Source organism: Nannobrachium achirus, assembly GCF_963921795.1.
Source record: "Nannobrachium achirus genome assembly, chromosome: 13".
Lineage (NCBI taxonomy): Eukaryota > Metazoa > Chordata > Actinopteri > Myctophiformes > Myctophidae > Nannobrachium > Nannobrachium achirus.
In genome coordinates this window covers 9493698-9565786 of record NC_137833.1, presented here as the reverse complement: position 1 = coordinate 9565786, position 72089 = coordinate 9493698, and the positions used below count along the sequence as shown (strand labels likewise).

At 43.5% G+C, this 72089-nt stretch overlaps 1 long non-coding RNA gene across 1 annotated transcript; it reads left to right on the top strand.

Annotated features, from left to right (window-relative positions):
• The first annotated feature begins 39593 nt into the window (after positions 1-39593).
• Positions 39594-41201, top strand: LOC308296938. The gene is made up of 5 exons (XR_013962649.1): positions 39594-39856; positions 40310-40414; positions 40539-40657; positions 40754-40889; positions 41144-41201. It is a non-coding gene; the product is annotated as an uncharacterized lncRNA (long non-coding RNA).
• The last annotated feature ends 30888 nt before the right edge of the window (positions 41202-72089 follow it).

Below are 72089 nucleotides of genomic sequence, written 5' to 3'. Positions count from 1 at the left end.
GTTCCCAGATTGGTCTAACACTCGGCTAACTTTACCTTACTATTCAGTGAGGAGACCTCTGTCAGATGATCTAATGGTTCAAGCATGTCAGAAACATAGTAGGGAGCTACACCATTAAGAGATTTAAAAACGATAAGAAGCACTTTCAAATAAAATATACTCAGCTTTCATTGGCTTCACGGAGCTCACAGACGTCGGGTTGAGATGGACTTCATTCATATTAGATCTGTGCTTGTCAGTCCGTCGGATGCGGGACTTCAGCGCCAACTTTGCCGTATCGCACTATAGACAGACTGTCACGCATCGCATCATGGATTTGGTGTGGAAGTGCCTTTATGCTTGTGTTTGGTCTGTACGCGAGCCGCGCACCTCTTCCTTTTGAGCATCCATGTGTGGTGTGTGTTTGTGTGTGTGTGTGTGTGGGGTGTCTGGTTTCGTGTGGTCTGTTACCTCCTGTCTGAGGCGGCGCTCACCTCGCGAAATCGGTGACTAAAAAGCCACGAGGAGCGACCCCCGCCCGACACTGAAGACGCCAACATTGGATGGATTTCAGCTGATGTTCTCTCTCTCTCTCCCCCCCCCCCCCCCCCCCCCTGCTGAGGTGGATGCCAGGAAGCCGGAGACACTTTTCCCGGAAAGAAAATGTGTTGCTGCAAACACGGCGGTCTGTCCTCGTGACCTCTCGGCAAAAACATTGATCATGGGGGCTGCTGTGGAACACCTGGGGAGGATGTGGATGTCTGCTGTTATTGTAACATCGTTAGGAGACCAACCACCTCAGTCTAAACGCAAAGAGGGAATCGTTTCTAGCAGAGAGAGCAGAAACACAACTTATTATAATGAAGACTGAAGAGTCACTGTAGGCCAGTCAATCGAAGCCAAAAAAAGGCCCAACCCAAAGGAAATGGCAATAGTAATCATTAAGGGTTTTTTATGATCCTTTGGGGTCCTCCAAATAGCATATTAAAAGTTGTGAATTATATATTTAGTGGATAAAGGTACATTCAGGGGGTTCGAGTTTGGGTCCATTCACTTACCATACAGGAAAAAAAGACCCCCCAAAAAATCTTCTTTATGTAGCATGTGATGGGTCTAACTAGGGGTTTTTCATGATTCTGAATCCATTGCAAGCATTTTGTTTTGCACGAAAAACATTCCTTGGGCTAAAAATGGACCCCATAAAACTCTGCAAAGTGATGACTCATCACTAAACCATAGTTTTGTGGGCCGTTTTTAGGGCAATTCTTTCAGCATAAGATGCCGCATTCAAGTTCAGGAGAGTTTGGACAAGGCAATTCTCTTGAATGCTGCCTTCGGGTATGGCATGGAAAGAGGGCATTTGCATTTCTTTCACCATAGAAAAAACTGCATTCATGGTCTGGAGAGGGCACTTTTTACAGACTGGTAAAAGGGCAGGGGCTCAAGCCCCCTTTTGATGTCTCTGTGTGCACGTGCCTGATGGTGGCACCTCGTGGCTGCATGCAGTCTCCGAGACACGCAGGTTGATCTTTGCGTTTGCTTTGATGAGTCCACCCTGCTTGAGTACACATGGCATTAGCATTGCATTTAATTTGAGTCCCCCTATCGCGGCGCCGCAGCCCCTTTATCTTTAACCCATTTAGGCCTAGGATTATTGACTGCTTTAACTATTGAAAAATAGCAGATATACAAGCTCACAGCGCGGCACCGAGTGCCGCGCTGCAAGCTTGTAGATCTGCTATTTTTGAAAAAATCATGATTTTTCTTTGCAAGTCTTTGAATATATCTATTTAAAAGCGAACATTTGTAATTCAAATATTTGCTTCTGGGGGGGTCCCTGGAACAACATATTTTGAGATGGGGGTCGGTGGCCAAGTACCTGTAATTTTGGGGGTCCTTGACATGAAAGAGTTTGAGAACAACATGATTTAGAAGAAGGATTTAGAAGTCGGGTCAAAGATCGGGTCAAAGATATTCAAAGACTTGCACACATTTTCACGTTTTTTTTTCAAAAATAGCAGATCTACAAGCTCGCAGCGCGGCACTCGGTGCCGCGCTGTGAGCTTGTATATCTGCTATTTTTCTAAAGTTAAAGCATAAAATAATGGTTAAAGCGGTTTAAATCTAACGCGACTCGGGCGCGTTCCAGGTATTTGAGAGTTTAAATAGACCGGAATGACTCTCATCCCGCATCTCCACGTCTGCAGATTTCTAGTGATTTCCAGTGACGCCTGCCTGCAGTCCTTCATCATCAACATGCATGATGAGAAGTGTCAGTTATCAACACAATGGAGTGCAGGACACCTCATCCTTTATTGCTGACGGCAGCTGATTTATACGCCGGGAACGGGAACTATACTGTATACTTTTCTTCTGTGGGAATTCAGGGACTAGAAATGATCAGGGGATGCTCATTGAAGCCATCGTGCCGTCCACATTTTTTCAAACATTTAAAAAAAGAAGGGGGGAAAATACTAGCAGATCTATAAGCTCACAACACTTAATTGGTGTTAAGTAGGGCTGTCACGATTATGACATTTTACATGACGATTAATTGTCACTCAAATAATTGCCATTAACGATTTAATTGTGTATTTGTCGTTGACAATTACATTTCTGTTTGGCTTGTAGGCGTTGAAGTTGTACATGGCAGATATGACGCGTAACCTAAATATACAAAGAAATGAAGGACATATTTCACAACTTTACACTTTAAAAAGAACATTGATAGTGGAAATAGCCGATCTACAAGCTCTCAATGTGTCGCATCGCGATGCGTTGTGAGCTTGTAGATCTGCTATTTCCACTATTTTTTTAATGTTTGAACATATATAAACATTTTTCAACATGTAAACGATTATGACGATTATCACAAAATAACTTCGATTATGTCAAATAATTGCGATTAGACGATTATGTAATTATTGTGACAGCCCTAACTGTATACTTTTCTTCTGTGGGAATTCAGGGACTAGAAATGATCAGTGGATGCTCATTGAAGCCATTGTGCCGTCCACATTTTTCAAACATTTAAAAAAGAAGGGGGGAAAATACTAGCAGATCTATAAGCTCACAACACTTCATTGGTTAAGGAACAACATGCATTTGTGACAATGTCACATCAGAGGGTCATGGAGAGACCAGTGTCCTGTGATGTTCAGTGTAGGACAGTGGTTCTCAACCCTTTTCATATGAAGGTCCATTATTTAGTTGGCATTTGATCCGTGGACCACCAACATTTAGCCTCTCAGACCTAAAACCTTGAATATTTTGCTATGGTTGGATGAAGATTTTGTCCAGGATTCCCTGCTATATTAATGTGGTACCAATAGGTGCTAGATAATATAGTGATACCAGTAAGACTCCCTAAATCGGGAGATAAGCGACCGTCAGATCCATGTTGATGACATGAGTGTAGACATACTGTGTACCGCTTTGTGTGATTTTAGGGCAACATTTTTAGGAGCAGTGTCCAAAAATGTGTTTTTCAAGAATCGGCCTCATGGTGGCGCTAGAAGAGGGCCATGTGAGAAAGGAAGGGTGGATGTTGTGGTTTACATTGTATAATTGTGTAGACGTCTTGTGAATTAAGTAACGCAGAGGGTAAACGTTTGTCAAGAGATAAAGATCTAGAGTCCTTTTGGTGACCAACTCTCCTCCATTTAGCTGGGGACCACCTGGAACCTCTTCAGGGACCACTGGTGGTCCCCGGACCACTGGTTGAGAAGCACTGCATTGGAGGTAATCAGTGGAGACAGGGTACGACCTTGGATGAGGTTCTTCTGTGACCCTACGGTCACCATTGATCTGATAGACTGCGTGTCTTGTCCAACATGTCATCTTTCCCTCTAATGAAGACACTCATGCTTTATTTATTAACCCTTTCCCTTGACAATATGCTGGGGATCTTTCTTACATTTTCAACATCAAGCCGGTGCTATGCTTTTTGCTAAAACTGTAAAATAATCACACACAGTGTGAAGTGAGCGGTGTTTCTATGAGTTAAAAGCAGTGGTTCTGAACCTTTTCAGGCTGTGACCCCAAAAAGAATCATATTTTATCTGAGAACCCCCCCACCCCCACCCTGACGAGCACTAAGAGTGCTCGTCAGGGTGGTTCTATTGTGAAAATAGCCGATCTACAAGCTCACATTGCCTCGCGTTGCGATTTGGCCAATGTACATTTTTTATTTTAGATGACATCATGCTCTGACATTACTGTGTGATGTCAGGGGAACCACACTAACAGAATCCCTTTTATGCCCATATATGGAGATCCCTGTCTGTAGAACCAGCCACACTGGTTGTACTGACATTTATAGCAGTGTTTCTCAACCGTTTTTCTGCATGGGCACACTTTGCATGTCTCAAGCTTCCATGGGCACACCAACATAATACAGGGGTGTAAATATCGTCACTGACGGGGAGAAACCTTGTATCTCCAAGTTTCAAATTTGTAAGTTTCTTCGCAAAGTAAAGCCCTGCTTCATCGTACAAGGCTGTCGCACAACAGTAGTGAAAACAGCAGATCTACAAGCACTCAACGCCTCGCACCGCGAGGCGTTGTGTGCTTGTAGATCGGCTGTTTTCACTAGTTTAAATCATTTTTAAAATGAAAAATACAATACTGGCTTTCAAGCAGTTTCAAGGGGCACACTTGACCCTTATCAGGGGCCCACCAAAGGTCCCCAGGCACAGTGGTTGAGAAACACTGATGTATAGTACTTTGTACTCTATAGGTTAGAAAAGCGGCGCTCGCGAGGTGGCTTTTCAAGGCAAGCAGGAGACTGGAAGCATTGCAGGTGGAAGCTGTGGTTGCTTCTCTTTATTAATACCAACCTTGTTGACACGTGTGATCCTAGGTGTCACATGTGTTCTATGTTAACAGGGAAAGGTGTGTGTGTGTGTGTGTGTGTGTGTGTGTGTGTGTGTGTGTGTGTGTGTGTGTGTGTGTGTGTGTGTGTGTGTGTGTGTGTGTGTGTGTGTGTGTGTGTGTGTGTGTGTGTGTGTGTGTGTGTGTGTGTGCGTGCGTGCGTGTTACATATTGGATCAAACAGCTAAATTTGTTGTTGCTAGTAGCTTACTATACTAGACTGCAAGCACACAAGGCCTTGCATCGCGGCTTGTGTGCTTGTAGATCTGCTATTTTCACTACTTTTTTGTGCAACAGTCTTGTATGATGAAGCAGGGCAGGGCTTTAATTTACAAAAAAAAAACATACAAATTTGAAACTTGGAGATACAAGGTTTCTGCCCGACAGTGACAATATGGTTGCTGTGGGGCAGAAAACTCCAATCTCCATATTTCTTTTTTATGTTTTGACATACAAGGTTTTCACCTGCCAGATAAACTGGAGCTCCTTGATATGTAAAAGTGCTGCTGCCTGTAACCGTGCTGTACTCTTATTTATACATTTTTCCTTTTCTTTTTCTTTTTCCTTTTTTTGTAAAGTTGAGAAATAATGAAAGTGACATTTTTGACATGACCTGAGCAGACTTCATAGGTATAATCTTGGTTTGAGGCACCATTATTCATTAATGGCACACCTCAAAATGTTCTATTTCAATGGTGACAAATGACCTGCTCTATCTGTCAACGCTTTACTAATTGAGCCCTATTTAAGTCATTAGCTGGGAAAGTGAGCTTGAAGTCTCTGCGGTTCTGAATGAGTTCGTGTAGACGCATGCACGCGCGAGCAAGCGCACGCACACACACACTTATAGAAGAGAGAGAAAGAAAGTAACATGAATTCACATTCTGTTATTAGATATAAAGTGATATTGTCTACAGTACTGTGTGTAGAGTGAGTTTACAAACTGTGTGTGTGTAGGGTTGCCAACTCCCAGAGTTTCAAATACGGGACATCTCTAATGATTACTGCGAAAAATCGGGTATTTTCGGTTATAAAGTTGGCTAAAACGGGTATTTTCCTATATTAAATCATATTTTTCCTTTCACAATATTAATTCGGGTGTCTTTGGGCCACCTAACCTATTACCTTAAAATCATGTAGTGTAGTCCTATATTATATTTCTCTAAATTTTCCAAAACATATAGCCTAGGTCTACCTGGTTCTTATGTGCCCACTCACTGGTTACCCAACACTAGTTTAATCATATTGGCATACAGTAATAACCATTGGGTTTTAAAAACAAAATCAACGCATGCTTATGTTATTTCACATAGCAGCCTGTCTGGGGTCGCTTTAGTTGGCAGACAAAACTACTGTAGTGCTCCCAGGAATACCATCCCATGATGGCTGATTTTCTGCTTGCTTGCCTGCTTTTTCACCTTGTTGTTTAGGCTATCACCAATCATGGATTCATGTGTACTCTGCTTGTACACAATCTTCTGTCACACGTTTTTTTTAAGACATTAAACAATGTTCTGAGCCGAGCACTGTCGTATGCTCGCTCGCACGCACTCCTGTATCGTCTCTCGCAGGCAACTGACTGTGGACTGAACCTACAGCCCATGGGAAGGGATTGTTTAGGGGGCGGAGACTGTGTCTTAGCAACACTGTGTTAAGCCAATTAGCTGCTTACAAACAGCGCAGCGCCCCTCACAGCAATGGGATGCAGTACTTGTCTCAGAGGAGAGCAGAGTGGAAGCTCTCTGACAGGCAGAATCGCTGTCATTTCTCAATTAAATCATCCCGTCATTCATATTTATCCCCCAATCTTCAAATACGGGACAAAGAGCGTCCCGTATCAGTTCAATACGGGACACGTCTTTTAGTTTCGGGTGTGTGTGTGTGTGTGTGTGTGTGTGTGTGTGTGTGTGTGTGTGTGTGTGTGTGTGTGTGTGTGTGTGTGTGTGTGTGTGTGTGTGTGTGTGTGTGTGTGTGTGCAACACTCCCAACATGCATAGCATAATTGTCAAACTACCTGGGCACTTTACACAAAAAGACACACTGAAAGCATTTACAAACTACAAAGTCCCAACGTTTTTCACATTTCCATTTTATTGCAAGAAAGTGGTTGTGGTTTTCAGTATAAAATCCAGGTTTTGAACCAACGCTATACAAACAAATAAAAGGCATCAACTCACTGGCACCAGAGCCCTATAGGGTGATTGACATTCTTCTTCCAATACGTCAGCTTTATTCCCTACAGTAAGCCTCAGTAATCTGCTTTCCTGCAATCCACACAGTAATTTGATTTCATTTCCTAATTAACTGCTTAGGTTCTTTGTCCTCTTGTAGCAGATATGGTAAAATGTCCATAATCAACTGAACTGAACTTCAACCTCTTTGCCTTATAGGCCTATGGTCTGGGATTTCTGAATAGATAGGCCTATCTTAGGCCTTTCATAATATTTATCTGTATTCAGGAAATCACCTCTGCTCTATAAAGACAGTACTGACGTCATTGACGTCATCAATTGAAAAAAAAGCAGATCTACAAGCTCACAATGCATTGTCAGCTATCTGCTATTTGCAAAAATACTTTTTTATACATTTTGAACTTGTGAAATAGGACATTCTGTTCCCATTCTGCACAATGAGCACTTTTGCTTTTGACACTTCAAGTACATTTTGATGCCGATTCTATTACTACTTTTACTCAAGTACATTTTTAATTCAAGACTTTTACTTGCAACAGAGTATTTCTACTTTGTGGTTATCGATACTTTTACTTAAGTAAAGCATTTGAGTACTGTTTCCACCACTGGAATGAATGAATGAATAAGTGAATGAATGAATAAGTGAATCAATGAATGAATAATAATGTTAGTTTTTGAGGAGACCTGAATCCGGGTGATAATATCTAACATTAGGTGCTGTCTCTATGGGTGGCTGTACATATTGTACAGATTATTTTCCTCTAGATGTTCATAATCTGGCGTTTGAGCCCCGAGGCTCGGCCAGAGCGACCACAGCAGGTGTTTATGACAACATCTGACACTATTCTGATTACTTTCTGTGCCGATACCAGTTCAAGATAAGAGAAACCTACATTATATTGATCCTGGGGGCGTGCGTTGGGGGGTACGAGTGGGAAATAGGAAACAAGTCACACAGGTAGGAGGAAGAGTCAAAGATAATAATAAAATGGAGACACGGTGGCACAGTCGGTAGCGCTGTCGTCTCACAGCTAGAAGGTCCTGGGTTCGATGTGGGCGTGTTCTCTCCTCCACGTCGTCAGTGCCCATACCCTAAGTGGGGTTGGCAAAAGGGCCTTTCTGTGTGGAGTTTGCATGTTCTCCCCATGTCTCCCTAGCGTAGGTACCCTAACAAAACATATGCAGTAATCCTGGTCTCTATACTGCCTCCCCCTGGCCAGCCGGGGTGTCTGATGGAGGGGAAAGGAACTGGTTGGAATGACGCGCTTCGTTCCACACGCTATTGTCCAGCCGGGGAATCTCTCCCCTCCCCTGTTAGGTGAAAAGAAGCGACTTGGACTCCTCATGCATAGAAGGAAGCATGAGGTCAGTCCGTTGTCTCCCCAGGTTGGCAGAGGGAGTGTAGCAACCAGGATTACAATAGATAATTGACACTGGGTGAAAATGGGTTGCAAAACGTGGGATAAAAAAAAGGATAATAAAATAATGATAATAAATCAAAGCGGTTAAACGTCGTTGATCTGCACTGGGTCTCAAAGAGATTTGGTGTAGAGGGAAAAAACAGAGGGATGGCCTAGTACAGACCCTTGAGGGACACCGCTAAACCAAAGTATATTAAGAGGGTTTAAGTGGTTTTAAGCTCTAGGTTTTAGCAGAAGTGCCACTGGAGATCAGCCCACTCTCCTCTGGAGAGACGGCACACAGGAAAAACCCACATAATTTATTACAGGAGTCCTCAGTGTTGTCAGTGGCGGAGCGGTGTGCATGGGGCACACTCCCAGGGGTGTCGCATCAAATTCTGGGCCCTGGGTACAAGGATTCACTGCGGGCCCCCCATGAATGTTTTTCATTGGGGGAGGAGGGGGTTTAACCCATTTAGACTGGGAACGCATTATTACGCATTATTTTGTGCTTTAACTATATTTTTTACCCGATTCTATAAATGTCTTCTATATCCTTCTAAGGTTTTTTGAAAAACCTATGTTTCTATGTCATGTGAAGGACCCCAATCTCAAAATATTTAGTTCCAGGGATCTCCAAATACATAGGCCTATAAGATTAGCACACATTTTTCACGACTTTACAAAAATAGCAGATCTACAAGCTCGCAGCGCGGCACTCGGTGCTGCGCTGTGAGCTTGTACAGGTATATCTGCTATTTTTCAATAGTTAAAGTATAATATAATTAAGGCCCCTCCACCTTGGGCACTATAGTAACTCAGTCCCACTCCCCCCCTCCCCCCTTGTAACGCCCCTGCACACTCCAGAGAGCTGAAGAGCTCGCTGCCCGGGAAGGGAAGGGAAAGCCGCGGTGGGTTAGATATAACATCATGTCATATAAAACACAAGTGTCCAGTCTGGTGGCCCTCATTAAATGAAGAACGGTCCTCTCCACGCGGAGCGCTTTGTCTCTTTCTCTTTGTGTCCGCTGGACAGCAGAGTGTGACGTCGTGACCTTTTAGTGCCCGGCCCCGGAATAAGAAGGCAAAGAGCAGAGCAGAGAGGACTCATAAGATATGGTACATCTGCTGCTGACCTTTAGAGTGAACCTCATATTGCATTAAGATCCTTTGATCACCGGGATTATTCACAAGCTGGCACCGTATTTATTGGATCACCCTGACCCCCTCCCCTCCCCTCCTCTGTGTAACATTCATGAAAAGCAAAAAAAGAACAACAGACTCAAACGTACGTTTCTGTCGTGATGGAACTGCTAAATGTGAATCAAACAAATCATTTTTCATTCAAGTTTTATTGAGGGGACAGCGTCCTTCCAATGGAACAATTGTAACTTATCGTCGCTGTCGGGCAGAAACCTCGTATCTCCAGGTTTAAAATGTGTATGTTTTTTTTCCGTAAAGTAAATCTCTGCTTCATCACACAAGACTGTCGTACAAAACGAGGGAAAATAGCTGATCTACAAGCAAGCACACAATGCCTCGCAATGCGAGGTGTTGTGTGCTTGAAGATCAGCTATTTTCACTAGTTTAAATCATTAAAACTTATACTGTTTAAAAGTGTTTTCATTCTAAATACAGCCAGAGTTTTCATGTAAACAAAGGCTGGCCTCATCAGAGCTGTTGGAGCCTTCCCTAAAACACCCTGGCCAACGTCGTATAGCCTCATCCACCTCCTGGCTCCCAGACTGTGGAATAAACTCCTTGCAATCAGAAAATGCAGACTCACTGCCAACGTTCTGTTGCAGTCTGAAAACTCACCTCTTCAGATTTCACCCCAGACCCTCGCAGTCCTTGTATACCTCTTTCTTTTGATACATGTTCTTGTCTTGTTACTTTCCCCCCCGATAGATATCCTACCTGTTTTTATCTTCTACAGCTTTGTTTTTAAAAAAAATGAATATTTTCTGTTTGCTTTTTTTTTTACACAATATTCTATTTTTTCGAGACAAACTGTAGTATGTTGGTTACTTGTTTTTGTTATTTAAATTAGTTACGTTTTTTAACCACAAATGATGTTTTTAGTAAGGCTGGGACTTTAACTGATTAATTGCGATTCATTAATTACCGAAAATTAACGCGATTAAAAGAATTTACGCATTTTAATCGCACTTAGTTTTTGCACCACAGAACCTTCAGTTTCGGGCATACCGATCATAGCGATGCACCAACCAAGAAGAGACAACAAACGTAAAGGGAGAAGTAGCCGATCAGAGTGCTTCGCTTGATTCACTCGTACAACAAAATGTGTTTTACTTGAAAAAAAAAATCTTCTCAGGTCAAATATCAATGTGCGATTAAAATGCTATTAATTGCGATTAATTAATCACAGAGCCTGTAATTAATTAGATTAAAAATTGTAATCCCATCCCAGCCCTAGTTTTTAGATAACATATTGTTTTGTACAGATGCTATAGGTTTGATGTTGGTATCCTAGTTTATGTTATGCATTACATAGTTTAATGTAAGCACTCTGCTTACAGTTTGTGACTGTTTACCATGTTCTTTGTTGACTGGGGTTCATGCTTATACTCTGCTTTCGCTGATCTCACACTTCTAAGTTGCTTCTGCTAAATGAACACATTGTATGTGTAATTGTATGAATATGCCTATACACATCAGCAACACATTGTAGAGTGTAGTCAATAAAACGTTTGCTGCATTTGCAGCCTCGGGCCTCTTAGGTCTTGGGACGGGAACTGAGCATTGGTCCGACCTCCCGTTGGGCCAACCAGGTTAACATTCATCAGGTTAGCATTCACCAGCGCCAGCAGGTTAGCATTTCACCAGGTTAGGGGTTAAGGTTAGGTTTAGGTGGTCGAAAAATCGGGTGGTCGAAAAAATGACATGGCACCCTTGGTTATCCCAAAACCGACTGTGCTTAATAAAGGATTTGCACACTGACGCACTTTTAATGTGTTTAGGACTTCCATTCTGAACTGACATGCTCTACACTGAACGCAATGCATGTGATTTCGGAACTATTTTAAGAAGATACTGCTTTTTTATCATGCTGCTTTCTCAGGCTTTTTGTGCTCTTCTTGTTTTCCATTTTGTCTTTTTGCTTCCTGCGCTGCTAACGTGGAAGCCTGCATAAACAAAAGAGTTTCACCTCTCTGTTTATACTGTTCCTGTAATCGTGTTGTGACAATAAAGTTGATTGATTGATTGACCTTCATGACAGCACAGAGGCTGACGTACGTTCTCATGACAGTGGCAGTAACCGTCACAAAGTAAATGGTTCCTGTCCGTGAGATGAGGAGATAACATAATAGCTATCATATTGTGGACGGCATTTGCAATGACTTTCATGGCAACAGCAGCAGACTTTCATGCGAGCGAAATGTGAATCAAACAAATCGTTTTTCATTCAAGTTTTATTGAGGGGACAGCGTCCTTCCAATGGAACAATTGTAACTTATCGTCGCTGTTGGGCAGACGTTTTTTTTTCTTCCGTAAAGTAAATCCCTGCTTCATCACACAAGACTGTCGCACAAAACGAGTGAAAATAGCTGATCTACAAGCACACAACGCCTCGCAATGCGAGGCGGTGTGTGCTTGTAGCTCAGCTATTTTCTTTTTTTTTTAAATCATTTTTATCCCACGATTTTGTAACGCATTTTATTCACCCAGTGCCAATTGCCTATGTAGTCCTGCAGACTTTCAACTGCAGACTTTCATGCGAGTGAAATCGGCTAACTTCAGACTCCCTTTTGGAGATGAATGAACCGCAAATGTGATTGTAGCCATCACAAATTTTAACCACTTTAACACTAACATCCTTATTTTTGGGCAAAATTGACGAACATTTTTGTAATTTCTTTTTAGAAAACAGCAGATCTACAAGCTCATGGCATGTTGCAACTACTGTGCAACTTGTTGTGAGCTTTTACATCTGCTATATCTGATACCTATGTTTTTGATACATTTTGAAAATCAGGCTCAAGTGGTTAAATTAAGTGTTTTCAGAGGCAAACAATGTAATTCAGTGTGATATGTCTGTGCTAATGAGAAGCACCCCAGGAGGTCACCGAGGTATAGCCCTCTCTCTCAGAGCAGAGCAGGTGCCACCTTAATCCTCCCATCAGCCTTACTGCTGATACTTCCTCCACAGGGACGTGCTGGGCCCCTGATTCAGCCCAGGAAAAATAGTTGTAGAGGCCCTCATTGCGCGCTATAGAGATCTCTCTATAGCGCTGCTGCTGCTCAAAGATGTGCCATTTCAGATCATGACAAGTGACAAGCCAGTGGGCCAATTACATGAGTTATATTTCGTCATTGTCAGGTGAAAACCTTGTATGTCCAAAACCATTTTAAAAATGATTTAAACTAGTGAAAACAGCCGATCTACAAGCACACAACGCCTCGCACCGCGAGGCGTTGTGTGCTTGTAGATCTGCTGTTTTCACTACTTTTGTGCGACAGCCTTGTATGATGAAGCAGGGCTTTGCTTTGCGATAAAATGTACAAATTTGAAACTTGGAGATACAAGGTTTTCTGCCCGACAGTGACGATTTACTTTGGCCGCCCAGCCCCCAAAATGGAACGAAGGCCGACATTTTATTTTTATTTTTTTCCTAATGGCCGGCCTGGACCGGCCGTTCGGGAGTTGTCCCACTTTTCCCAATGGCCAGCACGTCCCTGCTCCTCCACCTCCACTGACGACGCTATCAACGCCAATGCAGCCTAAAATCAAAGCCGGGCCCAGTCAGGTGTTCATAAGCACCGCCTTGAGGGACGACGCCAGGCAGCTGGAAGGTAGAACTCTTTTGATTAGACCCCCCCCCCATTCTACTCTCAACCATAACCTTATATCCCCGTCCCAATCACCCTCGCCGTCCCCCATATGGGTGATGTAATTGGCTGGGTGATTTAAAAGCTCCCGACCCGGACCGGCCGCCGCCGCTCCGTTCTGGCGCGTCGGCGTGCGTCTCGGAGATAAAAAGCATGAAAAGATTGTGCAGTTAATCTGTTCACGGACCTCTTCCCCCCCCCCCCCCCCCCCCCCTCGCACTGTGGAGATCCAACGACCCGGCAGCAATTCCAGATTATACTAATGTGAGAATTTCCTCCCCATCTGCCATAATTACCATGTTACGGAGGGGTGTTTTAAATTACATTCGTAATAATGACTGTGTTCCAATGGGAGTCGGGCCCTTTACACCTGTGCGTGTGTGTCTGTGTGTGCTTGTGTGTGCAGGGGCGTCAAAAGGGGGGGTAAAGTGGGACTGAGTTACTAGGGCCCAAGGTGGAGGGGCATTCATTATTATCATTATTTTAGCTATTGAAAAAAAGCAGATCTACAAGCTCACAGCGCGGCACCGAGTGCAGCGCTGCAAGCTTGTAGATCTGCTATTTTTGAAAAGTCGTGAAAATGTGTGCAAATCTTTGAATATATGTATTTTTTAAGCGAATATTTGTAACTCAAATTTTGCTTCTGGGGGGGTCCCTGGAACTACATATAATTTTGGGGTTCCTTCACGTGAAAAGGTTTGAGGACCACTGACATAGAAACGTAGGTTTTTTCAAAAAAGACGACGATTTTTCACCGAGTGCCGTGCTGCGAGCTTGTAGATCTGCTATTTTTCATTAGTTAAAGCACAAAATAACGCAGTGAATCCTTGTACCCAGAATTTGGTGCGACACCCCTGTGTGTGTGTGTTATATTATGCACCGGGGGTGTTTCGGGACGCTATCGAGGTACAGAACTATATTTTACTGGCCCATTTTGACATGCTCTCCTGCCTCTGAATTTGACAGACAGACAGCAGCGCACCGGCTTTACGGGAGAAACCACAAATCAATCTACTGTGTTGTTCTCAAGGGGAGAGAGAGAGAGAGAGAGAGGGAGAGAGAGAGAGAGAGAGAGAGAGAGAGAGAGAGAGAGACAGAGAGATCGAGAGAGAGAGAGAGAGAGAGAGAGAGAGAGAGAGAGAGAGAGAGAGAGAGAGAGAGAGAGAGAGAGAGAGAGTGATGTGACTTGCAGCAACCTGCTCAGTGCTCGCACCCACCATGATTTCTGACTGAAGTGTGGCGAGTGTTACTTGAAGGAGCTGCACGAGCAAAGGACATATATCGTCGTTGTTGGGTGGAAACCTTGTATGTCTTGTGGGGCGACTGTGGCTCAGGAAGTAGAGCGTGGTGGCCAATGGTCCGTGGGTCGGCGGTTCACATCCCGGCTACTCCTGTCTACATGTCGAAGTGTCCTTGGGCAAGACACTGAACCCCGCGTTGCCTCCAATGGTGTTAGCTTGTCAGTTGCCACCATTGGTGTGTGAATGTGGGAAGTGAGGACGCTGGCGTTGACTGTTCGCCGCTTCACCTCCCAATGTATGAATGAATGGAACATTGTAAGCGCTTTGAGTTCGCAACTTGCTTAGAAAAGCGCTATAAAAATGCAATCCATTATTATTATTATTATTATGTCCAAAACTCTTCGTTTTGCATTTATTTTAAAAATGATTCAAACTAGTGAAAACAGCCGATCTACAAGCACACAACGCCTCGCACCGCGAGGCGTTGTGTGCTTGTAGATCTGCTGTTTTCACTACCTGTGTGACGGCCTTGTATGATTGATGAAGCAGGGCTACTTCGCAAAAAACGTACACTTTTGAAACTTGGAGATACGAGGTTTCTGCCCGACAGTGACGATATTTTGTTGATAGCAGAATAATGTGAACTGGCTTTCACTAGGGGTGTAACGATATAGTAACTGAATCGAAAAATCGATTTTAATTTGCAATGGTCTTCTACCATATCGTTATGCAAAAGCTAAATATCTTACCGTTTTGGCTTTGTATTGTATCGCATCGTTTTAAAATACAGATAATCGGTATCTAATTGTTTTGCAATGCAAATAATAGATTGTATGGAAACTAAGTATTTGTGCCTCGTATTCAGCAATTTTAAGAGGGAAAATGAAAAAGAGGGGTCTAATTACCATTCCATATAGCTACTCTTGGTCTATCGATAAATGTGTGTAATCTCTGTGTTCATGTCAAGGTGCGAATGTCCATGTATTTGCTAGAGAATCACAGCGTTTACTTATTTATATCCATAATAATAGATTTTTGACACGTTTCACACAGATTTCTTACTATAGTTACTATATCGATTTTAAATCATTGAATCGAATCGTATCGCCATGAATGAACCAATATCGTCAATGTATCGTATCATCAACCATGTATCGTGATGCCTATCGTATCGCTATTACAATGTATCATTACACCCCTATACCTTTCACTCATTCACTGCCAAGAATATTTAACCAAACCACTAATCACTGCCAGCTATCTTTCGTTTTTCATTACCTTTTCACGTCGTCACGGAATACTTTTACATTTTTAGATCGATCCCCTGATAGTTCCCGGACACGGACAGGCTTTCTGTGCTCCGTGGAAAGAAAACGCCTCTCGTTTGAGTCTTGCAATCCATAGCTAACGCCAGGGGTCTTCAACAGGGGGTCCGGGACCCCTAGGGGGTCCTCAGAGTTACTACAAGGGGTCCTCCAAATCTTCCAATCCTTTTTATATTAACAACTTGAACCCTAGTGTCCATATTCTGAGAACTGTTGCCAAAAATAGCAGATCTACAAGCGCTGCAAGGTGTTGTGAGCTTGTAGATCGGCTATTTTCGGCAAAGAGGTTTGGTGTAGAGGGGAAAAAGAGCAGACTAAGTACAGAGCGAAAGGTCAAGTTTATTAGGTATTGACGGCTCAAGTGTTTAAATATCTGAAAACACGAATGGATATGAATCCAAAATACACTGATGATCGTGCTGTCAAACAATGAAACTATATGGAATCTATGAGAAGGTTGTGGGGGTCCCTGTTTCATCTCTCTCTCAACTAAGGGGTCCTTGGCCTGAAAACGTTAAAGACCCCTGGCTAACGCTGATTGAATTATCCACTGTTTTGGCCCGAGAGCGAGCGAGAAAACAAAAGCGTTGAAAATGGCGATTCTGTGGAAAATATTTAGCGGGAAGTCGACGAACATTTTTCGTCATAGTTTCAGTCAACCAAATCGACACTGCATCATCACACCTTTTGCACGACGGAGCATAAATCAAGCATCAGATACCTGTGATTGCCCCCCCTCACCCCACCCCACCCCCCAAATGATTTCCATGTGCTCCCTGTTTAATTGTGGGGCCGGGGAAAAGGCCCAGTGCTCGTTAAAATTGCTATGCTCTGATCTGGATACAAATTACAGCCACACAAAAGCAATGAATTTCAATCACCTCTCCTGTCTGCGGCTGCAGATTGGCTCTGCGTCAAGCTGTCGTTAGGAGCCCGTCGCCCGCACCTTCCGCGGGATGCGAGTGTTAAGCGGAGGGGACATCATTCATGCACTCTTTGTTAATCAATCATTAAATAAAGAATCAAATCAAACAACGGGGGAAAAGAAATACAGCAGGGATGCCCGGAGGGAGAGTTTTTGGCTTGGATGAAATGGACCATGAAAGCGTGTGTGTGTGTGTGTGTGTGTGTGTGTGTGTGTGTGTGTGTGTGTGTGTGTGTGTGTGTGTGTGTGTGTGTGTGTGTGTGTGTGTGTGTGTGTGTGTGTGTGTGTGTGTGTGTGTGTGTGTGTGTGTGTGTGTGTGTGTGTGTGTGTGTGCGCGCGTGCGCGTGTGTGTGTTTAGTATATGCATTTTGCAGAGGCAAAATATTTAGATTCACTTTTTGACATGGAAATAATCCACGCCAGTGCACCTCTCAAAAAAAACAGAAAGTCGGCAGATTGTATAGTAAAGACCAGCCATGCAATGAAGAGACAAAGGTACAAAGATCTTAGAATGGATTTGTCCTTCATCGAATATCCTGATAGATATACTGTATGCAGGTGCACGCGTTCAGCATTGTTCTTCCTACTGCGACTGAGTGAGATTTGTTCATCTCTTCTGACTGTGAGACGGACAGACAGACAGACAGACAGACAGACAGACAGACAGACAGACAGACAGACAGACAGGCTCGTTGTGTCTCCATAGGGAACAAAGCAGGCTTGTGTCTCCATATGGAACAAAGCAGGCTCTTTGTGTCTCCATAGGGAACAAAGCAGGCTTGTTGTGTCTCCATAGGGAACAAAGCAGGCTCTTTGTGTCTCCATAGGGGACACAGCAGGCTCTTTGTGTCTCCATAGGGAACAGAGCAGGCTCTTTGTGTCTCCATATGGAACAAAGCAGGCTCTTTGTGTCTCCATAGGGAACAAAGCAGGCTCTTTGTGTCTCCATAGGGAACAAAGCAGGCTCTTGGTGTCTCCATAGGGAACAAAGCAGGCTCTTTGTGTCTCCATAGGGAACAAAGTATGCTCTTTGTGTCTCCATAGGGAACAAAGTATGCTCTTTGTGTCTCCATAGGAAACAAAGCAGGCTCTTTGTGTCTCCATAGGGAACAAAGCAGGCTCTTTGTGTCCCTGTGCAGGGCATGTCATAACAAGCGTTCTGCATTGCGATGCTTTGTAAGGACCAAATATAGACCCTGACCCCGATCAATGTTCAATGAAGTAGACCATAGGATATAGGGTTTAAGTGGTTATGGGTCACACCGCACCGCGCTCTCCTCAGTTTTCCTAGTGATGGTTTATGTGTGAGTGCGCGTGTGTGAGTCCGCGCGTGCTTGCTTGTGTTTTCATCCTGTGTATGTGTATGTTTCCTGTGTATCCTGTGTGTGTAGTTACTGTGAAAATGTGATTGTTGCAAATATGACACATACGCTGCCTGTTACTGGACAAGTTGATTAGACAGGTTTTTGCCTGTAACTGGACAAGTTGATTAGACAGGTTTCTGTTGCGTTGGTGGAGGCAGGCTGAGGCATGGTGGTGTTGCGTCATGGAGAAAACATCCACGGCATCTGAAATGACAGAGGACAATTTACAATTACAATTTAGGCAGCAGACACTCTTATCCAGAGGGAAAAAGCAGGTAAAACTGTACATCAATACATCAAATGCATAGCAATATCAAGCTAGTAAATAACGTAGGTAGACCAAGCACCTAATCAGTAAAAAAATCATAAAAACCTAAGAACGAGTGGATTTTTGTCCTGGGTTTTTAGTTTAGTTTAGTTTAGTTACCCAGGTGTCAATTTGATCAGCCATGGTGATGCAATGTAAATAAATCCTGAGCATAAATCACTTTCAACCCAGCGTCCCTAATAGTATTGGGTGAATCTCTCCACTCCGACATTCCGACATGTCTCCTTTCCGACATGTCTCCATTCCGACACTAACCCTATCTCTAACCCAAACCCTAAACATAACCCCTATGGGAGTGTCGCCACTCCAACAATAAGAAGTCAATTTCGGAGTGGCGACATGTCGGAATGGAGAGAGCCTCCCGTCCCTATTTTGGGCAGTCGTCAATATACAATAGGAGAATAATCTCTGTTAAATTAACATAGATAGCTGATTACAAGCTCACAAAGGCTTGTACACCGGGTATTTTTGCCATCGCTCGATGAAGTGAAATGTCCAAGAGAGTAACCATACTGGGGTTCTAGTAACCCAATTGAACCCCAGTATGCCTAGATTCTGGGGGGAACCGCTTCCCAAAATGTGCCTAGATCTACGAGCTCACAACATATCGCACAGCGGCACGTTGTGAGAAAAAAAAGAACGATCAAAGTATGGTTGTAACTCAAGTCTGGTTCTCTAGACAGAAGTCAGTGGTTCTCAACCAGTGGTCCATGACTGGGTTCCAGGTGGTCCCCAGCTAAATGATGGGGAGTTGGTAACCAAATGGACCCTTATAGATCTTTAACTCTTGAGAGTGTAATTGTTAAACATCTGCATTACTTAATTACGGTAAGTCTACACAATTAGAGAATGTAGAAGATTTTTTATTTATTATTATTTTACCAATACATTTTATCAATACAGCATGGAATCATGGACAAAATATTCGAAGTCTTGTGTCTGAGAGGCTACAAAATCTCATCAAAAGTTGGTCCGTGGCTCAAATACAGAATAAATAATGGTCCTCCTTGATATGAAAATGGTTTGAAAACCACTGCTTTTAAGTGATTAAAAGGACTAGCTGGATTTATGGGTGTGCTGTAGTGATGGTCTCGTTGATGGAGGGAGGTAGGGGTGTCACAAGGGGGGGAAAGTGGGACTGAGTTACTAGGGCCCAAGGTGGAGGGGCCTTAATTATTTTATACTTGAACTATTGAAAAATAGCAGATATACAAGCTCACAGCGTGGCACCGAGTGCCGCGCTGCGAGCTTGTAGATCTGCTATTTTTGAAAAGTCGTGAAAATGTGTGCAAATCTTTCAATAGGCCTATATGTATTTTTTAAGTAAACATTTGTAACTCAAATTTTGCTTCTGGGGGGTCCCTGGAACTAAATACTTTGAGATGGTGGTCCGTGGCCAAATACATATCATTTTGGAGGTCCTTCACATGAAAGGACCTCCCCCTCCCACCACCTGTGGGATTGCACTGAAGGCGACATGCAGAATAAAGCCGCCTTTAAGCTCTTAAAATATATCTCACTCTGTGTCCACAGGTTCTGTCTGGAAAAGACTGACCCCGAATTCTGTTCTTTTACTTGTAACGGAGTATTTCTACATTGCAGTATTGATACTTTTACTCAAGTAACAAATGTGAGTACTTTATCCACCACTGAATAATACGACACCGCCTGGATCAATCTCCTCGGCAACGCTACATCTCTTTCAACCTCCCTCCTCTCTCTCTCTCTCTCTCTCTCTCTCTCTCTCTCTCTCTCTCTCTCTCTCTCTGCACTCTCGTGCTTTGTATCTATACATTTATTTTAAGTACCGTATTTTCCGGACTAAAAAGCCTTTAATTTTCTCAAAAAACTACAGTGCGCCTTATAGTCCAGTGCGCCTTATATATGGATCATTCATTGACATTGACATTCCCTTTAGCACAGCTCCATCTGTTGGATGCATAACGCAACAGTAGCGTCTATTATGTGCGCCTTATAGTCAGGTGCGCCTTATATATCAAAACAGTTTGAAAATAGACCATTCATTGACAGTGCGCCTTATAGTCAGGTGCGCCTTATAGTCCAGAAAATACTGTAGTACATTTTATTTTTTCCTCCATTTCTACGGTTTCTTGGGCAGCATGGAACAGTGCAGCTAAACTTGGCGTGTTAGTAAACATGCCACAATTAACAATAATGCATTGCACCTGTGCAGCTGACCTACGGTGGGAGAATAAAAGTGTGGAGAATATAATTATAATACCTTGTTAAAGTGACCATTTTGTTAAATTTGTAGTTATTTTACTGTAATTTTACAACATAATAACCAGCACAGATAGACAAAGAGACATTCATGGATTAACTTGTATTTTCCCCCTGGACCCAGGGTATGGTAGCTGCATACCCCTGCCATACCCACTTGACGCCCCTGTCTCTGTCCCAAATCACTTGCATCTTTCACTCACACTGCTTCTGTCTTTTACTGGCCCTGACTCTCTCTCTCCGTCTCTCTGTGTGATTCTGCCTCTCGATGGACTGTGCCCAGTGATGGGAAAGCTACTTGGAAAATATAGTAAGCTACTCTACTACTCTAGATTAAATAGCTCAACTACAGGCTATCCCCAGAGCTACTGTGCAAAAGTAGCTAGCTACATCGACACTACTTCTGTCTGGCTTTAAATTAAATGTGTACCTTTACAGGCCATGACCCCCAAAAAGAATCATAATTTGAACTGGGGTCTGACCGTCCTGAATGTCCCCTCACTATTGGGGACACTATTGCAATTGACTGGTCTATTTACTTATTTATGTATTTATGTATTTATTTATTTTTCCCAACCGTGATGGGCAAGCTATTTGGAAAATGTAGTAAGCTACATTACTAGTTACTCTGATTAAATATAGCTCAACTACACTGCAAGCTATCCCCAGAGAAAAGTAGCACATTTCCGTTACGCTACTTAGGAATGTAGTTAAGCTATGTAGCTAAGCTACTTGTAGCTATAGCTACTGCCCATCAAGTCTGTGCCCACATCATGGAGAGGAGAGGTGCACTCCCGTCGAGATGCGATGTCCTCTGACTTACAGTTCTCGTACAATTACACACGCTCCGTCTCCAGACAAATCCAGTGGGTCAGCTTGTCTCCGCCGCTCTGTGTGCAGCTCTGCCGGATCGATGGGGCATCACAGTTAATACCCTCTCTCTCTTTCTCTCTTGTTTAGTTTTTTTTCTTTCTCCGTGGAGCGTCCGTCTCTGGCGGAACGAACGGACAACGCCCAGCGGCCGTGCAGCGGCCAGCTTCTGCTCTCCTCAGATCAGAGGCTCGCCCTCGCCCCGAGAGAGAGCGAGAGAGAGAGACATCTGGTCGATGGCGCCCTCCTGCTCACAGTGATCAGGGTCATCAGCCACGACAGGCCATAGACATCAAAGGGGGCTTGAGCCCCTGCCCTTTTATCCGTCTGTGAAAAGTGCCCTCTCCAGACCATGAATGCGGTTTTCACTATGGTGAAAGAAATGCCAATAACGCCCTCTTTACATGCCATACCTGAAGGCAGCATTCAAGAGAAATTGCCTTATCCAAACTCTCATGTTGAAAGAATTGCCCCTCTCTGTGTAGAAATGCCATTACGCAACATCTCCAGTATTCACTTGATTATGCTTAGTTCAGTGTGGTATCACGCTGCGACGCGTTGTGAACTTGGAGGTCTGCTATTTTCGAGATTTTCACCAAAAGGCCCTTTTTAGAAATGTCAGCCCCTGCCTCTCTAACATTCTCTGCACGTCCCTGGCTCAAAGTGATCAGGGTCATCATCAGCCGCGGGATCAATGGGTGGCCGCCACTCGTCCCCCTCCTTTCTCCGCCCTGACGGCGCGTGGTCAAAGTTTTTCCTGTACGTCTTAATGGAAAACACAGTGAGCGGGTCAATATATCTAAGAATCGATGGCAGAGGGAGTGGGGGGAGGGAGGGGGAGGCGGGGCTGAGGAGAGAGGGAGGGACAGGATACGATCCCTGAAAGTGACGTACCGCCGGGGCTTAGGGATCGGGTTCTGTGCCTGGAAAGTCCTCCGCGTGGCACAGAAGAGCCCACTGTCACACAATACAATACAAGGCCCCATGCAGGGGTGTCGCACCAAATTATGGGCCCTGGGCACTTTAACTATTGAAAAATAGCAGATATACAAGCTCACAGCGCAGCACCGAGTGCCGCGCTGCGAGCTTGTAGATCTGCTTTTTTTGAAAAATCTCAAACATTTGCGCAAGTCTTTGAATTATTTCAAATCCTTCTAAGGTTTTTTGAAGAAAAAAAACATATGTTTCTATGTCAGTGGTGCTGAAACGTTTTGACGTGAAGGACCCCCAAAATGCCATGTATTTGGCTATGGACCTCCATCTCAAAATATTTAGTTCCTGGGACCCCCCCAGAAGCAAATTTTGAGTTATGTTACAAATGTACTTAAAAAGTACATAATATTGAAAGATTTGCACACATTTTCACGACTTTTCAAAAATAGCAGATCTACAAGCGAGTGCCGCGCTGTGCGCTTGTATATCTGCTATTTTTCAATAGCTAAAGTATACAATAATTAAGGCCCCCTCCACCTTGAGCCCTAGTAACTCAGTCCCACTTTTCCCCCCCCCCCTTGTGACGCCCCTGCAAGGCCCACACCTTCTTTCTATGTATATAGATATTGCTATGGTATCCTAGCGAGATATCACAGATATTGAATGCTTGAACGTTTTGAATGCGGGATGAGTGCGGTGCATCGCAGTCTGCTCAAGTGAAATACTATGGAAAAGGGAAATAAATCTGTTAGTAACTATAGTTACGTAATTAATTTGAATTGCAAATAATCCATAAATCGTACAACATATTGGTTGAAACATTGAAGGCTAAAAAAACAACATTAGCATTCTGGTCCTCTCACACACTAACAAGATGACAATCCAACCCACGTACAGTAGCCTATGGCTATGTGCCAGCTATAATACATGAAAATAAAAACAATTCACATGACAAAACATCACACATGGTATTAATAACTTAAGAGAGTTAAAAAAGTATGCATTATGCAACCGAGTTAATGTTTCCAACCAAGGAATGTCAACTTCAACGGATTAATCAATTTAAAGATCACCACTTTTAATCTCTAGAATTAAAAAAAGGATAGAGCCGGTATTGCATCTTTAACGTGTGCTATATTATGTGGTCCATAGCTGGTGACAGGCCAACGCACACAGACACTCTAATGTGTTTGGGGGCGAGCTGTAAGGTTCTGTGAGTCATAGAGCATCGTGATGTTCCTTAAGTGATACAGTATCAACTTATCCTCTCTGTCGGTGGAAACCTCATATGTCCTAAACTGTTACAATTTATTCAAATTCAAAAGCAGCAAAAGTTGAGCAGATCGACAAGCTCAAAACGCACAGCGCCTGATCTGCTACTTTTGATGCGTTCATGTGACGCTGTAGTATGATCGAGTAGGACCTATTGATGAATGAAAATACACAGAAAAAAACAGTAAAAACACGGAGATAATAGGTTATACTACAGGAGGCAGAAAGCTTTCCTCCATGTCTATGGAACAGCAGCAGGAAGCCAGCAGTCACACACAGGCTGAAACCTTGTATCTCGTTGTTTCATCTTTTTATGCGTTTTCCCCATACAATAATGCCCTACTGTGCCCTAAATAGCCAAAATAATCTACAAAAAAATCATGTCACATTGCATTGCTTTGTTAGATTGTAGATTACCCAGGGGGCAAAGGAAGGTGTGCTGCATTTGCCCCGACATAAAAGGTTGTCCACCAGAAATATTATCTATGACCCAGTAGGATCACAACCTATATGGACAACCCGGTCAATTTGTACGGCAAAGTTCCAATATGGCCGCCTCAATATTAGCCCCTATTAGTTTTAATGGGGGGTGAACAGGGAAAATTTTTAAACTGAGGGATATTTCCACGAAACTTCACAGGTTGATCAATGGTATACATATGAACATTTTTTGTATTGCAAGTTTCCATGAAATCCAATATGGCCGCCACAATATGGCCGCCATAATGTAAGGACCCTGAAAATAGGTTTTGCCTCTAACTTCTGAACCAGATGAGCTAGAAACGCAAACTTGGTGTCTATTTCATGGTGTCTGACCATGGGAGACTCAATGGAATAGCTAATTTTATTATTGGGTGTGTCTGGACCTTTATTGTGCATATTTGCAAGATGGTGGACTCCCAAAATAGAGCTTTAACATAATTTCTACCATGATTGTTGACTGCTTTTGCAAATACAAGCAATATGAATCCATTTGCTAAGATTTATGGCACAGAAGGGACTTATACCTGTATTATTCTTGAGTTTGCATGTTGTCAAAATGGCTGTAAACGAGATATTAAATTTCCTGTCCGATTCTACTGTATGTAGTTGTAGCAATGACTTCAGATAAAATCAGAGACCAAAACAATGTATCTTAGAAATTATTTTTTTATTAAAAAAATTAATAAAAAAAGAGAGAGATTATCTCAATGAAATGAATGCAACTGCCTTTTTGGGTCTTTCACACATAGACATGCACATGCTTTCCAACAACTTCAGCTTCAGGGAAATTATAATGAACACATGATTAAAACAGGCTGCATTATAATGCAAATAATTGCTAGTCACTATCACTGTCATGTGTACCTATCCTGCTGCATCTTGTCTCCAGTCCTTGGCAACGACACCCCAAGTAGCATGCAATTCCCTTCTTCGCACATGAACAGTTTTTCTGGCAGCCTTTGATACAGCTACATGATATTGCCTTGTCCATTGATATAGGCCAGGCTGGCTCTGTAGATGGACAGGGGACTGCCTTCCCATGGCGGCAGCATGATATAGGCATCTATATCATGCTGCCACCCACCTCCTAGACCTTCCAGAGCTGTGGGTGAGAACAGAGCAGGATGCATATCTTCCTATCCATCACATGGTCTCAGCCCTTGGACTCGCACAGTGTCGTGCCCTGCCCTTTATTCACAGCCTGAGTGGCAGAGATACCACCAGCTATCCCTTTTTCACTGGAAAGAAGGCATGGTTCAAGACCAGCATGGGTCTAGATCTCCCTGCACTTCAGGAGTTTGGTGAAAATTCCTCTTATTCCCTCTCAGAGGATGTCAAGAATCAGGCTAGAGACCTCACAATAGCTGTATATGCATCAAAAGCTGACCATTCGGAGGACTTTGACCTGGCAAAGCTGAGAGTGTACAAGTTCCTAAATAACCGATCAACCCTGTTGAAGCTGCTGCCACCTACAGAAAATGCCTTTGGCCTGCACCTGAAAAGAGCTGCTCTTGCAGCCATAATAGATAAAACAGCACACATCGCGAAGCCAGACATCCCTTGCTTCACTGAATATGGATGGTCTCTCAGTGATGGGAAGGCAGTCCCCTGTCCATCTACAGAGCCAGCCTGGCCTATATCAATGGACAAGGCAATATCATGTAGCTGTATCAAAGGCTGCCAGAAAAACTGTTCATGTGCCATCCATCCATCCATCTTCAACCGCTTATCCGGAATCGGGTCGCGGGGGTAACGGTTCCAACTGAGACTTCCAGATTTCCTTATCCTGCGTAACTTCCTCCACTCCCTCTGGGAGTATACCGAGGCGTTCCCAGGCCAGTCTGGAGATATAATCCTTCCATCTGGTCTTAGGTCTGCCACGGGGTCTCCTCCCAGTGGGACGTGCATCGAGGACCTTCCTAGGAAGGCGCTCGGGGGGCATCCGTACTAGATGCCCAAACCACCTAAGCTGACTCCTTTCCAAGTGAAGGAGCAGAGGTTCTACTCCAAGTCTCTCTCGGGTGATTGAACTTCATGTGCGAAGAAGGGAATTGCATGCTACTTGGGGTGTCGTTGCCAAGGACTGGAGACAAGATGCAGCAGGATAGGTACACATGACAGTGATAGTGACTAGCAATTATTTGCATTATAATGCAGCAATCATGTCTTCATTATAATTTCCCTGAAGCTGAAGTTGTTGGAAAGCATGTGCATGTCTATGTGTGAAAGACCCAAAAAGGCAGTTGCATTCATTTCATTGAGATAATCTCTCTTTTTTTATTAATTTTTTAAATAAAAAAATAATTTCTAAGATACATTGTTTTGGTCTCTGATTTTATCTGAAGTCATTGCTACAACTACATACAGTAGAATCGGACAGGAAATATAATATCTCGTTTACAGCCATTTTGACAACATGCAAACTCAAGAATAATACAGGTATAAGTCCCCTCTGTGCCATAAATCTTAGCAAATGGATTCATATTGCTTGTATTTGCAAAAGCAGTCAACAATCATGGTAGAAATTATGTTAAAGCTCTATTTTGGGAGTCCACCATCTTGCAAATATGCACAATAAAGGTCCAGACACACCCAATAATAAAATTAGCTATTCCATTGAGTCTCCCATGGTCAGACACCATGAAATAGACACCAAGTTTGCGTTTCTAGCTCATCTGGTTCAGAAGTTAGAGGCAAAACCTATTTTCTGGGTCCTTACATTATGGCGGCCATATTGTGGCGGCCATATTGGATTTCATGGAAACTTGCAATACAAAAAATGTTCATGTGTATACCATTGATCAACCTGTGAAGTTTCGTGGAAATATTCCTCAGTTTAAATTTTTTCCTTATTCACCCCCCATTAAAACTAATAGGGGCTAATATTGAGGCGGCCATATTGGAACTTTGCCGTACAAATTGACCGGGTTGTCCATATAGGTTGTGATCCTACTGGGTCATAGATAATATTTCTGGTGGACAACCTTTTATGTCGGGGCAAATGCAGGTTTCCTAAAAAAAGGCTGGTTTGCCCCCTGGGTAGATCGGATAAGCGTCTGTCATGTGATTTTTCCACCCAATAGCGAGGATAATACAGTCCAGACATTAATTTTGAGTTGTTCTGCATCTGATGTCCTTAGGGATTCAGAGCATAAAGTGGCTGTTTGTGCATGAGTGTGCACATTTTAATTTACCGTGGATGTTAGAGCTATAGTCTATAATATGCACACATTCGTCAGATCTAAGTGAATCTTTGTTTGTCTCATATTGCACAACAGAAGAATGTAATTATTATATATTACGCCATTACGAAGACAATATAAATGTATGGCCGCCCTGCACACGCCCAACACGGGAACAACACCAAATAGAAAGCATGATTTAAACCAGTAATATCATCCCAGCAAGTTGTACATCATAAATTCAATGATTAGACTTTTTGTTTTGTTTTTGTTTTCAGTTGTCCGGGGTGTTGTGCCGGTATTCATAATTCTCTGAAACGCAGTTTTTTTCCCAGATAACATAACACAATGATTGACGGCACGGCGGTGATGAATGGCTCGTTCTGTCACCTCTGACACGTCAGTCTGTACTCTAACGACCTCTTGGAAAACGATACGTCAACAGACGTGTTGAACATGTTAATTATTCATCATCAGCTGAACATGTAGTGAAATGTACTGCGAGTCAGGGGCGTCACACCAAATTCTGGGCCCTCTGGGTACAAGGATTCACTGTGGGCCCCCCATGAATGTTAACTATTGAAAAATAGCAGATATACAAGCTCACAGCGCGGCACCAAGTGCCGCGCTGCGAACTTGTAGATCTGCTATTTTTGAAAAATCGTGAAAATGTGTGCCAAGAAACCTATGTTTCCATGTCAGTGATGCTCAAACTTTTTCATGTGAAGGACCCCCCCATCTCAAAATATTTAGTTCCAGGGAACCCCCAGAAGCAAAATTTGAGTTACAAGTGTTCACTTAAAAAAATACATATATTCAAAGATTTGCGCACATTTTCACGACTTTTCAAAAATAGCAGATCTACAAGCTCGCAGCGCGGCACTCGGTGCCGCGCTGTGAGCTTGTATATCTGCTATTTTTCAATAGATAAAGTTATTAGGACCCCTCCTCCACCTTGGGCCCTGGTAACTCAGTCCCACTTTCCTACCCCTTGTGACGCCCCTGCTAGCTGCCAGTCACTTGAGAGGTGATTTTACAGTCCGTTTACTGCACTTGGCATTTTTGTTTGGAAGGCAGATTAGCCTACTGAGTGGCGGTGCTGCTGAAAATGTACGTTAGTCTGCTTTTTAAACACTTTAAGGGCATGGCCACACCAACGTTTAATTCTACCTATCAGGGCGGATTCTGACAATCTAGAGATCAGCAAATGGTAAATGGTGCATTTATAGAGCACTTTTTATCCAAAGCACTTTTCTTTTAATCCAAAGCACTTTACATAGATTGTGCATTACATTTTACCCATTCACACACACATTCATACAGTGATGGCGGAGGAAACCATGCAAGGCACCAACCTGCTCACCGGGAGCAACTAGAGGTTCAGAGTCTTGCTCAAGTACACTTCCACACTCTGAGGGAGCCTAGGATCAAGTAGGCCGTTGATTTACGGAAAAAAACGGTTGGAGGTGGTTGACAGCAGGGACGTGCAGAGAATGTTAGAGAGGCAGGGGCTGACATTTCTGAAAGGACCTTTTGATGAAAATATCGAAAATAGCAGACCTCCAAGCTCACAACGCGCCGCGACGCCGGCTATTTTCGGTGCTTGATACCACACTAAAAAGACAATACTGTGGCATATGGCATGGATTTCTACACAGAGAGGGATATTCTTTCAGCATAAGATGCTGCTGCATTCAAGTTCAGGAGAGTTTGGTCAAGGCAATTCTCTTGAATGCTGCCTTCAGGTATATGACATCGAATGACATCGAATAAGGGCGTTTGCATTTCTTTCACCATAGTAAAAACTGCATTTGTGGTCTGGAGAAGGCACTTTTTAACAGACGGATAAAAGGGCAGGGGCTCAAGCCCCCTTTGATATCTATGTGCACGTGCCTGAGTCTCATAATCCCAGTATTGATTGATTGATTGATTATTTGATTAGACAAAAATGGAGAACAGTACAATTATAGTCAATACAATTGAAAGGTAGTACAGTACAAGTACAGTTAAACACCCTGCCTAAAAGGAACATCTCAAATAAGACCTTTTACGGTCTTTTTTTTTACGTTGAAAGCCCTCTGTATTTAATTCATGGACATGAACACTATCTCCTGTTAAGCAGGGCTTTTTTTCCACACAATTATAACATGGGTTTGAATCCCGGATTAGAATCCTGTTCAGTTGCAATATATACAATAATACCTCTCACCACCGTTGCACATACAACTGCACAAGGACTGCAGTTTAAAATCCACCCACCTATCATCGGGTTATATATATATATAGAGAGAGAGAGAGATGTGAAAATTGAGTTCAATCATTTCTATGCAGCTTAACTTTGTCAAAGGGTTGGTCACAAAGCAGTTCAGATAAATTAAACCTCCATGTGGCCTTAACTGACAGCTCAGTGATGTTTGTCTCGGCGAGGAGGTCGCCGCCAAAGTACACATAATGACGCCACGCAGTCACTGCTTAGTATAACCATGGCAACCTAATCACTGCAATCACTGTCGTTTATGCCAATTTACACCCCATGTTAGCACAAGTCTTACAAATCCTGACACAGTAACTGCTGATTGCTCTGCGTGTGCTGTGCTGTACGTGTGTGTGTGTGTGTGTGTGTGTGTGTGTGTGTGTGTGTGTGTGTGTGTGTGTGTGTGTGTGTGTGTGTGTGTGTGTGTGTGTGTGTGTGTGTGTGTGTGTGTGTGTGTGTGTGTGTGTGTGTGTGTGCGCATGCTTTGGTGCAACAGAAGGCTACTTAACTTTTATACAACTGTACTACACAACTGATATACGTGTGTGCATGTGTGGTAAGTGGAAAATGGTGCATTTATATAGCGCCTTTATCCAAGGCGCTTTACATAGATTGTGCATTACATTCACCCATTCACACACACATTCATACATCGACGGCAAAGGAAACCATGCAAGGCACCAACCTGCTCATTGGGAGCAACTAGGGGTTCAGAGTCTTGCTCAAGGACACTTTGACACAAACTCTGGCCTGGGGGGGAGCCCGGAATCGAACTGGGAACCTTCCGGTTGCCAAGCAAACGGCCTCTCTACCCCTGAGCCACTGCCCTGTGTGTGTTTTCTGTTCGGTATTTATTTGTGTCCGTGTGCTTAATTATGGATTATTATGTGTGCGGAAATGCAAAATGCATGCCCCTATTTATCATGTGCATGGTCCCTCCGCATACCGTGTGTGTGTGTGTGTGTGTGTGTGTGTGTGTGTGTGTGTGTGTGTGTTCGCGTGCGCGCGTGTGTGCGTGTATTTCATGTTTCTCATGTGTGGTCAGCCGCCCTTCCTTCCGCATGTACTGTAAGTGTGCATGTGCGTGCCTGCCTTTGTTTGCGTGTGTGCATGCTTGCGTGCCCAAGTGCGAGCGCATAAAAAGTGTGTGTGTGTGTGTGTGTGTGTGTGTTTCTTCTGGTGTGTGGTCAGTGGTGTGCGTTCTCAGTGTCAGTCGTGTAGTCACTCTGGCTACAGGGATCTCGTGGCTGCGGTGCATTTACCGGCATCGTGCCCCCCCCTCCCCTCCCCAGCCACCTCTTTAATTACCCTGGCCTATTGATCCTCCCTGGGACGCCGTGCTCTCTCTCTGCTGCTGCACACCAGTTAAACCGCGTCGACCGGGAAACGCAAAATATGTGTCACGTTGGATTTTAACGAACCGCTTTAACCATTAATTTTATGCTTTAACCGTTGAAAAATAGCAGATATACAAGCTCACAGCGCGGCACCGAGTGCCGCGCTGCGAGCTTGTAGATCTGCTATTTTTGAAAAAAATGAATCTATGAATAGTCTATGAATATGTTTGACCCGGTTATGTTTGACCACCCGGTTCTATGAATGTCTTCTAAATCCTTCTTCCAAATCAAGTGGTTCTCAAACTTTTTCATGTCAGTGTGGACCCCCGAAATTACATGTATTTGGCCGCGGGGCCCCCCGATCTCAAAATATGTTGTTCCAGGGACCCCCCCAGAAGCAAATATTTGAGTTACAAATGTTAAAAAGATTATATAGGCCTATTCAAAGAATTTTTCAAAAATAGCAGATCTACATGCTCGCAGCGCGGCACTCAGTGCCGCGCTGTGAGCTTGTAGATCTGCTATTTTTGAAAAAAATCGTGAACAGTATTTTTGTGCAAAGTCTATGAATATGTTTGACCACCCGGTTCTATGAATGTCTTCTAAATCCTTCTTCTTAAATCAAGTGGTTCTCAAACTTTTTCGTGTCAGTGTGGACCCCCGAGATTACTATGTATTTGGCCGCGGGGCCCCCCGATCTCAAAATATGTTGTTCCAGGGACCCCCCCAGAAGCAAATATTTGAGTTACAAATGTTAAAAAGATTATATAGGCCTATTCAAAGAATTTTTCAAAAATAGCAGATCTACATGCTCGCAGCGCGGCACTCAGTGCCGCGCTGTGAGCTTGTAGATCTGCTATTTTTCAATAGTTAAAGCATAACATAATTGTAGGCCTAAATGGATTAATGACTGATTATTCCCCCCTCCCCCCGGGGAGCGGGCAGGGGAGCAGGCAGCCGGCACGGGGGGACGGTATCGCTGGTAGAGGAAAAAACATACTCTGAGTGGTGGTGACATTATTTTACTTAAGCGAAAGTATCAGTACCGCACTGTATAAATACTGTACTATTACAAGTACAAGTCCAGTAAAAAATTGGAAATAATACAGTAAAGTAAAAAAAAAAAATACTAAAAATTATTAAAGTACAGTAAATGTAATTAGTTGCTTTCCACCACTGCCGATGGGTAGAAATATACTCAGCTATAAGTAAAAATAAGAAGTCCTGTGTTTTTTATTCACTTGGGAAAAAGTATTTGCTGATCAAAATATGCTTCAAGTATCAAAAGTGAAATTACAAAACATTAAAAAAATAACACAACTCAAAAACAGCCGCTCTATATAAACTTGACATGTTTGAGCTTGTACCGCTGTTTTTGAATAGTATAAAAAGTATGGAAGTATAAAATAGTAATATAATATTATGTTTGGCAATACTGTAATTATCAAAACTAAGTAGTAACTGTATAGCTGTCAAATAGTACAGTATTTGCCTCTGTGGTGTTGTGAAGTAGAAGTAAAATAATTGAAAACTGGAAATGGAAACAGGAATGTAAAGTAAAAAAAGAAACACAAAAAACTCAGTACTTGAGTACAGGGGCGTCACAAGGGGGGGAAAGTGGGACTGAGTTACTAGGGCCCAAGGTGGAGGGGGGCCTTAATTATTTTATACTTTAGCTATTGAAAAATAGCAGATATACAAGCTCACAGCGCGGCACCAAGTGCCGCACTGAGAGCTTGTAGATCTGCTATTTTTGGGGAAAAAAAAAAAAATGTGTGTAAATCTTTGAATATATGTATTTTTTTAAGCGGACATCAATTTTTGATTCTGGGGGGGGGGGGGGGGGGGTCCCTGGAACTAAGTATTTTGAGATGGGGGTCCGTGGCCAAATACATATCATTTTGGGGGAAAAGATTTGAGCACCACGAAATATTCAAAGACTTCATGATTTTTCTAAAATAGCAGATCTACAAGCTCGCAGCGCGCTGTGAGCTTGTATATCTGCTATTTTTCAATAGTTAAAGCACAAAATGTGAGTGAATCCTTGTACCCAGGGCCCAGAATTCGGTGCGACACCCCTGCTTGAGTACAGTAGTTACTTTTCTCCCGTGCCAGTTAATGACAGATTATTGCACTCCTCCCCTGGGGAGCACTGGGGCTGTCCCACAGCTCTGGACCCCTGCATGCTCTGGACTGTGTTCACACTCCCTCCCTCCACCTGCAGCTCAGCTGATAGCAGACCTGCTGGGTCAAACTGTATTTGTGATTAATACTTTGTTTGCTTTTTCTTTCCCCCTCCTATACCGCTTTTACAGTCTCAGAGGGGTGGAACTGGGCTCACAGAGAGAGAGAGAGAGAGAGGAGAGATTGTTTATTTGTTTATTTTTATTTATATTTCATGCCTTTTGGGAATCTGAAGGTTGTCGGTTCGACTCTGGGCTTGCTCAGTCTATGTGTTATTGTCCCTGAGCAAGTGACACTGTGCCCCTTAAGGGGAACACACACTGGACGCGGAGGCGGCGCGGAGGCAGCGCGGCGCGTCAAAAAATACGACCACATTATTTTCAATGAACTAACCCACACCGGCGGCGTTGGGGTTACCGCAGGGCACTTCACATGCGTCAATACCACAATGCGACGCTGCGCAGACACCCGCGTCCAGTGTGTGCTCCCCTTAAGGGTGCACTCATCACCATGTGCCACCAGAGCAGCCATCTGCTGGATAATTTCCCCTCCAATGGGGACAAGTAAATACCCCCTCTATTCTTTTTTATTTTCTTTTTAACTTTGTCTTTATTTTAGATTGCACCAGTATAAACAAGCACAACAAGACATAACCAATATCAATCACAAATCCATACAAATCAAAACCAAATATAAAACAAATTAAACAATACACATTTTTTTCCTTTTTTTTTTTTCTACATCTCTTTTTTTAACTTATATAATAACCATTTTTCACATCTTTTATTGAAGAGTTCTTCTTTTATTTTCAACTTGAAAGTTAAATGTTCCATGTCCTGAATATTGTCCAATATTGTCCTCCACTGTTTATAGTCCGGAATGTCAGTCTTGAGCCAGTTCCTAGTAATTGCCTTTTTCGCAGTAACCAGAAGGATCTTAGTCAAATATCGGTCCTCTTACTCCCTCTATTCTTGTTGTTGTTGTTTTTTTTCTCTACAATTTTTGTAACCAATTTTGCCGGTGTCAATTGTAATCCCTCAGCCAACCCAGGGAGAGCAACAGACTGACCTCATGCTTCCTTCTATTAGGGTTGTTCGATTAATCGATTTTTAATCGTAACCCGTTTTTTTTCCTTTGGACGATTTAAAAAAATGGAAATCGTAAAATCGATTTTCACTTTAATTAGGGAAATTCGTACTCATTGGAGCCTTGCACGCGCAAAAAGTACACAGCCCCGTCCTCCTAAAGCAGGACGACAAGGTCCGACACCAAATTAATACTACTTTCTATCTGATGTGTAATTTCTTTGATGCGCGTTTAGCGCACGTCAGACTGAGCAGAGTTCACCACCGCACTGCGCTCACTCGCGATGGTTCAAGCAGCAAACAGAACAAAACGCTGCTGAGCTGGTAAACTTACTTACTTGTTGTAGTTTGAAAGAAGCTTATTAATTCTGTGTTACCCACCTACTGACTGTAGTCTACTCCTACTGTCCCTGTCACTGTGTTAATTTTGCGTCGGGAAGCGAAGCGCTTCGCCTCCGTTTACAATCAGTCAACATCTCCGTGCATGAGTGGTGCAGGGCAGGGGCGTAGCCAGGAATTACATTTTGGTAGGCGAAATGCCTACCAAAATGCCTCACCAGCCTCCAAGAGCTGGCTTGTTTTGGCTGTTTTGTCACTCACTATTGATAATGAAACACTAAGGACGCTAAGTTGTATGTGATTGTTGCACAACTAAAGTTATTATTATTAATACCCTTATTGTTTTATTGCATTTTGCTATTTGGCTATATAAAAAAAATCAAAAAATGAAACAATAATGAAAAAAAAAAAAAATCATTTCCTTGCATTTTTTAAATGAAAACAAAATAGTTGAAACAATGTATTATTCTTTTAACAAAAAATCAAAATCGAAATCGAAAATCGGGATTTCAGAGAAAATAATCGAGATTTTATTTTTTGGCCATATCGAACAACCCTACCTTCTATGCATGAGGAGTCCAAGCTGGAGTACCGTATACTTCCAAATACTCAGCCAGGCCAGGGGGCAAATAGCCGCCGGGCACCAGATACCCGCCAGGTGTATGACGCGCCATTCAAATGGACATAAATACGCATCGCAAATAGCCGCCCGCTTCTTTTAAACACCAGGGGGTTCAAATAGATTTTGCGAATTAAATACCCCGGCTACTATTAGGGAAAATACGGTAACCCCAAAATCCCCAAAAAAGTCTTTGAGTTCAATGGACTTTTTCTGTCCCTTTTCCGATTAGTGAATACTAGTAAGACGCCTCAGGGTGACATGCGACCTTGCCCTTCTTGGCCATCTGGCCAGTGATGTATATCGGACCAGTTACCCATATATGGAGACCCCTGCATGATAGACAACAATGTTATGTCAAAGCATTCCCATATTTGGTAATATATGTCCTTAATATTGATGACATTGGGACGGGGATCTCCATATATGGGCATAAAACTTATGTTAATTAGTAAAGCCAAGCAGGGCCTTGGCAGGTTAGGGCCCGGGTTTGATGCATGGGGAGCCACATAGATATGGGCCATGTCTTGGCCATCTGGCCTGTGATATATATATCGATGACATCAGGGATCTTCATATACTGTATGTGCTTAAAAGGGATTCTGGGGAATACCCATATATGGACTTTTACATAGGTGATGTCACCTGTGATATCACCTGTGATGTCACAGTGACAAGGGAACCAACCCATAGACCAGGGGTCTTCAACGTTTTCAGGCCGGGGAACCCCAAACTGATGGGGAGATGGAGCAGGGACCCCCTACCACCTCGTAGGGTGGGGGGGTCGGGGCTACGACATATTTTTTATTTTAAACATGTACAAGTTAAAGCGAGCAGGGTGGGCCGTACCACTACCATTTCTAAACATACTACTTATTAACTGAGAACCAATGTCTATAATATCAACAATCTGTCAATTGCATAGTAATCATGTATTCAAGCTATTCAAAATGGATAGAATCATGATTTATTTTTTGGCAAAAAAAAAGAAAAAAAAAACATTTTATTTTTTATTTTCTTTAAAGCAATAATTTCGCGGACCCCCTGAAGTACCTCCGCGGACCCCCTAGGGGTCGCGGACCCCCTGTTGAAGACCCCTGCCATAGACTGTAAAAATGTGTACTCACTGACTGACTGACACAGACAGACGGAGACAAGCTGCAACATTTCTCATGGTAAACTGCGACCTTCGGTCGCAATCATGAATTTGAGGATTGGTCCAGCTTCACGTGGCATCACAATACAAGCAACCATACTTGCGATTTCCCATAATTGCATCTCTCTAGTTCTTATCGTCATCACTGAGTGACGTCCGTCGTTCTCACGCACGTTTTTGAGCGGTGGTAAACCGCTCCTATACGTGGCTGTGCGTGTGTCTGTAGCCTTTTTCCTCAGCGTTTTGCCATAGTAAAATGTGTGTACCTAGCATCATGTTTGTCTAGTGATGTCATATGTCGTATGTCTGTAGCCTTTTTCCTCAGCGTTTTGCCATAGCAAAACGTGTGTGTGTAGCATACCCTGTACATCCTAGACTCAAATCCTAGTCTGAAGACATTATGCAAGCACGACCACCGCTCACTTCACATTGGGTGTGATTTTTTATGTACTGGAGGCTTTACCTCAGAGAGAGAGACAAACAGATGAATAATTCACAAGGGGAAAGGGAGAGTGCGATGGGAAGAAGACGGGAGGTGAGGATGACAGGCCGTGAAGTGAGAAGATGAAGAGTGGGATTGACAGAGCCGGAGGTGGCGGGCCAGAAGTTTCCAAGCAGGCACTTATAGCGCGTGATTGATTTGTTCCTGATAATCAGCTCCCGCGGCTTTGATACCCTGACACCTCCATATTGCCTGCCTGCATGCCTGCCTCCGCCACACACACACACACACACACACACACACACGCACACACGTACACGTACACGTACACGGACACGTACACGTACACACACACACACAGGCGCGCGCCCACGAAGGCCGAAAATACACTCGTCGCTCAGCCTGCATCTTCAAAAACACAAGAAGCTCACGCGGTTCAAATTATGTCCCGACTACCCTCATTATGCCTGACGTGTTCTTGGTTGCGCACCATGGTCGCGAGCAGGAAATAGCTGATCTACAAGCTCATAACGCGTCGCACCGCAACACGTCGTGAGCTTTTAGATCGGCCGTTTCCCCCGTGCGCCACGGCGCAGCGCAGAGGTATAAATCAGGCTTCGCCGTTCAGCACAGGAGCCCCCTCTGCTCTGCCTCAGCAAACTGTCACCCATTTGCCGCTCTTGATGAGCCATAGCACCCAAATCGTCTCCTAAAATGAGAATACAGCAGAGCGATAAACGAGGCGGATTAGAGGATCCCCGCTTCTTTTTTCCCGTTAATGAGAGCTGATGACGGGGCCCTGCGGGACCGTTACCCCGACGCTAGGGAAGCAGGACGGGAGGAGGAGATGGAGCTGCTTGGAGGTGACGGCCTACCCTACGCCAGTGGTTCTCAACCTGTGGGTCGGGACCCCCAGGGGGGGTCCCCAAATTATTTTGGGGGGTCGCCAGATGATTATATTAACTCATTTGATGCCCACGTGGTGTCAACGCGTCAAGCTCTTTGATGTCTACGTGTGCCCATCGTCGCGTTTGGCGCGTAGTACAGTAAACTATAATGTACTGTAGCTACTGTACTTGGCTACCGCGGTGATGAAACAAACTCCTTTTCCCAAAATGCAGCGCGAAATCACGTGACCAGGAAGTGCTGTCTGCCTCGTTCACTGCCCTGTAAAGCTGCTGCACAAACATGCAGTTTTCTCCGGATCTATCTTTTCTTTTTTTTCTTTTCATGTTCAAAACGGCCTTCTCTACCGGCCGTCACACAAACGCTGTGGCGCAGGATTGTTAAAAACCGGTCCTGACTGAAAGAAAAGATTTTCGCGAAATAAACAGGAACATGCTTGGATTACATTTACTCTGATTACTTTTTTCGCCAGGACCTCGAAGGTAGGCAAAATGGCGGGTTGCCATGGGCACCAGCAAATTAACCCTTGCATTCATCGTCGGCACCCGCTGTGTTAATGTGCAGCAGTGTAATCTCACTCTACAGTAAACAAACCAACATAAAGTTTAAGTGTATAGAGGGGTATCTACACATTTCTAAAGTGACAATTTAAGGACTTTTTAATACCTCTACAATGACAAATTAAACATTGGCCAAATTGAGAAATATTAGAGGCAGAAATTGTGAAAATAGCTGATCTACATGCTCACAACGCCTCGCAACACTGCTATTTTCACAATAGAACCATACTGTAGTATACAAAATGTAATGCCTCAACTCTCAGTGCTCGTCAGGGCGGGGGGTCCCCAGTTAAAATATGCTTAGTTGGGGGGTCGCGGCCTGAACAGGTTGAGAACCACTGCCCTACACTGCTGCATTAGTGGCTTTCGGTAGGGTGTTCCACAAGTTAATGGTGTAGCAGGAGAACGAATTTGAACCTTTTTTAGAGTCGAATCTGGGTTGAATGTGATTTGTGGAGCTGCCTCTGGTGTTGTAGTTGTGGGCGTCCTTGACATTTAGGAAGTAGTTTGTCAGGTACATGGGTATCTTGGTGGTGTAGTGTATTTTGTACACCAGGCCCATTGCAACATGCTGTACTCTGTCAGCTACTGTGAGCCACCCCACGCTTATGTGGTGATAAGCGGTAAGGTGAGCCCGAGAAGGAAGGCCAAGCAGGACCCTAATCAGCTTTGATTCTAAGGCATTTGGGGCATCGCGATACCATACATGGACTCCATAGTCAAGGAGAGGCAGAATGAGTGCACATAGAGTCTTCCGTGTATTGCTAGAGAGCAGTGGTGGCTGAGTGGTTAGTGTCCACACCTAGGACTCCGGAGGCCCCAGAGGTCGCATGTACGATTCCCCACTCCAGCTACCACTGTTCCCCTTGCGCTCCTTGTGGGCATCACTGGGTTGAGTTCAGCTGGGTTAAAGCTGATAAAAAAAAAAGCAGCTGGGTTGGGCTGCGATATCTGAATTTCCCCTGCGGGAGGAGTAGGTATTCATTTTTCGCCAGGACCTCGAAGGTACACACAGAGAAATAAGGGTACGTTTCTGTACCCTAAAAGGTCCATTTGTCATAACAGTACCCTGTGATTGGTAGAAGGTACTTAAATGGCCCTTATGGTGACAACTGTGGACCTTTATTGCATTTTAAAAGGTACAAAATCATTGTTGGCCACTTAAGGTACATATTTGTACCCTTTTGACCAGGAGGAGGAGCTACTGTTTATGGGGGGAAATGCAACAGTCAGATGTAGTTTGTGAGGGAAAAGACAGTGAGAGATTTATCTTTTGCTTAGAGAGCAAACATGTTTAGCCTACTGTACCTTGAGATTAGTCATAAAATGTACTCATTGGAGTAAGAAGCACTTACAACTAGAAGTTATTCTGACTGTGACTCAACATGCCAGCTAACTACTTGCTGGACTGGAGTCTGGAGCCAAGAGCTACATGGCTGACATGGAACATTTGAATTATCTATTTTTTCTCAAAGTCCTGTGAAATCTGAAAGGTGTGGAAGACTGCAAGGCAAAGGTGAGAAAAACTCTGTGTTTTATTTTCTTCCAAATTGGTCAAAACTTTAATCTCAAGTGCTGTTTAGTGCTAACTGTTTGAAAGGTCAGCTGCTAGCAGCTTATGTTATCAGGTTAGAGTTAGCAGGTTGGAATGAATAACTAACTAAATGTAAGGGCATCTTGGCATACATTTGACATTATCCCAAAGAGTGAATAATTAGTTGTACACTAAAAAAGGTGGTTCACATAAATGAATTAACTTAAAAGTATAGCATTTCCTTGTTAAATGTAGTGGAGGGTAAGTATAAAGTAGCCACTCAGACATGTACAGACATGTTCTTTTAGAGTTGCACAGATCAATAAGGTACAATGTTGCCACGCAGGGTACATAAATGTTCCTTTAAAGGTGTGAAGGTACAAAACCAATACTGGCTGGTTAATGTGTTTGTTATTTTGTCATTATCTTTACCAGGGCTTGTGCAAGGAAGCAGGAGGAGAAGCAGGAGATTCTTGGATGACTTGAATGGAATGCTGCACTACATATGCATAGATTGTTTATGTACTTTCAAAACCAAAGGTATATTTTATGCTCTCAAAATATTTTCTCAGTTATTCAACTAATCCATTTTAAGCAGTGTATCCACCCCTATTTGTGTGACATCCTGTTTTGCTTCTTTTATACCATCTTTCCTTCTACCCAGGTGGGTCATTGGATGATAATGCCAGAGCCCTGTTTTGGATGTACTGCTCCAGAGCACATCTAGATATAAATGCACAAAAAGGCGGTGGCACTACGAGACCTGCTCTGAAGACCTGTCAGGTAAATAAACATTTCAAGCAGCAGGGAAAACACTTGTCCCTCATTGCCATTCAGGGATATTTCTTAATGTTTATTTGTTAATGTGCTTAAATCTAGAGAAAATATCTGGAGATTCACACCACTGGAGTCCATGTGGTATATGCCAGAAAACCAGTATTCAGCACTGCAAAGTACAGTCAAGTCAAGTTGGAGGATTAAGATGGCCTTCCAGACATCCCAACTGTGTTTACAGGTGACTTTATCCACTCTACATTGCATGTACTCAAAATTGGAAGTATTTATTGGATATTTGTAAAGTTAAAATTGTTCTGCTTGCTAAGAGCCAGACTGTCTGGTATAGATACTGTTCTGTTCCTCATGGATGTGCTGTTTTGAACTTCAAAGTGCACACTATTTATGCCTGTATAACATTTGTTTGTATTCTTAAGTAATTACTAGGTAAGAGTGACTTAATATTGGGTCTGATTGTATTTGTATTCCTTACAGTAACACAAGGCTGCAGCACATTACAAACTGCTATTCAAGGATCAAGCCTGCTTCACACTGGAATTAATTTAAAGGTAACTTTAGGCTTGAAGGCAGAAAGATAAAGTTAGCATTTGTGTGAATTAACTTCTGACTTGTTTAGGATTTATGTTTGAGCATAAATATGTGCAAAAAATAAATAAATAATGTTTTTTTTTTGTATTTTAAGATTTAGAACAATCCATTCACTACTTATACTTGTTCTTTGTTCCCTGCCAGATTGTCATGTTGCTGCATTCCAGCCATCAGTTCCTCATGGATACTTACTGCTTCAGACCTTCTGCATTGGACTTTTGGCATCAATCCAACTGCTCCTTAACTTGTTTGCCTTTCTGTGAGTTGTCTCATTTGTTCAAAGAAGGAATTACTTTTTTATGTGCGCTTTTAGAAATGTAAATATATTATTCTTTATTTTCATTCTATACTACAGTGAATGGATAACTTGTTGGAGGGTGTGACCTCATGTTTTTTTTTTACAGTTTTAATAAATGTTTTATTGCAGATCTGACTGGGTTTTATTTTGTGTTTGAAGAAGATCTACATGTTGCTTTTTACAACCTGTAAAAAGGTTTCCAAGAAGGTACAAGATTTTCACTGGGGGTACAGAAATGGTTTAGAGGTACAAACAAGAAGGTACAATGTTGTCACTATAGGGGTACATAGATTATTTAGAGGTAAAAACAAGAAGGTACAATATTGTCACTCGGGGTACAGAAATGGTCCTTATAAGGTACAAACAAGAAGGTACAATAATGTACCAGTGTTAAAGGTACAATTCTGTACCCAGCGAGGGTACGCCCCCAGCGACGAAGCCTTTGTACCTTTTAAGGTACAAAACCGGCCCTTTATTTCTCTGTGTGTAGGCAAAATGGTGGGTTGCCATGGGCACCAGCAAATTAACCCTTGCATTCATCGTCGGCACCCGCTGTGTTAATGTGCAGCAGTGTATTCTCACTCTACAGTAAACAAAACCAACATAAAGTTTAAGTGTATAGAGGGGTATCTACACATTTCTAAAGTGACAATTTAAGGACTTTTTAACTCATTTTGTGCCCCAGAAATTAACGGATTAAAATGTCCAGAGTGCCTCTCGCTGGCTCCATAAACGGCCAGTCTCTTATTTTGAAGGCCAGAAGTCCATAGCTTAAACACTTCCGGTTTGACGTCATCGCGTCATTCACAGGAAGCGGTCATCGTCCACATGGGTGTTGTGTAATGGCGGAACGGAGCTTTTCAACATGTGTTTCATAAGCGAGCATCTATTGCCATCCTTGCTTTGAAAGTGTTGTTTGGAGATAATGGACATTAAAGATGAGATTCCCCGTCTGCCTCAATGTTATGGGATTACTATTTTGTGCTCGTGGATCCGTGATGATGATAAATCAGCGAGGGAGATCATCTCGGGACCTTCCGCGCATGTACCCGGTAGGATAACCGCCGTTACAGTAATATATTACTTTTCGCGAGACATCTCGCGATTGGCACTGCGAACATCAAAGGGAATTTCGCGAGATATCTCGGGAAAGGCACTAAATGAGTTAATACCTCTACAATGACAAATTAAACATTGGCCAAATTGAGAAATATTAGAGGCAGAAATTGTGAAAATAGCTGATCTACATGCTCACAACGCCTCGCAACACGAGGCGTCGTGAGCATGTAGTTCTGCTATTTTCACAATAGAACCATAGTATACAAAATGTAATGCCTCAACTCTCAGTGCTCGTCAGGGCGGGGGGGTCCCCAGTTAAAATATGCTTAGTTGGGGGGTCGCGGCCTGAACAGGTTGAGAACCACTGCCCTACACTGCTGCATTAGTGGCTTTCGGTAGGGCGTTCCACATGTTAGTGGTGTAGCAGGAGAACGAATTTGAACCTTTTTTAGAGTCGAATCTGGGTTGAATGTGATTTGTGGAGCTGCCTCTGGTGTTGTAGTTGTGGGCGTCCTTGACATTTAGGAAGTAGTTTGTCAGGTACATGGGTATCTTGGTGGTGTAGTGTATTTTGTACACCAGGCCCATTGCAACATGCTGTACTCTGTCAGCTACTGTGAGCCACCCCACGCTTATGTGGTGATAAGCGGTAAGGTGAGCCCGAGAAGGAAGGCCAAGCAGGACCCTAATCAGCTTTGATTCTAAGGCATTTGGGGCATCGCGATACCATACATGGACTCCATAGTCAAGGAGAGGCAGAATGAGTGCACATAGAGTCTTCCGTGTATTGCTAGAGAGCAGTGGTGGCTGAGTGGTTAGTGTCCACACCTAGGACTCCGGAGGCCCCGGAGGTCGCAGGTAAGATTCCCCACTCCGGCTACCACTGCTCCCCTTCCCCCTTGCGCTCCTTGTGGGCATCACTGGGTTGAGTTCAGCTGGGTTAAAGCTGATAAAAAAAAAGCAGCTGGGTTGGGCTGCGATATCTGAATTTCCCCCGCGGGAGGAGTAGGTATTCATTATTGACCAGCGGGGCAACCCTCTGCAAGAAACACATTCGTTGGTTGACTTTTTTAGGACTAGTGGAGAAGAGATCCAGTAGAATTGAAAGACAAGTCATTTTTTGTTTGGTTGACCAGGCAGAACATTGAAACTGCACTCAGGGCTACCGATGGCAGAGAGACTGTGTACATTCTCTCTTCCAGGGGAGAAGAGGCAAACTGTAGTTCATGTATAATGGTTTTGTTACATTGAATTTGATTGATTTTGCACAGTAATGTGCTTTTCAAAGCACAAGACTAAAGGCTAAAAGGTTCTTAGTAACCTTAATTCACACACCGTTATTTTTGGCAAGCATCGCTACCATACCATGAAGTATAAATGACACCTGACAGACAACATGAAGACAAAGTCTATCCTCTATTTCTCTCTCTCTGACTCTCCGCTCTCTGCCTTTCCCTCCCTCCATCCCTCCCTTTCTTTGGCTCTCTCCTCTTCTCTCTGAGGCGTATACAGTACAAGCTTTCCCTATTCAGCAACTTCAGTTTTTTTGTTTGTTTGTTTTTCCTTTGGGGAAATAAGGCAAGGTTTATGATGAGCAGTGATCTTTGCCCATCTGTCCTCTGGAGACCTTTGCGCATGCTTCGGAAATATGAAGGGATGACTGATGAATATTTCAGATCAGAGGAAGGAGAAAGTGACATGAGAGAGAGAGAGAGAGAGAGAGAGAGAGAGAGAGAGAGAGAGAGAGATGATTCAGAACCACTGTGGTAACGTCAGAACTTGCGCTCATGAATGATAATACCTTGGTGCTTGGCACCATTGATGTGGCAAAGTGATTTTCAGTTGCACTACAAACTGATTTTAAACAATTTAGCCTTGTCTCTTAATTAATCTCACACGCTAACAATTATGTGATTATTATTCATCAATCATTGGTTAAAGCATGTCATGCTTGATTACATACGAACCCTATGCATGATTATGTTGGTACCTTCACACTAGTAAGACGCCTCAGGGCGACATGCCATCTCGCCCTAAAGGGCGAGGTCACGCCAATTCTTAGCCATCTGGCCAGTGATGTATATCGGACCAGTTACCCATATATGGAGATCCATGTACTGTATACTGTATAGTACATCCCATGTATGCCCATACATGGAGATCCCTGTCTGAACCAGCCGCACATGGGCTGTCTTCCTCCATATAGGCCTATGGGCATTCCCATATGAAGTCCTGTTAGATATGGGCTTGATATTGATGACATCAGGGATCTCCATATATGGCATGTTAGAGTGGTTCCCATGACATCACAACATACAATATATTTTATGCCCATACATGGAGATCCCTATCTGAACCAGCCACGCAGATATGTGCCATGTCTTGGCCATCTGGCCAGTGATACAGTATATATCGATGACATCAGGGATCTTCATATATGGGCATAAAAGGGATTCTGGGGAATACCCATATATGGACTTTTACATAGGTGATGTCACAGTGATGTATCAAGGGAACCAACCCATAGACTGTAACAATGTGTACACACACGGAGACAAGCTGAGACATTTCTCATGGTAAACTGCGCGAGGTCGCAACAACAACTGGCTTTAGTTTAGGGCATAACCATATAAGGAGTTCACTATTTAGCTACGCCATAGAGTGTGTTGTCTAACCTCTGTGTGTCGTCATGGCATCAGTACGCAAACGAATCCGTCAGATCCTCGGAACTCTAAAATGACGATCGTCAGCTATTGCCACCTCATACCCGGAAAAGTTTTTCCGTTCCACTTGTACTGTTTTTTTCACATGTACTGTAACATGTACAGTACTACACAAATAGTCGATCCACAAGCTCACAAGTCGTACAGTAGATCTGCTATTTTTGGCACGCGATGCCATGGTATCATACATATTGCATATAGGCTAATCATACCCACTGTACGACAGTGAAGGAGAGTAAGGGGAACCAGTACAGTGTATATATAGAGCAGCAAAGGCCTACAGTATGTAGTGCACAGTACAGTCAGGCTATGCTCCTGCTGAGCCAGACCAAATACGTTGCAATGTTCATTTGCTGACTTCACATGACGCTGCCCTCCTTTCTTTGTGTGTGCGTGTGTGTGCGTGTGTGTGTGCGTGCGTGTGTGCGTGTGTGCGTGTGTGTGTGTGTGTGTGTGCGTGTGTGTGCGTGTGTGTGTGTGTGAAACACAACTGAAGCAGCACAGAGCCACTCGGCGCGCAGCACTGGCGGAAAAAAGGGGAACATTTTGCAAACGCATGCATATGATTAATGTTCTCCTGCGCGCCATCCATCCCTGCCAGCCACCAACGTGTGCCATACATTACACCAGGAAAAACCTGGGCTTCACGACAAAGATGTAGCAGAACGTACCGTATGGGAAATATATCTTGAAGTCACGCTCTTGACAGAACGGTATTACAGTAAAGAATTAAGCAACTTCCATGATGGCTCCGATGGCGGAGTCGCACATTTGTCATTTGAAAGGTTCAGTTGTTTATTTCGTTCACAAACACGACTAATGTTGCATGTTCTCCCCGTGTCTCCTAGGGTAGATACCCTCACAAAAGCATGCAGTAATCCTGGTCTCTATAATGCCTCCCCCTGGCCAGCTGGGGCGCCTGATGGAGGGGAAAGGAACTGGTTGGAATAACGTGTTCCTTCCACGCGCTACTGTACGTCCAAACCGGGGAAATCCCCACTGTCAGGTGAAAAGAAGCAACTTGGACTCCTCATGCATAGAAGTAAGCATGAGCAGAGCCCAGGATTACATAGGCAATTGGCACTGTGTGAAAATGGGTTACAAAATCGTGGGATAAAAATTCCTCTTGGACAATAGTCCTTTGGACTGTAATGTTAATTATGTGATATAAGCGAGGCACTCAACGGTCTAATTAGTCTGTGTTGTTGATGACTAGATAGTGTAGGCCTGCTGCTGTGTTCTTACAGCTTGTTTGCTCCCACGACTGTGTATTTGTAATTAGTGTTAGGTATTCCTGTAATCATCATTAGTCACACACACAATAATGGAGGACTAATAACTGGCCCTGTTTCTCTTCTCCTCGCTAGTACTCTCTTTGGGGACTGCATGAGCATTGGTTCGACCTCCCGTTGTTCTCCCTTAACATCCACCAGGTTAACATTCACCAGGTCGGCAGGTTGGCATTTCACCAGGTTAGCATTCACCAGCGTCAGCATGTTAGCGTTTCACCAGGTTAGCGTTCACCAGCGTTAGTTTTACTGAGGTTAGGTTTAGGTGGTTCAGGTCAGAAGAATGGGAGGTCGGAACTATGACATGATGGCACCCTCCTCTGCTCGTACACCATAAAATCATGTGTTAATATAACTCTGTTTATTTGGTTTGGTTCATGTATTTTTTAAGCTAACCCATGAAACTTCTGGTAGTTTTTATTACACCTTGGCCTGCACATCTCCAAAGCCTTAATATAGTTTTCTACAACTAAATCATGCGTGTGCATTATGGCACTTGCTGGATCCAGGTTTGAGAAAGGCCACATGAAGGTGCGTTCAAATATGGATATACAGTAGTTTGAGCAGCATGGGGCGCGAGCAGTCGCCTCTATAACTTCGGCCCAGCTGGAAAAAATCCAACTGAAGTGACCTTCGCTCCCCCCTCCCCCCCACCCACTCCACCCATCGCGTCCTGACAGCCAATCAGCGTTGATGTTGTCCGGAGACACGGAAATGTTTTGGGTGTCTGGTTTTAGGACTTGATGTCACAGGCCAAACGCCAATCAGACGCCATGGAATTGTTTAAATATAGCAGTGCTTTTTTACCACGGATTGGTATCCCCCAGGCCTCTGTACTAGGCCCCCTCCATTTTCCCCCCTCTACACTAAATCTCTTTGCTTGCAACGAACCGTCGCGCTGAATCGCAGGCATGTAGATCGTCAAATTTCCAAACTAATGTTCACCACAGAATGAATAGCTGGGTTCATATTAATAAAACAGCGATATGGTAATTTCCGTCAGATAGCCGTCTAGCATTCACATGCTCGATTTATACTGACTAGTACCTGTCACAGCTAGAATATAATTATCATAATGATAATTATACATTTTTCGTGCATCTCTCTCTCTTATAACCCATGCTGCCTGTGACCTCAGCTCTCTCTCTCTCTCTCTCTCTCTCTCTCTCTCTCTCTCTCTCTCTCTCTCTAGCTCTCTGCCTAGCTCTCTCTCTCTCTCTCTCTCTCTCTCTCTCTCTCTCTCTCTCTCTCTCTCTCTCTCTCTCTCTCATTGCACAGTGATTCACTGTGACCCATGGGGGTAGTGCTACAGACAGTGTGCTCAGACGGATGGGCTTTTAATGATGTTGTGCGTGTGCTTGCCAGTGGAGTGATGTTGTGCTTGTCAGCGGGGCTACAGACGACCCTGCAAAGGCTAACTAGACTGGCCCGGGCCAGCGGAATCTGTCACCACCAGCAGGATAGCTGTCGAGAAGCCCGGCACACACAGACATGTGAGGTTATGTACACCTCATTATACTGCAGTGTTGGTTTTGACAGCACATTTTGATTTAGTTTTAGTCATAGTCTTTTGAATAAAATGTCATTTAGTTTTAGTCATAATTTAGTCACCTGAAAAGTATTAGTTTTAGTCTAATTTTAGTCGACTAAATATCATAAGATTTTAGTTGACTAAATCTACAGTTGATTTAGTCAACTGAAATGTATTTTGGCAGGCCTTGATGGAATCGTAATGACTGATTTACACTTGTTTGTGTGCTGAAAATAGCCGATCTACAAGCTCACGACGCGTTGTGAGCTTGTAGATCTGCTATTTTAAGCACGCAACACCTGAGAGCAACCAAACATAAAATGACTCTCTTTTCCATTAGTCCCTCTCTAACGTTTTAGTCTAGTTTTTATTTTGTTGACGAAATTGTCATATATATTTAGTCTCAGTTTTAGTCATCACAGCTTAGTTTTTATTTAGTTTTTATTTAGTTTTTGTCAGTGAAAAAAACACAGTCGACAAACATTTTTCGTCATAGTTTTAGTTGACGAAATCAACACTGTTATACTGTAGATATACTCAATATCCAATTGATTTAACCAATTACGACCGGGGCAGCATCTGTGTCACATTAGATTTGAACCACCATTATTGCGACCGTAGGGAGCAAGTTTACTATGAGAACCGTCACAGCTTGTCCGTATGTATTACGTGTAACATCTGACACTGTGGTTCCCCTGACGCGTCACTGTGACATCACAGGTGACATCGCAGTGATGTCAGATACTCAGAACAGGGCTCTCCATATATGGGCATAAAGGGATTCTGTTAGGGATCTCCATATATGGGCATAAAAGGGATTGTATCCCAGATGATGCCCTGTTAGGAGAACCACACTAACAGAATCCATATATGGCCAAGACAGATGGCACAACCTCGCCCTTAGGCGTCTTACTGGTTTTATACTCTGGCTATTTAAAAATTAGCAGATCTACAAGCTCATGTAGATCTGCTGTTTTTGAAAATCGTAAAAACGTGTGTGAATCTTTGAATATATGTTCTATTAAAGCAAACGTTTGGCCACGAAGCTTGTGGATCTGCTATTTTTGAAAAATCGTGAAAATGTGTGCGAATCTTTTAATATATGTTCTATTAAAGCATAAACATTTTTAACTCAAATCTTTGCTTCAGGTTGGGTCCCTGGAACAACATATTTTTAGATGGGGATTGGAGGCCAAATACATATAACTTTGGGGGTCCTTGACCTGAAAAGGTTTGAGCACTGCTAACATAGCAACATACGTTTTTCAGATAACTATTATAGGATTTAAAAGACATTTGTAAAATTTGTAGAAGAAGAAGGTCTTAATGGGTTAAAAAATAAATACAATTTTGAGAGAGAGAGAGAGAGAGAGAGAGAGAGAGAGAGAGAGAGAGACAGACGTAGATTGTAAGTCGTAGTTGTGTTCCGTGTGACGTCTGTTTATTCAGTAAAAAAACAATAGTACTGGTCTGGCCCCAAAGAGGTAATGTGTGTACGTTACCAGTCTGCAAGGTACATGATTTATGATAGCGGCTTCTTGTTTGTGCTCTCTATGCAGCGCAGGTGGGCTGTGTTTGTGCTACGCTCCCTTAGCCTTGTCACTTATGGAAACTCTGTCCTATACCTTATTCTTTGTTTGTGCTACGCTCCGTTAGCCTTGTCACTTATGGAAACTCTGTCCTATACCTTATTCTTCACTGTAAAGAGGAGCTATAAAAAGCCCTGTCATTTCACAGTGTTTCTGTGTCTGCCAGCATGTGTGTAATAAAGCTAATCCTTCTCTGAATGTTTCCTGGTGTTTAAGTGGTTTACGTAACTCTAAAATTAGAATTTTTAAAACTAGAAAAAAGTGCTCTTCGGAGCACTAGGTCTCTGCCAGGTCCGGTAGGTTATTGTGGGCTAGCAATGTTCGTAATTTGCCAATCGGGATGGAATATGGAAAATCAGATGGATCCGTCATGATGACTTGACAATTGGGATTTATGTGATGTAACATCACATAATGTCTCACTGATGTTTGGACAAAAGTAGGACTAAATCTTTCAAAGATCATTCTCCTGGTGGCGCTATAATAGGGCAATTTAAAAGGGTGGCATTTGTTCCTCAACGTGGTGCAAATGCAATCGGACGCTGCATTAAAGATTTGCTCCTTTTTGTTCAATCCATCCATCAATCAATCAATCAATCAATTAATCAATCAATCAATCAATGTCAACCTAGCCAATCAGGGTGGAATATGAAATATCAAACGCCTTTCGGCCTGGGGAACAAAAAAATAAATAAATAAATAAAGTTAGACATACTGTACTTCTAACACATCAAGGAACCCTGATCACCAGCAGATTTATATTTACAAATAGGGCATAATTTGACTCCTTGAAGGATGTGTACTATGAACTGTAGCTATGTAACTGTACTGTGGATATTGTGGGAACATTTCTATCATTATGATTTTGGATTGGAGTATCTGTAAGTTTTAGTGTTTTGTAGATGGTTGCTTCTAAACTCTCTACGCTGGCTGTAACTATACCCCCCTCTCTCCTGCTGTTCTGACTCTTAATGCTCTTTCCACACTACAGTACATCTCACCACTTAGTTACAAACACATTCTGGTTGCTGGCCTGACGGCAGCCAGGAAAGTTATTGCCACACTATAGCTGGAAGACACCACACTCACACACACACATACACATTCAGCAGATGGGCTCCAAGTTTGTCTGGATATTGTTTATTTGGAACTCTCTACGGCCTTATACAGTATCCACGGTGCCAAGGAGGCTAATGCTAATTCGCGGCTCTCCATCTCTGTTGGTCTTAAACCACATGAACCATAGCGACCCAATTCTGGGCATGTCATAATAGATTTAACATTTTGTAAAAATGGATGAACATTTGACAAAATCAGCAGATATACTGTACAGTATAAGCTCACAACGTATTGCGTTGTGTTGAATTGTGAGCTTGTACATCAGTTATTTTTGCTAACGGACATACAACAATTGATTTTGATCCATAACAATACATAAAAAATAACTTCTAATACTGCCTCCCAGACATCAGCAACATACAGATGTGCCATTTCAAAACTTGTGTCATGCCATTGGCAAGACGGTCGATTTTCAGGGGATTCGCAGCAGAACATTGAGCTTGTAAATCAGCTATAATTTTGCTATTTCTATGACCTTCTCTGACTTCGAAGTTTAAATCTACCAATGAAGGTGGATTCTACTTTTCAATGGGAATGGAGTGGTTTCTTGTCAGCAAAAATACGCTCCATTCTCCCTAAAAAAATAGTAAGGCAAAACAGTGAAAGAAACCTGTGTTAAAAAGTGCTTTTGCATGAAAATGTCAGTAAAAGAGCAGTAAATATTGAAGAGTTGAAACGGCACATATGTACTACAGTAACGTATACATGTACACTGTAGTTGGGTGTAGTAGGGTTGACAGGCAGACAGAGTGCTGGACAGTCGCTCCAGTGTTTAGCAGCAGCCTGGCAGTGCCAGGGTCTCCTCGTGGTCATTTATCTATCCGGGTTGCCCATGGAGACGAGCAGCGCCACGCTGCCTGTTCCACACTCTAATGATGACACACGTTGTCCCTTGATTGGCCAAAAAAGGAGGCCGAGGTGAGGCTGCCAAGGAGGGTCCATGATGGGGCGCGCCGGGGCAGCCTTGTGATGTCAGGAGTGGGCATAATTAGACCACTGGGAGCCATGGTGATAATGGGCATGCAGTCAGGATGGATGGACTGGTGGCAGCGCGGGGACAGAGCGCTTTAATTGAGATGTTAAAAGCTGGTTTCCAAGGACACGTCGCAGTGAAAGCCATGCCAACTCCTGAGCGACAAGCGCTCGCTCAGTGCAACAACAACTACAAAAAAACACCACTAAATGGCGACGCGCGGGCCCATCGCGGTCTGTAGTTAGTAGTGTTGACGAAAAAAGTTCTTGGACTACCTTTTTTACCTGACGAAAACTAAATAAAAACATGACAATTTGACAATTTGAAGTAAAAACTATACTAGTGGAGGGACTAGTGGAGAAGAGATCCAGTAGAACTAAAAGACATTTTAGTCATTTTATGATTGATTGCGCTCGGGTGTTGCGCTCTGAAAATGGCAGATCTACATTTTCACAATGCGTTGTGAGCTTGTAGATCGGCTGTGTTAAGTGCAAAACCTGCCTAAAACAAATGCCTAAATTGTAATTTAGTCGACTAAAATTAATCCGAATTTTATTCAAAAGTCTATGACTAAAAATAAACTATTTGCTGTCAAAATCAACACTGCTCCTGAGCGACAAGCGCTTGCTCAGTGCAAAAATTAAATAAAAACTAAAACGCTAAACGGCGACACGCGGCCCCATCGTGGTCTGTATTTAGAAGTCATTGTTTTAGGAGTGAGAGTGTAATTCATTCTTTAGGGATGCAGACAAAAATAGCACTAACTCTCCGCCTCAGTCACTAGAGTATACAGTAGCAGTGTTGTTTTTGACAGCACATTTTGATTTAGTTTTAGTCATAGTCTTTTGAATAAAATGTCTTTTAGTTTTAGTCATAATTTAGTCACCCAAACAGTTTTAGTTTTAGTCTAATTTTAGTCGACTAAATATCATAAGATGTATTTTTGGCAGGCCTTGATGGCATCATAATGACTGATTTTACACTTGGTTGCGTGCTGAAAGTAGCCGATCTACAAGCTCACAACGCGTCGCGCTGCAACGCGTTGTGAGCTTGTAGATCGGCTATTTTCAGCACGCAATACCTGAGAGCAACCAAACATAAAATTACTCTCTTCTCCACTAGTCCCTCCCTAACGTTTTAGTCTAGTTTTTAATTTGTTGACGAAATTTGCAATATATTTAGTCTTAGTTTTAGTCATAATTGTTTAGTTTTTATTTAGTCTTTATTTTGTTTTCATCAGTCAAAAAAAAACGTAGTCGACAAACATTTTTCGTCCTGGTTTTAGTCGAAGAAATCAACACTGTACAGTAGGCTAGAATGTAGCAAGGCGGAGAGAGGAGAATGAACCTACCAACACTAACACGATGCCTCATCCCAAACTATTTGAATGACAACATTTCCCTGTCCGTGTCCTGTAACCAAACCATCGTTGTCGATTGCGCGTGACGAAGACCATCAGCCCTGAGCGATATTTGACTCGGAAAGTCGTAAAAGGCAGGATGAAGTGACATGAGTGACGAGTGTGTGTGTGTGTGTGTGTGTGTGTGTGTGTGTGTGTGTGTGTGTGTGTGTGTGTGTGTGCGTGTGTGTGTGTCATGATTTTTCAAAAATAGCAGATATACAAGCTCATAGGGTGGCACAGAGTGCCGCACTATGAGTTTGTAGATCAGCTATTTTTGAAAAATCATGACAATATGTGTAAGTCTTTGAATCAGAAGTGGTTATCAAACGTCTTTCATGTCAAGGACCCTCAAAATATCTCAGAAGCATGAGATTTGAGTTACAAAAAATTGAAAAATATATAAAAGATTTGCAAAAGAAGTTGCCAGTGAAAATGAGGTAAAAATCACTGTAAAAACGTGCCAGATTAACGTGCCAATTAATTAAAACCTATCAGTGGATGTGATTAAAAGAATAAAATAAAATAAAATAAATACAAAGATTGCCTTTAATGACATGCTAAGAATAGAGCTGCCAGGGGTCATGTGGTTAAATACTCTTGATTTCACTGTGTGTGTTTCATATTCCTCTTCCTCCCACACACACATATACACACGCACACGCACGCATGCACGCACGCACGCACGCGCACTCGCAGCTGTAGACCATGACAATAAGCCATGACGCGACCACAGAAAAGTATGAAACCCAACCCTACCCAGCATGCACAGGTACATTCTAGCCATCAATCTGCTGAAACAGGATATTCACCAAGGTTGTTTTGAGCATCTTTCATGCAAAAGACATCCAAATTAAGTGATTTTGCAAATACTTAATGGGCAAACATTTGCTTGTGGAGCTGCAGATGTTTGCATTCGCCTTTTGAGCCTGCGTGGATGAAAGTTTAGTCAATGTCGTTGTTGTAATTCTTATTTCCATATCCTCGTTGTCGGGGGGGGGGGGAACCTCGTATCTCCAAGTTTCTAATTTCTATGTTATTTCGCAAAGTAAAGCCCTGCTTCATCATACAAGGCTGTTGCACAAAAGTAGTGAAAACAGCAGCCTCGCGGTGCGAGGCGTTGTGTGCTTGTAGATCGGCTGTTTTCACTATAGTTTAAATCATTTTTAAAATGATAAATGCAAAACAGTTTTGGACATACAAGGTTTTCACCCGACAACGACGATATTTTGTACTATTTTCCTATGCTAGAGTTGTCTTCATTTGACTGGCTGCTAATCATAGATGTTCATGCTTGGGCACAGATTCTGGTACCCAGTGCCTAATGTTACTTAATGCCTGGAACAAATGTTATTGCTTCAACGTAATACCATCTGCTTCAGTTTGGGTGTTAAATCTGCAATCCTGAACTTAATTTAATGAATAAAATGTTATTGTGATCAATCCGTGTGGCGGGCTATGTTGTTACAATGTAATTAGTACATCTGCAATGCTCTTCCACTGACTAATTTTTACCAAGGGTCCAGTTGTCCGCATTTAACTCTCCTACTGCCAGATTATTCATTTATTTATTCGGTCTGGTGCCATCAAAAAGCGGCTTACCTTTGCAACGTTATAGTAGATAGACAGACATTTATTTATTTATTATTATTTATTTTTTTTGATTGTGCAATAGTGCACTTTGGTCTGCCAGGCAGCAGAGGGCGGCGTCATGCGAGAATGAATGTGAATTTGCCTGTTATGTGTTGCCGTACATTCAGACCAGTCACTGGCCACAGAGCCTTACAGCCAGAGGAAATCAACAAGGAAGTGAATTGGTCTCCGTTGATGTTAACGCATAATGGCTTTTTTACACCATCACCGCGGAAAATGTGTTTACAGTACACGCCGGCGCGACCCCTCATCAGCTTCAACAAGGTAAACGAACGAACGAACGAACGCGAACGAGCGCCGTATTGGCGCGGAGGTCTCTTGAGAATTGGGGCGAACAGGAACGTCCAAAGCAGTATAAGAGTTAACATGAAGCAAACACGGAACTAAAAGTTCAGCGACACGTTGTGAGCTTGTAGATAGTCTATTAATTGTTATTATATTTTACTTATCTCACATTATTTTTTTGTAGGAAAAGATTATGGGATTTTTACTCGAGTCGTGACCCATAAAAATTGGTCCGTGGCCCACAAATGGGTCGCAACCCACTGTTTGGGAACCACAGGGATAGGACGCCTACCAGTTGATGAGTAGTACTGTCTGGAGCTCACAAACATCCCAGTCAGCCAGCCAGTGGGAGGCAGTGGCTCAGGGGTAGAGTTCCCGAAAGGTTCCCAGTTCGATCCCGGGTTCCCCCAGAGTTAGTGTCGAAGAGTCCTTGAGCAAGACTCTGAGCCCCTAGTTGCTCCCAGTGAGCAGGTTGATGCCTTGCATGGTTTCCTCTGCCATCTGTGTGTGAATGGGTGAATGTAATGCACAATCTATGTAAAGCGCCTTGGATAAAGGCGCTATATAAATGCACCATTTACCATTTACCATCCCTCCCCGGCCAAGCAGGCGTTCCCTTTTGAATGAGTGCTAGATGTTTGGTTTCCTGTGTTGTGGTTGTATCCTGGGAGTTACAGTTGCAATTGCCTCTCTCTCTCTCTCTGTTGGGAAAGAACATAAACCTTACAGATTGTAGCTTTTTAAACCATTATTAACAACAGCAGAAAGTGCTGTAGACAACAGACATGAGTACCAAATGATACGAGTACCATTTGTTCCCTCGCTAACTGTCAGTCAACGTTAACCAGTAAGACTCCCTAATCGGGAGATAAGCGACCTTAGGTCGCTTATCTCCACAAATAGGGCAAAAATTTGTTTTTCCAAAATTGTTCCTGATCCATGTTGATGACATGAGTGTAGACATACTGTGTAGTGATTTTCGTGATTTTAGGGCAAAATCTGTAGGAGCAGTGTCCAAAAATAAATGGATGAATGATAACTTTCTGAAACTAAATGAGTACAAAACTGAAATCCTCCTTATTAGCCCTCGTAAACAAACGGGACATGCTTATAAACAGCCTCGGGAGCCTAAACTCCCTTGATTAAGTCAGAGATTTACAAGCCTTCGTGTCATCTTCTCAGATATCAGTTTTAAAACCCCACATTATCATGGTGAATCTCAGAAACATGTTTATTTCAGCAAGATACTGAAAAAACTTTTATTTCATACTGCTATATGTCCTGGCCTCTCCAGGATCTCTACAGCATTGGTTCTCAAAGTGGGGTCCGGGGACCCCCAGGGGTCCTTGAGGGAGTTCCAGGAGGTCCCAAGCTAGTAGCTACAGTAAATTATAGTTGGGAACCAAATAGACCCTTATTGGGTCTGCAACTCAGAGAGTGTACAAATACACTCTCAGAGTTATTATTGATTTTACAATATAAATTGTGGTCTCAGAGATACAGATAAATGGGGGTCCGCAGCCTAATGCCTATGTCAAACTGGGGGTCCTTGAAGTTAAAGTGGTTGATAATCACTGCTAGAGGATCACTGCTAGAGGATCAAGAAATCCGGGAAGCAAGCTCACAAAATATATAAACTTAGCTTTTAATTTGCTTCTTATGAATGTATTGAAAATTATGTTTTAGTATTTTTATTGATCGCTTCTATTCTTTATCACTGTATCGTACAGTACTTGGCGTTGATGATGTTTTAATCTGTTTTGTCAAATGTATTTCTTTGTGTATCACTGTATTGAAGAGCACATTTGTAAAAATGAATTATTATGTTCATCATTTAAACATAGAATCTGGTGCACATGCATGTATATAATGTGATAGACATATTCAGATATCATAGAGGTATCAGAATCCCTGTGGTATTTTCTATACATTCTATCTGTGTGTCTCTTTCTCCCACACACAAACCCTGATGCCCCAAAAGACAGGTGCATGTGTCGTGTGCCACATGTACAGCAGCAGTCCCATACTGCCAGCTTTCCCCTAAACCAGGGGTCTTCAACAGGGGGCCCGGGACCCCTAGGGGGAGTTACTACAGGGGGTCCTCCAAATGTTTGTGTGATAGAAACCTTTTTTCTCCTTTTTTATGTTAACTATTTGAACCCTAGCGTCCATATTCTGAGAACTTTAACCAAAAATAGCCGATCTACAAGCTGTGAGCTTGTAGATCGGCTATTTTTGGCAAAGAGGTTTGTTGTAGAGGGGAAAAAGTGCAGACTAAGTACAGAGTGAAAAGTTAATAAAAGTATTGAAGGTTCAAGTTGTTAAATATCTGAAAACACACATTGACATGAATCCAAAATAACAGTGACACTATATGGAATCTATGAAAAGGTTGTGGGGGTCCCTGCTTCATCTCTCTCCCAAGTAAGGGGTCCTTGGCCTTGAACACATTGAAGACCCCCTGCCCTAAACACACCAGCGCACGCTCACGGCTACCGCGGCTTCTCGCCCGCCGAGCGACTTCTGCTTCAGCGAAGCTGCTTTGTTCTGTTGTCCCATCGATTGATTGAAAAACCCACGGGCCGTCGATAGCCTTCAAATACAGTCTACCCGTCTGAAGAGGTGCTGTGAAGCGTGAACACAAAAATATAACCTCCAAAGAATCCCTTCTGTCAACGCCGGGCGCAGCCCTTCCTTCCCCGAGCGCCCGGACCCCGGACGCCCCTGCTATTATTTCCAGCCTCTCGCCTCGGGCGACTCCTCTCTTTTCCGAGGTGAGAGGGCTCCATGTCGGCGTAGCCGCCAAGACACCTCGCTAACGTCAAGGTACCAGTGTTTCCACCGGCAGCCCGGCTTCAAGGTCACCTGGACAACAATATAACCTCTTTAGGCCTAGAATTATTTTTATGCTTTAACTACTTGAGAAATAGCAGATATACAAGCTCACAGCGCGGCACAGAGTGCCGCGCTGCGAGCTTGTAGATCTGCTATTTTTTGAAAAATCTTGATTTGTATCTTTGAATGTATCTTTTTAAAAAGGAACATTTTGTATCTCAAATATTTGCTTCTGGGTGGTCCCTGGAACAACATATTTTGAGATGGGAGGTCGGCGGCCAAATACATGTAATCTTTGGGGGGTCCTTGACATGATGAGTTTGAGAACCACTGATTTTGGAAGAAGGATTTAGAAGACATTTATAGAGATCAGGTTCAAAAATATTCAAAGACGTGCACACAAAATGTTCACGATATTTTTTTCAAAAATAGCAGATCTACGAGCTCGCAGCCGCGCTGTGAGCTTGTATATCTGCTATTTATAACTAGCTAAAGCATGAAACAATGTTTAAAGTGGTTCCCGGTCTGAATAAGATAAAATGAGCCCCCAGCCCCCACCACGCTCCCCCCCCCCCCGTCCCCCCTCCCTCGGGACGGAACCCCTTCCCGACACCGGCGCTCCACGAGTTCCCATTTTGTCACCGGTGCTCTTTCAACTTCTCTGCTCCACTTCTCCCCCCACGGGGGGAGCAGCAGAGCTGGGGGGGGGGGAGTATAGAGGAGGGTTGACTGGATGGATTTTTCAGCGCCGCTCCGGTGGGACGCGGGCTGAGCACGAGGAGCTGAGCCCCGGCAGGGAGGGAGAGAGGGAGGCAGGGGGATAGGGGGATGATGATAGGGGGGGTGGGGCGGTGAGGTGGGGGGGCTGAGGTAGGCAGTGGTGGGTGAAGCTTGAAGGAGAGTGGGTGGGTGGGAGCGACACGGCTGCAGCAGAGGCCGTCCCGGTCTCCGAGGTTTGGGCTAATGGCCCCCTCTGGCCCCACCTGCTGCAGGTGGTCAGATAGCAGGGGGGGTCCCCGGGGGGTCCCCCCGCTGCGACCGCGGCGTGGCCGGGGGGACTTCACACTCGACCATGCCCGTTCGGCCCTGTCTTTGTTCAAAGACGCTCAATGACGTTCCAAAAAAACGCTGCTGATGGGAATTCGAGCGAGCGGCGAGTATAGGGGGGGGAGCGTCGAGCAGGAGCACACAGTCACACACACAATGGAGGAAGAAAAAGGGTGATATAAAAGCCAACCTTGGAGTGCGGAGGTGCGAGGTAGCAGCAGCATATGGTGTTTGAGTGCTCTCATTACGGGCCTTTTCTCTCGCGCGCTCCCCCCGCGCCCCCCTCGCAAGGACCGTTTCGATTTACAACACTCTTCCACAAATCACAAAAGAACCGTGCTTTTTTTTGCGAGTGTGCATGTGTGTGTGTGTGTGTGTGTGTGTGTGTGTGTGTGTGTGTGTGTGTGTGTGTGTGTGTGTGTGTGTCAGGGGCGTCACAAAGGGGGGGGGGGGGGGGGGGGTAGTGGTACTGAGTTACTAGGGCCCAAGGTGGAGGGGCCTTAATTATTTTATTCTTTAGCTGTCGAAAAACAGCAGATCTGCTATTTCTGAAAAGTTGTGAAAATGTGTTCAAATCTTTGAATAAATGTTTTTTTTTTTAACTAAAATTTTGCTTCTGGGGGTTCCCTGGAACTAAATATTTAGAGATGGAGTTCCGTGGCCAAATACAAATCATTTTGGGGGTCCTTCACATGAAAAGGTTTGAGCACCACTGACATGGAAACATTTCAAAAAACCTTAGAAGGATTTGAAATATTATCAAAGATTTTCACGATTCTTCAAAAATAGCAGATCTACAAGCTCGCAGCCGCGCTGTGAGCTTGTATATCTGCTATTTTTCAATAGTTAAAGCACAGGGGCCCCACGTAGTCCTTGTACCCAGGGCCCAGAATTTGCTGTGACACCCCTGGTGTGTGTGTTTGGCAAACGGGAGCATTTACCTTCAACGACCCGGTGGTGTCGGCTACTACAGCGGCTCGCTGGAACCCGTGGTCGCACTGACGCTGACGTTTGGGACGCGGGATGAAATGGAACTGATAAGCAGCAGCTTCAACACTTAACCAAATCTCATGAAAAAACAAACCGGTCAGTGGCCATGTCTCCAGCTCTGCCTTTCACCCGGGCCAATTCCAGACATCTGAGGACTTGTAATGCATTCGCCTGGCAGGCGGCGTTTATCTCGGCGAGGCAGGCCAGCGCTCAAGACACACAAATCCGGTCTCCAACTGCTACACCACCGACGCCTTGTCTGTTCTGTTCTCTCCCAACCTCACAGGACTACCGCATCAAGGTGGCGTAAAAAAAAAAAGGCCAAATGATTCTTAGGATTCCCAACATGCAAAGATTGTGCTTTAATCTGGTGAAGATGTAATCCTTGTTGGCCTTAGAGCTGATAGACGCATCGCCACACCTGCAGCACCCCTGGGTTTACACTGGCCAGAACACCAGTAAGACTCCCTAATCGGGAGATGAGCAAACATCAGGTCGCATACACAAACTTTAGAAGGCAATGGTAGCCAATCAGGAGGGAATATGGGAAATGGGACAGATCCATGTTGATGACATGGCTTTAGAGATACTGTGTACCGTACCACTTTGCGTTTTTCTTTTTTTTTAGGGCAAAATCTGTAGGGGCAGTGTCTAAAAATGTGTTTTGCAAGAATCGGCCTCATGATGGCGCTAGAAGAGGGCCATGTGAGAAATGAGGGATTGGCAAGGTTGTGGTTTGGCAGCCAAGGAGTGTGTGTGCAAAGTTTGACATGGATCGGGGCAACGGTGGCGGAGATGTGTGACGGGTGACGTGTGACTGGAGGTTTTGATAGTAACTGCGACCTGACGGTTGCAACAAGGAAAGAGGGGGACATTTTTATGAGGATATATGCTAGCATCAAATGCAAACGTCATCATCAGATCATGTCCACACACAGACCTCTGCATGCCTCTCAGATGTTCCTCTGCTTCATGTGTTGTTGTACTGTTAGTGTGATGACTGTCTGCACATGCGCTATAACAGAAACATGGACACTGTGTCTGAGGAGAGAGGTTGTGTGAGGTGAGGTGATCATAGATGGCCTGTCAGGAGTGATGAAGGGGTTTGCTGCCGGGAGTGGAAGTGTCTGCGAGACGGACAGGTTTGTCTTGTTGTGTGTGTGCGTTGTGTCTGCAGCCACCAACTGGTTTTATAAACAAAACAACATACTTGTCTTTGTCTGCAGTCCCTCACAGTTATGCAGCAAGGATAATCAGGCGTTTGGGATAAGGTTCAGGGATTAGGGAAGGGGCGATAATCATTATTACCGTTTATCGTGATAAAGAAACACTCACAATTGGGGAGATTTTAATTTATCGTGAAATTGTCCTCCGTCATGCACTGGGATCAATTCGCCTTTTATTTGCCGAGCTGCATATCCGGTACCTCTTAAACCCTAATAATTGGCTAAAATGGACCTGGAAATAATTCTCTCCCAAATCTCGTTGCCAAAAAATAGCCGATCTACAAACTCACAGCGCGTCGCAACGCGAGGCGCTGCAAGCTTGTAGATCTGCTATGTTTTGGCAAATGTTCTGCCCCAGGATAAATATGATGTTGGGGTTATTTTGATTATCACGAAAATATCGTAAATCGCAATTTCTTTGGTCATAATAATCGCGACATGAAATGTTCATATCGTCGCATCCCTAGTTGTGATTAGGGGTTACGGTTATGGGATGGACTCTAGTAACATACAGTACAGTATAGGACCCTGGGAATATTAACTCTTATACTGCTTTGGACGTTCCTGTTCGCCCCAATTCTCAAGAGACCTCCGCGCCAATACGGCGCTCGTTCGCGTTCGTTCGTTTACCTTGTTGATGTCCTTAAGCTGATGAGGGGTCGCGCCACCGTGTACTGTAAACACATTTTCCGCGGTGATGGTGTAAAAAATCCATTATGCGTTAACATCAACGGAGACCAATTCACTTCCTTGTTGTTTTCCTCTGGCTGTGAGGCTCTGTGGCCAGTGACTGGTCTGAATGCACGGCAACACATAACAGGCAAATTCACATTCATTCTCGCATGACGCCGCCCTCTGCTGCCTGGCAGACCAAAGTGCACTATTGCACAATCAAAAAAAAAAATAAAAAAAATAAATGTCTATCTATCTACTATAACGTCGCAAAGGTAAGCCGCTTTTTGATGGCACCAGACCCAATAGATAAATAAATAATCTGGCAGTAGGAGAGTTAATAGGACGCTGCATGGAAACAGTAGATATGTTCCCTGAAAAGAGAAGGATATCAACGGGAGCCGGGGGTTTGAAGTCACTTTGTGTGTGACTTTGTGAGGATTTTTTAGGAGACAAGTGCAAGAGAAATGGCATTAAATGTTCTCAGCAGAGCGAGCATTCACTACACGTCGTGGAAAGGGGGGGAAGTGTGTGTTTTAGCCCGAGGATACGGGAGATGGGATATGACCTGCGTTTAACTCCGTATACACCAGCAGGCTCCCAGCCAAGCCTCCCCCATGGTGGCGCCCTGCGGGGCTGGAGAGATGTTGGCTTGTGTGGATAGAATGATCCTGGGAGATATCAGATAATGAATGATTCGTCACAATATCTGTCTCATTGTCCTAATCTATGTCAAACACTCTCCACTTTTAACCCATTTAGAACAGGGTACACATTTTGTGTATCATTATTTTATGATTTAACTATTGAAAAATAGCAGATATACAAGCTCACAGCGCGGCACCGAGTGCCGCGCTGCGAGCTTGTAGATCTGCTATTTTTGAAAAATCGTGAAAATTAGAATTTTGACCCGATTCTATAAGTGTCTTTTGAATCCTTCTAAGATTTTTGCAAAAAACCTATGTTTCTATGTCAGCAATCTGGCCAGCCATCGTCAAAGAAAAGGTCCTTTTCACGTAAATGGACCTCAGTTAGTCTGTTCTTGAGAGACTACTATGTCAGTGGTTCTCAAACTTTTTCACTTGAAGGACCCCCAAACTGATATTTATTTGGCCACGGACCCCATCTCAAAATATTTAGTTCCAGGGACCACCCAGAAGCAAAATTTGAATTACAAACGTTTGCTTTAAAAATACATATATTCAATGATTTGCACACATTTTCACGACTTTTTCAAAAAAATAGCAGATCTACAAGCTCGCAGCGCGGCACTCGGTCTCGGTGCAGCGCTGTGAGCTTGTATATCTGCTATTTTTCACTGGTTAAAGCATTCAATAATCATAGGCCTAAATGGTTTAAAGTGTGCGTCTGGAGACGGCCGCTCTGTGCAATAGTGTTGCACAAATTGTCCCGCGCTGTCCCGGAGATCGCAGGCATCACCTCGGTTCACACAGCGTTTCGTATAGCGGCTCGCCTCAGTTGGCCGGCCCGTGTCCTCTCCTCGCAGTCATATCCGTTTAGCGTTAACAACACTTCCCCTCTGCCGCTTTGGCTGCGAGCGCCACAAACACTTTCAACCTAATGGTTGGCTGTCTGTTTCAACCTGTCTTTCTGATGTGGCGGTGGTTGCTGTTTTTTTACGGCGAGCCGTGTGTGTGTGTGTGTGTGTGTGTGTGTGTGTGGCCAATCTTTCTGTTGGACAGAAATGTCTTGTGTACCCTGCCAGGAGGCCATGGTAGTAACTCCCTGACTTGTGACTTTTTATTTGTATCACTTATTTCTTTACCTTTTTATACTGCAAGTCAGTGGAGGTCAGATTGGGCTGGAACTGTATCCCTATGGAGATATAGTACTAATGACATAGATCACAGGTTTTTGAAGTGGCGGCGTGCACCGGGTGTGTGTGTGTGGGGATGTGCAATTAGAAAGGAGAGGAAGAGAAAAAAGAAAGCTAAGCAAAAGAAATTCATAAAGAATATACTGTATATATACTGTACGTACTGTGTAAATTTTGATTTCTGTTAAAATTAATTTCCAAAGATTATTGCACCAGTTTACCCACTTTCAGCTTGGCGTCCTTATTCTGGTCATGTCATTATTATAAAAAAAAATTCAAACAAACATCAAAAATCTTCCTACAAGCTCATATGCGCTGTGAGCTTGTAGATCGTCTGTTCTTCGTGTTCTCACATTTAGGGTGCTGCAGCCCGAGGCTATGGCTATTTTCGGGGGGGTAAAGATTGGGAACACCTGTCATATACGTCATACATGACTGACATGTGACATCGCTGACTGTCCACTTGACGTCAGAACTCCACTCCAGAAGCGGGTATTAGATGTTGTTCTGTGTCTTGACCTTCAACTCTCCCGCGGCGGTCATTGTTTCACTGTGGGCAGGAATGAGCTGGACTCTTTCCTGGATTCTGCCGTTCTAATGAGGGCTATCAGCACTTTGGCACTGCTTACTGGCAGCATGCATGCATGGGCGTCACAAGAGGGGGGAGCAGTGGGACTGAGTTACTATAGGGCCCATGAAGGTGGAGGAGGGGCCTTAATTTTTTTATACTTTAACTATTGAAAAATAGCAGATCTACAAGCTCACAGCGTGGCACCGAGTGCCACGCTGTGAGCTTGTAGATCTGCTATTTTTGAAAAGTCGTGAAAATGTAAATGCAAATCTTTGAATATGTGTATTTTTTTAGGCAAACGTTTGTAACTCAAATTTTGCTTCTGGGGCGGTCCCTGGAACTAAATATTTTGACATGGTGGTCCGTGGCCAAATACATATCATTTTGGTGGGTCCTTCACATGAAAGGTTTGAGCACCACTGACATAGAAACATATAGGTTTTTCAAAAAAACCTTAAAAGGATTTGAAATATTCAAAGACTTGCACACATTTTCACGATTTTTCAAAAATAGCAGATCTACAAGCTTGCAGCGTGGCACTCGGTGCCGCGCTGTGAGCTTGTATATCTGCTATTTTTCAAATAGCAAAATAATGCGTTCCCAGTCTAAATGGGTTAAAACCCCTCCTCCCCCTATGAAGAACATTCATGGGGGGCCCAGCAGTGAATCCTTGTACCCAGGGCCCAGAATTTGGTGTGACACCCCTGCATGCATGCAAATGGATGGGGGATCAGCCACGGCTCAACAGAACTGCTGCCCCAACAGTCAGTCTGGGTCCAGGAAGAAACGCTGCCCATAAACAAGATCGGGTTGCGTTATCAAATTTAAAAATATGCACCCATTATTGTCAACGTTATATTTTATTCCAAAAGCACCTTTGGGACTCTCATTATCTGCGGAAAACTGGGCCCAGCATGGTGTGTTTAGTGAAGTTTGTTTTTCAGTTTTTCTTTTTCACGAGAGACCACTGGTTCTCAATGTGGGGTCAGCGGACCCCTAGGGGTCCTTGAGGAAAGAAATGGACCCAAATGGATCCTTACACAGGGTCTGTAACTCAGAGAGTGAACAATTGGAATCAAATGGACCCCACTTTGTCCATTTAGTTCCGTGTGTAGCCTACACTCTCAGAGTTACAGGTCCATTTGGTTCCATGTGTACACTCTCAGAGTTACAGACTCTTTCACTGTAGATTTGACAGTGTATATATTTGAGTTCCTTGAAATTAAAAAGGTTGTAGCCATACAGTAGATATCAATCCATGATATCAATCCATGATGTGTATACTATATACAGTACAGAGCGACATGTTATTAATAGTTTCCTATAGTTTTGGACCAGTGTTAATTTTGACAGCAAATTACATTTTCATTTAATTTTACTTTAGTTTTAGTCAACTAAATCTACAGTTGATTTTGTCAACAAAAATGTATTTTGGCAGGCCCGGATGGCGTCTGATTTTACACCTGGTTGCATGCTGAAAATAGCCGATCTAAAAGCGCACACCGCACCGCGCTGTGCCGCATTGTGAGCTCGTAGATCTGCTATTTTCAGAGCGCAACACTCGAGCGCAACCAAACCAAAAAAATGACTTGTCTTTTAGTTCTACTGGATCTCTTCTCCACTATAGTCCCTCCCTAACATTATAGTCTAGTTTTTTATTTATTGACGAAATTGTCAGCACTTGGTCTTAGATTTAGTCATCATAGCTTAGTTTTTATTTAGCTTTTATTACGTTTTCCTCTTTTTTTCAACATGGTTTGGGGACACCGCATCATGTGTGCAAGAGACATGCCTTTGAAAGGGACACTCAGGAATTGTATGAACGCAGGAATACAGCACTCGTCCACCGAAAGAGAGAGAGAGAGAGTAGAGATTGCACCCGAGGGAGATGTTTGGAGGGGTGGTATATAGACTAATTATCTTGTCACGTGTCATAAAAAGGGGCCCGGGAAGGCCTGTGTCATGGGGCCTCTCTCTCCCTGTGTGTGTGTGTGTGTGTGTGTGTGTGTGTGTGTGTGTGTGTGTGTGTGTGTGTGTGTGTGTGTGTGTGTGTGTGTGTGTGTGTGTGTGTGTGTGTGTGTGTGTGTGTGTGTGTGTGTGTGTGTGTGTGTGTGTGTGTGTGTGTGTGTGTGTGTGTGTCAGGGACGTGCTGGCCATTGGGAAAAGCGGGACAACTCCCGAACGGCCGGTTCATTCCAGGCCGGTCCAGGCCGGCCATTAGGAAAAATAAATAAATAAAATGTCTGCCTTTGTTCCATTTTGGGGGCTGGGTGGCCAGCAAAGTAAATCGTCACTGTCGGGCAGAAACCTCGTATCTCCAAGTTTCAAATTAGTAAATTTTTCGCAAAGCAAAGCCCTGCATCATCATAAAAGGCCATCGCACAAAAGTAGTGAAAACAGCCGATCTACAAGCACACAACGCCTCGTGGTGCGAGGCGTTGTGTGCTTGTAGATCGTCTGTTAGAGAGATCTCTCTATAGATCGTCTATAGAGAGATCTCTCTCTCTATAGCGTGCAATGAGGGCCTCTACAACTCTTTTTCCCGGGCTGAATCAGGGGCCCAGCACGTCCCTATGTGTGTGTGTGTGTGTGTGTGTGTGTGTGTGTGTGTGTGTGTGTGTGTGTGTGTCTACTCCCCTGGCCCTACCCTCGGCCACACGGACGCATCACCAGACCTCCCCTCCTGCACATAAGGAGTCGAGGTTGCAGTCACACACCTCGCGGGGATGTATTGATTGTCACCCCCACACCTCCACTGAGAGCTCTCATTCTGTCTGTCACACTCCTACACACATCACGCTCAGGCCAGCATGCACACACACGTGCGTGCGCGGGCACAAACACACACACACACAAGACTAGGTCATGCATGCCGCTCGACACCTTGCTCGACACTGCTCGCCATTAAAGTGAGGATTGTGGCATTAATGACCATTAATGACACTTCATTCTGTCATTGAGCGATCGTTTTTCAAACCCACTCTCTATTGGCTTTGTTTCCCATTAAACGGGAACGCAGAACCTTCCATAAGACTGAAATGAATGTCCAGGACATATCTGTTATTGTTTTGTTGACCAAAACAAACCGAAGGAGGAAAAAACTATTACAGACTCTGTCCCACGGTCCACCTACAGTACGTTATATTGCTCTTGTAAGTATGGATTATGGAAACATTGCAATGGAAATATTTCCTGTGTTTCAACAGTATGGAAGATCCTGTGGCAAACTTGTCGTGTCTGTTGCCGTCTCCATTATCAGCCTTTTTTCTTCTTTTTTTCAGATAGATTATCAGTTTTTTTTTCTGTCTCCGCTGTTTGTGGAGAAAGATGTAAACTTAAACCACATGAACCCTAGATCATGTGGTTTAAGTCCCTGTTCATTTAAGCCCTGCAGCTCATTTGACTACGGTGGGATGGCTCAGGGTAGAAGACAGAGTACGCTATCTTGCAGTGGGCCTGGCGTACAAGATACACTACACCACTACGATACCCATGTACCTGACAAACTACTTCCAAAACACCAAAGACGGCCACAATCACAACACTCCAATAAAGCTCCAATAATAACGTCCAAACCAGATTTGGCTCAAACAAAGGGTTGAATTCTTTATCCTGCTCTGCCACAAAAATGTGGAATGTTCTACCGACGTCCTTAAAGGAGTGTAAATCCCTTTCCCTCTCCTTTAAAACTGCTCTGAAACAACACTTAAAGGACAACTTTAGTTTTTTTACAACAAGGGTTCATATTTTAGATTGTAATTAAAGAATATAAAAGATGAGTGTTAAAATTATTTCATTTACTTCTTTCTGCATACATGCATACAAGTGGCTAAATATGTCATTGTAGACACAATAAGCCCATTCCCAAGATACAACGCAACCTTTCATGGTTGGATGGCTAGAAGTGTTACTGTAAATAGCAGTAAAGAACATGCTGGCTTATTGTGTCTAAAAAGCCATATTTAGCCACTTGTACGCATGCCCCCATGCATACGCATGCCCCACATTTTAGCACGGTAAACGCAATAAAACAATAGAACGAAGCAAATGAATACATTTTAACACTCACCTTTTCTTTTCTCTAATTACAAAGTTGTCCTTTAAGGTCTTTGCACAATGCTGCGTTTTTCTTTTCGGACCAGGGTTGTTTCTTTTTTCCCCGATTTTCGCAAGTGTCGCCACTGGGTCCTTTGCTCTCTCTCTCTCCTCTTTCTCTTCTTGGCCTGAAAAATGCTTTCGAGGATTTCGGATTTCCAAAACGCAACGAGAAAACGCAGTGCAGTGTGCAACCAGCTTTACACCTCGAAACTGGCCTCTGTAAAAAGTCAAAGACAAAGCCTACACCCCTGTTTACTGACCTGTACATACAGTAGGCCTATTTGTTCTTATTCTCATTTATTATGATATGATAGTTATATGATGGTTGCACTGTATTGCTGTATATTTATCTGTGTAATTTAATGTCTCAATGAAATTAGTATAAAGGACCCCATTGTAAACAAGCCATAATCCTTTCTTGGGCTTTAAATCCTATTAGTAGACCTTGTATCTGAACGGTACTGTCTTGTGCTTTTCCTTTGCAAACTGCTAATCAGTCAAATGATTCTGGGCATGACATAATAACATCCGCTCAGCGAAATACAGGGGCGTCAATTGGGTATGGCAGGGGTATGCAGTTGCCATACCCTGGGTACTTTAACATATAAATCCATGAATGTCACTTTGTCTATCTGTGCTGGTTATTATGTTGTTAAATTACATTAAAATAACTACAAATGTAACATTTTACAAGGTATCATAATTATATTCTCCACACTTTTATTCTGCCCATCTTGACAGAATAGTATATTCCCAGGTTTCGCAGGTCAGCTGCCCAGGTGCAATTAATTATTGTTAATTGTGGCACGTTTACTATATTATGCCAAGTTTAGCCGCACTTGAACAACTGTTCCAGACTGCCATATCCAGCCCAAGAAACCATAGAAAATTTGGGGGGGAAAAAATAGAATGTACTTCTTAAAATAAATGTATCATGCCTGTTGCTAAGGTATGGCAACATGACTGGTGTCTTGCACGCGCACGACCAGTCATGTTGCCATACCTTAACTTTTTCTGAACTGGTGGTTCAAGTGGTTAAACATGGCGGTGTTGTGTTGCTGTGGCAACACAGTGGTTATGGAAACAAGTTCTAGAAGCTGTGAAATATATGGCACGGCAGGGACGTGCAGAGAGTGTTAGAGAGGCAGGGGCTGAAATGTCTAAAAAGGGCCTTTTGGTGGAAATATTGAAAATAGCAGACCTCCAAGCTCACAACGCTTGGAGGTTGGCTATTTTCGGTACTTGATACCACACTAAGCTAAGCATAATCAAATCAAGACAATACTGGAGATGTGTCATAATAACGGCATGGATTTTTACACAGAGAGGGCAGTTCTTTCAACATAAGATGCTGCTTTCAAGTTCAGGAGAGTTTGGACAAGGCAATTCTCTTGATGAATGCTACCTTCAGGTATGGCATGGAAAGAGGGGAATTTTCGTTTCTTTCACCATAGTAAAAGAAAAACTGCATTCATGGTCTGGAGAGGGCACTTTTTACAGACGGATAAAAGGGCAAGGGCTCAAGCCGCCTTCGAGAGAGGGCGAGATCATTTAGCGACCTCCGACCGGGTTGCGACCTGGTCGGTAGTTTTCAGCGACCAGGTCGCTAAATCTACCGACCGGGTCGCTAAATCACCGACCGGGCCGCAAAATCACCGACCGGGTCGCTAAATCTACCGACCGGGCCGCTAAATCACCGACCTGGTCCCGGTCGGTGATTTTGCAGCCCGGTTGGTAGATTTAGCGACCCGGTCGGTAGATCTAGCGACCTGGTCGGTGATTTTGCAGCCCGGTTGGTAGATCTAGCGACCTGGTCGGTGATTTAGCGACCCGGTCGGTAGATTTAGCGACCAGGTTGGAGGTCGCTAAATGATCTCGCTCCTATTGGAGCCTTTGATGTCTACGTTTCTGTAGTGAAATATATGGCACGGCATTCAGTATACAGTAGTTTCCGTAGTGTAAAACAGAGGTGTGTGTCCTAGATGACTTTGTGTGACTCTTTCTCCTCTCGGGTGCAGGATCTTTGTCAACACGGAGAGGTCGTAAAACACTGTGGCTTTACTGGTCTCTGCACCACTCTGAGCCAAACGCAAAATATCCCCCCATTAAAGATCAAAGCCTGGAGATGAAGATGAAGTTTACCGTCCATTTTCTCACACCCTCGTTTCATTGGTCATGGGTCTGTGCATGAGGGAGGGGGGGAGGGGGGGGTTCTGCAACCCGGCTGCTACCGATGACAACTGAATCACTGAGCAATGGAATTTTGTTTTTAATCCATTTAAGCCTAGACTTATTTAATGCTTTTAACTATTGAAAAATAGCAGATCTCACCGAGTGCCGCGCTGCGAGCTTGTAGATCTGCTATTTTTGAAAAATCGTTGAATATGTTCGCTTTTTAAAAGCGAACATTTGTAAGTCAAATATTTGCTTCTGGTGGGGTCCCCTGGAATGGGAGCGTGTCGATATTGCGACATGGCATTTGTTCGACGCTGGTGAATGTTAACCTTGGTGAATGTTAACCACTATGCCTAAACCTAACCCTAACCTATGTAAAACTATGCCTAAACCTAACCCTAACCTCAGTAAAACTATGCCTAAACCTAACCCTAACCTATGTAAAACTATGCCTAAACCTAACCCTAACCCTTAGTCGAAATAATGAAACGTAGAAATATCGAGATTCCCCCCGATGGAACAACATATTTTTGAGATGGGGTCCGCGGCCAAATACATGTAATTTTGGTTTATAGAAATCGTGTCAAAAAAAGACTTGCACAAATTAATTGATTTTTTCAAAAATAGCAGATCTACAAGCTCGCAGCGCGGCACTCGGTGCCGCGCTGCGAGCTTGTATATCTGCTATTTTCCGGTGTAAATGTCTTAATCACAGCCTCCTGTGGGGGACACGTTGAACTTTCATTATAGATTTGTGCCGGTGAAAGTGTTGTAACGTTCTCCAAATTAAGCTTTCAAAGCGTGTGACAACCTCATCATTTCCAGAGAGAGAGAGCCCCGTAACGCGGAAATCAGATTGAAAACGAGCACTTCAACTTCTTTGACTGATGTATGCTAATGTGCGTGACATCTGATTTGCATTCCTCTAATGTAAAATGACTAAATGATGTATGGGGATGGAATCAACACCTTTTCCTCCGACCGCCGCGCCGTCGCCGAGGTGTAATATACACATGTACAGCACAGATCCAGACACGCGTGCCATGCGGGGGGAAAAGGTGTTAATTGACCGACTTCCCTGGCAATTATTGTTAGATGACCTCGTAACCAAACTACGATTCAAAGATTCTGAGATTATCATGCTTCGGAGCCTTTGGAGTTTCAAAGGCGCCGTGTTTTAAACTGTTTAGACATCAGTTTCCACAGTCCAGGGGGGGCTGGTTTGCAATCAGGTAAAAAAAAAAAAAAAAACTGCAAGCAATAATCGTAAGCTAGAAACTAATGAAAATTTAAAATGGATATGGTCGTTTTTACGCGGCAGAGTATTTGCATTTTATTATACACTTCTAATTACAGAAGGCCGGGGACTGAAAAGATTATTTGTATGCCCACAGGAAGGACCTCCAAAAAGTCATATCCAGATTTCTATGCACGACAATTCCTCGACTGTGAAAGTGATCATT